Here is a 67,992-nt window from a genome sequence, read left to right as displayed (position 1 = left end):
TTTTTACGGTTTCGGACCGTTCGATGTTTCGATCCGTGAGGATTCGAGCGTCCGATCGACTTGTGGTTTTGGCATATCGATCGTAGATGTATTCTGGAGACATTGGGTGGTCTTGGATGTGGTTTCGCCTCAATTGGCGTCACTTTGGGGATTTTAGTTCAAAACAGGGGTTTCGGACTTAAATCGTTTGTGAATTTTTACTAAGTGGAAACCGATTGTGATTAGGTACTTGACGAAGTATTCTTGGACGATCGTTTTGTGGATTGGCTGCTTTGTTCTGTATTGAAGACGCAGCAGGAGTTTCGAGGTGAGTAATCTCACGATGTTCATTCACGAACGGGTTTACCATATTGTCTTGGAGTTATGAGATTAACTATGACTATAGTCGGTATTAGTGGCTTTTCTGTGTGGATGGATGACTATGTGTGTATATATATATATTATGGGATGTATATATATACATATATATATTCATGTATTAGTGGCTTCGTGGTGAATCTTTGTGATGATTGTCATGTAAAGTTTGTGTAGAAATATCTACGTGGCTTGTGTAGGAAGATCTGTGTGATGAATCGATGACATTAGTATGATGAATCTTTGTGATGATTGTCATGTAAAGCTTGTGTAGGGATGTTTGTGTGATGATTGCTATCTGTGTGATGACTAGCAATAAATCTATGTGATGATCGCTATCTATGTGATGACCGGCGATATCTGTGTGATGAATATGTGCGATGATTGCTATCTATGTGATGACTAGCAATGAATCTATGTGGGAGGATCGCTATCTGTGTGATGACTGGCGATATCTGTGTGATGATTAGTTAAATGATCGCTATCTATGTGATGACCAGCGATATCTGTGTGATGAATATGTGGGATGATCGCTATCTGTTTGATGACCGGCGATATCTGTGTGATGATTAGTTAGATGATCGCTATCTGTGTGATGACTGGCGATGTCTGCGTGATGATTAGTTGGATGATCAGCGATATCTGTGTGATGATCAGTAGGATGATGGCTATCTGTGTGATGATCGATGGAATCTATGTGATGATCAGTGTGATGACAGCTCGGTAGCGGAGTTGAATTGTTATTAAGTTAACAAAGATCGAGAGGACTGCTGTGATGGTTGGGGCTACCTACAGACGTCAGAGTGTGGGATTACTATGGTTTGAATTGCTTGACTTAGTGTGACCTCCTGAACTAAATTATATGCAGGGGTTACCATGACTTGTTTTGCTTGTTTTGAATTGTGATTGCCTTGTTTTCTTCTTGATTTGATTGATTGATGGTTTGATTTATCTTGAAAACCATAGTGGTGACGATTGTGCTCTGTGTGAGGATAGGAAGGTGATTCATTGTTTTCACCTTGATGTCATGTTGATGACAAGGTTTCCTGTGGGAAGGAAATGAGTGTGATCCTTGTGACTCACCATTGTGCGTCAAGGGATTTTCAAACATTATCTAAGGACGTTTTGTTTGACGGGGAATTTGTGTAATGAGATGCTAAGTTGAGAATCTGAGCATGTAGTTAGTCGAGTTGACCTATGTAAGCATGAGATGGAAGAGTGAAGCAGATGGTTGTAGGTGTGAGATGTATGCTTATCGTTGTTTAGGTTGGGTGACTTAAGAAATGTGTTTTGCTTTGTGGTTTTGAGTTACTCATACGGGCTTGCAAAAGCTTACCGGGTTTGTTGTGTGGCAACCCGGTACACCATTCCCACGGTGTAGGGGTTATTTCTGCAGGTCAGGTTGATCGTGGCTGATGCTGAGGTAGCGTGCTTGCAGCTTAACGGTAATAAGTCAATTTTTTGACCTTACCGTTATAAAGACTTCCGCTTGTGGTGAGCTCTGATGAGCATTTACGTTTTATTTTGTTGTTGACAATTTAATTCGTAAACTCGTGTGTTATGTGTCTCTGTGGAGCGAGTCAATATTGAAATTGTGGGTTCAGGGCATCAATATGTACTTGGGTTAAAAAGGGATTAAGTTTCTAAGTATTTTGTATTGATGGCTGAACGTTTCACGCATATATAATTATGGGGTTATATATCGATTTTATTGTGTATAAAATCAGGGGCGTGACAGCAAGATCAAATTGTTCGCTCGCCTCCATTTTTTTCCCACATTGGATGCGATTTCAGGTACTAAATCTTTCTTTCTATTGATTCTCTCCGATTCTGTAAATGAGTTTTGATTATTATGTCCTGTTTTCTATTGGGTTCTCTCAAGTTTTGATCTTTTTTTTGTAATTATCAGCTGCATGCGCTTAGTGTTTTATTATGAGGACCCAAATTTATGGATGGGTTTCTGGGTTTGTTTATTCATGTTCTTTGTTTGGTTGTTGAGGATGAGGAAAGGGTATTCTTCATTCTGTTGTTTGTGTGTTGTGGTGGGGTTTGATAATTGATGGAGAAGGTAAAGCTAACCCAAGACAATGTTGTTCATCTTTAGGTGTAGTTTTGATCTCCTATTTGAAATTCTAACTAAGATACTTTATTGTTGTTCAATTTGTAGATTTTCTCAGATGCAGCAAGAGTTGGAGGCTTAGATGGAGTATTGATCGATACCTTGGGCCTGGGATTAAATACGGTAACTTTACTAGGTGATGTACCTTCTATTTTCATTTGGTTGGTTAAGGCTTGAACAATAAGAATTTGATGAGGATACATCCACCCTATGTATTATATATGCACTTACTGATTGCATGAATGTGGACAGTTGGGTCAAAATACTGTTTGCTGCTGTCACTGAGTTATCTGACAAAGTGGTTTTGAAAGGAGCAGCAACTGGTTTTGAGAAGTGGTAGGTTTCCTCTTAATTACTGGCTCAAGTGAATAATATGATGTTTTAGTTGACTTTAAAAATAAGGAATAACTTATGGAACCCTATGTATTCGCTCACACCTTTTATCCATATATTGTGCTAGACCATATAGAATATGTAGTTGTCTATGTCATTAAGGAAAATTAATAATTAAGGCCCTCATTATTTAGGGACTTGTTTATTTATGAGTTAGAATACATATAAGCAAGGTTTTCTGCAAATCTGATTTAATGGGGCAGATGTCTATGTCATATCATCTAAAAGCATGATTTATCTTTCTATATCTGTTTGAACCCAAAATGGAGCCAAACAACATCAGTACATCATTCTCCAACAGATTTAAGCAAATTGGACCATAACAGATGTTGGTTTATTCTCTTATGTAATACATATAGTTTCATATTTGGCTTGTAGTTGATAGTAGATTCTTGATACTCATGGCTTATGGGCAGACTGTTCTGATACAATTGGTTATATGTTTTTTTGTTCATCATGGTCTTGTTCATATGTTTTTAAAAACATAAACTGCTTGGTTTTTCTAATACACTAGATTTTCCTATATATTAATCATTTGAGTTATTTTTTTTTGTATATTGATGAATGTTATTACTTTTTTCTAGCCAAGTAGGTCTAGTTATTTAAATGTGTAGTAGTTAAGCGCATGTTTTGCTTAGGTTTTGTACTAATTTACCTACTTTGCTACATTTTGGCAGGAAACTGCTGGTGATTGCAAGCAGGGTGAGAAAGAAAGGGAGCTCAAAAATATGCTGGAAATTTTTAATTGCAAAATAAGGTTAGTCATTTCAACTCTACAATTGATTCTTTGAACTTGGTTAATTTAATGGGGTTGATAACAAAATTTGTTGAATGCTTAAACTTTGTGGCAGCATCTAAAATGGATTGTTGATAAGATATTTTTATATATATATATATGTTGTGCAAAGCATGATGTCTACAGTTACAACTTTTTGGTTTTTGCTTGGTTAATGATGGACTTGGATTCTGAATGTTGTGTATTTGCATTGTTGTGGAACAGCATAATGATATAGTTTGTGTGATGTTGTGTTGTTTGCTTAGATGGAAGATAGGTCTTGGATGCATGTAGATAAAAGATCTTTAGCTTATGAGTTAGGGGTGGGAAGTTTCTTGAAGTTTTCTTTAGAAAATGCGAAAAATCCTAAACACGTTCCTTGTCCGTGTGTAAAATGTGGGAATATGGATTTCTTTCCTATCTCTGTGATTAAGACTCATTTGTATTATAATGGAGTTGATAAAAGTTATAAGGTGTGGAAGTGGCATGGGGAGACAGTAGATACGACTTCGGGTAGTAGTGAAGATTCAACCTCAGGTTCGAGTGAATCTGAATCGGTGGATGGGAGTGTTATGGCAGATTGTACAATGGATAGGTCTGATGATGACAATTAGTTTTCATCAGAGTGCAATGATTTTAAGGAGTTTGTGGAGGATACAAATAAGCCATTGTACCCTGGTTGTGTACGATTTACAAAGTTAGGTGTGCTAATGAAGTTGTACAATTTAAAAGCTAAACATGGAATGAGTGATGCTGCTTATTCCGATTGGCTAATCGCTTTCGGGGAACATCTTCCCGAAGGTAATGAAATTCCAACTTCTGTTTACGAGGCTAAGAAGACTTTGGGGGCACTAGGGATGGATTATAGGAAGATACATGCATGTCCTAATGACTGCATTTTGTACAGAAAACAGTACGAAGATAATATCAATTGTCCTACCTGTGGTGTCTCTAGGTGGAAGGTAGGAAAAAATTCGAAAGAGAGAGAAGGTGTTTGAATATACTTGGATGAGCACTGATTTTTTTTAATTGGTACAGAAAATTGAATGTATATGGCAGTGACTGATTGTATTTAATCTTGAATGTACTTGGATGATGAAAGCTATGGTTTTTATTTGAATATACTTGGATGAGCACTGATTTGTTTTAATTGGTACAGATAATGGTGCATTCAAAGGCTGTCTCAACACCAACCAAAAAGAGTTCAAAGTCGCACAAAGTATGGAAGTCGAAGTCTTCAAAGACCAAGGATAAGGACTCTATTTCAAATTCTGCTGCAAGTGTGAGTAAAAGAAAAAAACATGGGAAGAGGAAGACAGAATCTGAGGTAGATGATGGATGTACTGGAGGGTTGAAGTTGCTCAAGCGTCACCGCGTTACAATGTCCAAGGTGACAACCGGCAAGGTTCTGAAAAAGAGACTTGTAGTCGAGTTTGATAAGAATGGGGATCCAATAGGGAAAAATGCAGACAAGTTGCAATCCTACATTGGTGTTTTGGCAAGAACCAATATCCCAATTTCTATAGCATCTTGGCCTGGTGTATCCAAGACGAAAAAAATCAATCTTTGGGAGACTGTTTTGGTAAGTGTTGATTAATTATTAGTGAGGTTTTCATGTTAGAAGTAGAATGTAATATTATTCATACCACTGATTCTTTTTTATTGTTGATCTTCTATTTATATACGTCCTTCGTATTGGGACCCGAATGCAAGAAGATGGTGTTAAAATCTACTGGAACCAAATGGAGGGAATTTAAGTCAAGACTCACAACATTGTATGTAATTCCATATTTAGATGATCCTGAATCTTTAAAGTTTCCCCCAGATGACTATAGGTTTATAAGTGTTGATGCCTGGACTGCATTTGTAAAGGAAAGGACAAGCCCAAAATTTTTGGTTAGTTTCCTGATCATATTTTAAACTACATTTCAGAATGACTAATTGTATTGATGTGTGCTTATTTATGTAAATGAAATGCAGAAATTGCATGAGGATCAAAAGGAAAAGCGTCGCATGAATGTATATGACCACCATATGTCGCGTAAGGGATATGCAGGATTGAGAGAAGAGCTGGTTAGTAAAAGTTTCTGCATATATTTAATTATAGGCTACATCATATAGTCTGTTTAATGTAAAACTAATAAGATCAAGCTTTGTTGTACATAGTCTAAAACAGTGCCGGAGGAGGAAATTGATAGAGCAATGCTTTGGGTCAAGGGACGCCAAACCAAACAGGGAACTTTTAAACGTGATGCGATTAAAGAGACTACTGAAAAAATTGTATGTACTTTATACTTGTTTCATTTTGCTATTCTAGTTCGGTATTGAATTTCTGAGTTTTAACTTGAAGCCTATATTGCATATGGCAGGACACACTGAAACGTAAGGAACGAGATGGAGAATTGACTATAAATGGAAGTAATGATGTGCTGACATTAGCTTTGGGGACTCCGGAGCACACTGGAAGAGTTAGAGGCGTGGGGGGTTATGTTTCTAACCCAAATGGATACTTCCACCTCCCAAAACGCAGAAAAGAGAGCGTTAATGAGTCGATGAGACAAAGCGTGAGGCAAATACTTGAAGAGGAGAAACAGAAGTTGGAGGATGAGTTGAGAGAAAAGATATATGCTGAAGACAGGGAAAAGATAGCTGCCGAAGAGAGGGAAAAGATAGCTGCCGAAGAGAGGAAAAAGATAGCGATTGAAGAGAGGGAAAAGATAGCGGCTGAAGAGAGGGAAAATATAGCAGCTGAAGAAAGGGAAAAGATAATGGCATCTGAAAGGGCATTGTTGCTTTCTAGGATTGAACAATTGGAAGCAAGAGTTCCTGTAACCTGCCCTGAGGTAGCTCCCACTGTTGAAGAAGGAAAAATTGTAGTACAAGAACACACATCTGGCCAAGCAAGTTGTTCACATGCGGCAGATCGGCGTCTCAAGATTGCTAACAAAAAAGACACTAAAAAGGGAGCGATAGTTTCTGAAGTGACAAAAGTTTTGGATGTGATGGAGAGTAAGTTGGCGCAAAAAGGGAGGAAGAAGACTTTAAAGGTCAAGCAGTCCAACATTGACTTTGAAGCAGCAATTGGAGAACTTGAAGATGAAGATAATGCCGGGAAGAATCAATTGCATGTTGATGCAATGAAGAATGTTACAGAGGAAATAGAATCAGTTGATTGTTCCCCAATAGACTACTCGTGTGGAAAGCTGATTGTTCTTTTATTGATGCACAAGTTTCTACATATCGTATTCATTTTAATGTGTGTATTGTTATTTACTAATTGTTGGTATAGGTAAATCCTATGGAGAAGAAATGCAAGTTAGCATTGGGTTCAGCTGACCATATTGTTGCTTTTGCAACGGTTATCACAAGTGATGGTCCCTTAGAAGTTTGTCATGGGACTCCATTGGGAGATGATAGATTGCGTGTTTCTGTTTATGCTGCTTTGGAAGAAAATGCTCTGATTCCATTTGTTGTAGAAGATGAGATCAAGACAGTGAAGCAAGCTATGGGAAGCTTGGTAATGTGGCCGAAAAACTTGATCATATTTGATGAAAAGGTATATATACTTGTATGTGATCAGTATATTTTTATTTAGATATTGTGAGGATTATCCTATTGTTAATTGTATTGTTAACTCTTCATTTAGACAAAAACAAGTGCTAAAGCAAGTAGGAAGAAGAAAAAAAACCAGTTTATGCAAGATTCAGAAGAAGAGTTTGGCTTGTTGTCACTCGAATCAAGCTTGCCAACTGCATTGCAGAGGTTATGTGTGTGGGGAAAAGAAGGGTTCAAAGATGGAAAGGCTGTTTGCTTTTATAAAGAAGATCATGTGTTTGGTATTAATGCCAAGAGCTATCTACTTGACTTAGATGTTACGAGGCTTGCAACCATGACAGAAGTAACAGGAACCCTTATAGTGCTGTATATGAGGTAAATTTATGCTTCTTAACATGAAATTCAATGATATTTATGCATGTTTATCCCAAATTCAGAACCTTTCTTGGTTATATATTAGTATGTCATACGTGCATGTTTCTGTTGCTTTTGCTGTTGATGTTGCTGTAGGTACTTGCATGATGTATTTAAAGAATCCAAAATGCTAGACATGGTTGGTTTCATTGACCCAGCATTGATTGGTGAGAAAGGGTGTGGAAGTGCAACAACGAGGTCCCGAAGTATAAAAGATCGCCTGATAAGTGCTTCTCCAAATCAGATTTTCTTGTTGCCTTATAATGCATCGTATGTGTTTGCTTAAACTAAGCCTTTGTTATTCATATGATAGATTGCCGCTATTACATGCACATGGATATTTCCCTAAAATAATTTTAATGAATTATAGTGTTCATTGGATGTTGACTGTGATCGATCCGGACAATGAGACTGTCTATTTTATGGATCCATTGAGAAGACGCCTTCCGAGCGGAGAATGGAAAGATATTGTTGACACGTAAGATATTGCTTAATGATTGTTTATATATTGTTAGTCCTTTCTAATGTTGGTCAGCAGAGAGCTTATATATTGTTGGTTCTTATGTTGGTATGCTTTTATATAGTGCTATATCAATGTTTAAAGGGGAACGCAACAAGAAAGGACGGAGCTCTATTCAATGGAAGAACATGGCAGTAAGTAGTGTTCGACATAGTTATTTCCTTTTGAATAATGATTCAGTCAATAATTATAGTAGTATATTTATGCTGTTGAATGATGGTGAGCGCTGTCTATTTTTTAGGGTATTCCATCACAGCCAAACGACAAACAGTGTGGCTATTTTGTGATGAGATATATGAGGGATATCATCCATGATACAAACTTGTCATTTGCAGATAAGGTAACTGCATGAAACTTCTTAATTTGGATGTTTGCTGTTAGTTTTTCAAAATAGTTTTGTTTTAGTTCATCATATGGCATTTATTTCATTGTTATTTTCAAACTATTACAGTGGGCTAGGAGAGCCAACCATGTTTTTGGTCAAGTGGAAATTGATGAAATGCGTAATGAGCTTGCAAGTTATGTGTTGAAGAACATCCTCAAGCTGTAATGTATGCAATTGCTCATGCCCTAGAAGCTGTGAAGTGAAATAGGCTAGAAATGTATTTTTGTGCTCCAAAGTGACAATTTAAAGTGCATTTCTTCACTTATTTTGCTAGTGGAGTAGTATAGATGTGCTCCATATTTTGGTGTTGGCATGGAGTTGTACAGTGCTCCTTTTTGGCAATATTGTGTAATACATTTCAGTATAATTATGTGGATTATAACAATATTAGTTATATATTGGTCATTACTAGTGTTCATATGGTAATTTTTGATTTCATTTTCTGCTGTGCGTACACAATGTTCACAACAGGCATACAATAAAAACTGTTGTGTGAGACTAATATTGATCACAGATGCAATCAATGTTTTAGTTGTGTGAATAACAGTCACACAACAGTTATAAAAAAAAAAAAGACTTCTGAATCACAATCACACAACAGTTATAACAAAAAAAATGACTTCTGAATCATAGTCACACAACGGGTTCTTAAGTTGCCCGTCGTCTGAGTGATGTTCACACGACAGTTAATGATGTCAACAAGCTATCGACAGCCTGTCGACATGCTATCGACATGGATGTCGAGTTCTTCAGAAGACAGTTCTCTAAATCATGTTTCATTAGACGGCAGCGAGATATACGACAGTCAGATCCGCATCAGACGACAGTTTTTAGCCGTCGTCTGATTCAATTTTTGTACTAGTGCTCCCTTCAATTGAGGTGCACCTTATGCATGTTGTGGACGTCCCCTAGGGGGATTGGTGCCACCACCACTGCCCATGGCGGCTCCACCATGGCCGGCCGCACCACGGCCACCTCTCCCACGTGTGGCATGTTTGCCACGTGTTCCTGCTCCATTTTGGCGGTTTCCTTCCTTTTTAGGGCTGTCGTCTGGACCTATACGTCCATCATGTCTCTTATTCTTAGGGTTCCGCTCCTTGCGCCCTTTAGGTGCATTATAATTCACCTCGGGAACGCTCTTAGTTCCAACGGGTCTTGAATTATAATTCTTCACGAGGATGTTGTCATGTTTCTCAGCTACAGAAATAACATTGATTAGCTGATGAAACCTCGTGAACGGTCAAGCAATGTACTCACCTCTATATTTCTTTGAGACCAAAAGTGCTGAGACAGGGAAGGTGGAGAGAGTTTTCTCAATTAGCTCTTGCTCGGTGATAGGTTGTCCACAGAACCTGATGCGGCTAAAATAGCCTCACAATTTAACCCTGCAAAATGTAGTTGTTAGTATAGGATAAGCAGGGATCGTTCAGTCCGGGGATTGTAGGGTACACCTAAACAAAAAGGTCAATTTAAATTAGTAATTAATAAAACAAGTATTTATCTACAAATTTACACAAGAAACAACCATAAAAAGGGGGGATTCAACTTTTGGGTTCCTACGAAATAAAACAAAAAGATAAATATATACATGTGATCGACTTCCTCACACTCAAATCAGAATTTCCAAACCATATCAACATGCAATGAATTATTTCAATCTAAACAACCTAAAATCATGCCAACACTAAATATCAGAAATGACTTCGAAGTACAAGTCTGAAGAGATCGAATACCACTTTAATTCTTCTTTAATCTCCTAAGTTAGGAAAAGTCCATAACTTAAAATATTTCATATAAAACATCACGTTAATACTGAAGAGCATCCGTCAACATTAAATATGAATCATTAAGTGCAGTTAGAATTCTGAATCCAAACATGTATGCATCCATAAGAAGTTACAAACGCACAAACATGTAGCATATAATCTAGATTATTGTACATAGCCTTTACCACTTCAATTTATGCCCCAAAATGATTAGTGAATCAAAATACAAATTTGGCTTTATTAACCTGCAGATTAACATAGTTATTCAACCAAAATTATATGCTTAAAGATATAAAAGATGGCACAAAATCAGATAAACAAATCAAGAAAATAAAGAAACAAATCTGAAAATTACTAACATAAACTTGTTCTTAACAAAAATCCAACTCCAATAATAAAGCTCATAAACGAAATCTGAAATTCAATACTAAAGAGTACGAAAACAGAACTAAGGGCCATGAATTACACTTTTTGATCTTCAAGGAAGCTTGGAGAACGTCAAGAGAACACAAGGCTTGGCCTTCAAGAACACGAACAGCCTTGGAGAAGTCCTAAAGCTCTTCACGACAAGAGGCTTTTTCTGAATATTTGGAAAGGGTTTTGGAGAGAATGATTTTGGACTGAATTTTGTATGAAGAAGTGATGATTTTGGAGTAGAGAATGGCTGTTATTTATAGTGGAATTCTCCTCTCTTGTGATGCAATCATGGCCAATCATCTAGAGGTGATTTCTCCTCTAAATTTGCTTGATTTTCTCATTACAAAGTCTTGATTTTTCTGATCTCTTTTCCCCTTAATGACTCATTGTATATTCCTTGAATAGTGACCAGATACATCCCTTATTCCTCTCCTTTGAATTGCACTAATTTATTCTTCCAATTGTGCACATAATGAACTCCTACAATCAAGAAAAATCAGAATTTAATTAGTGTTATAATCAATAGGAAATAAGATAATTAAGATAATTAGAATAAATATTGAATATAACACTCCATTTTATCTCCTTGAATTCTTCCTGATTTATGCAAGTTTTCTTTTCTTTCAAGTTTTGCTTGATTTCATCAGTCAAGAGTTCTTAATGTGATGGACTCCTAAATTCTCTCTTTAAAACAAGAAAATCAGAAATAGGAAAGTTCAAATGAAGAAAGTTTCCCTAAAACAAAATAGGAAATATTTCCTAAAATGAAAGAGGAAAGTTTCTAAAATGACTTGTCCTTAATTTACGCTCAATTCTGCTCTTTTTCGCCTGTTTTCTCCATTTCTGTCCTTGAAGTACCTAAAAACATAAACTGTGTTATAATTATTAATTTTAAGAGAATAACTTAGCCAAATGAGGGAAAATACATATTAAAAATGTCACACTTTCTGCTCTTATCAAAACCTCAACATGGATTGTAGATGAAGAGCTTCTGAATTATATTCAGCAACAGACTTGAAGTCGGCAAAACGCAAATTGCTCAATTGGACCTTCAAGTCGAGGAGGAGAGAATCTTGGACGTTTCCAAAACGCTCTTCTAGCACTACCCACAATTCTCTTGCATCTTTGATCGACATGCACTCTAAACGGAGTGATTTATCCATGTGTAGTCGCATCAAGTTGAGAGCTTGAGCTTGTCACATAATTGTGCGCTCAAATACGAGCTTCGGATTCGGTTTCAGGATTATAGGTATAATTTCCTTTGAAGTGAGATGGTTCTCAACATCGGTTACCCAGTTATGGTACTCGAATCATGTTGAGTCCAATATGGGGAAGTCGAGCTATGGCTAATTCGGCATCCTGAAAAATGAAAAGGAGAAAATAGATTAGTTTCGGAGTTAAACTTCCACGAAAACTAATATAAATACATTTCTGAGCTATGCTACTAAGAAATCAATTTCCAAGAATTTTTGGATTAGACTGAAACAACGATGTTTATATGGTCATAAATCGATGCTTACGAACGCTCTTAGTCCGAAGTCTTACGAACGCTAGTTCGTATATAGCATGAATCCCCATGATTCTGCTTTTTAAAGAATCGAACCCACGTTATAGAAATATGGGATGTAGAAGAAGGGAGGTTGCAAGTCTCCGATAAAAGAAAAGAAATTTAAAAACAGAATGTAGGAACTTTAATTAAAACTTACTTGTTGATTTGGAGCTTGAAACCTTGAGTCTTGAATTCTTGAAGTTTGGAGACGACGTAGGTCGAGTTGGCGTGGATGGGGGGCTTTGGAGAGCACATGGGTGTGTGGCAGGTGAGGGGGCCGAGGACAGCTGTAGGTGGAGTAGAGGAGGCGTGCGTCAGCGGTGAACTTAGACGGTTGTGAGGCTAGCGTGGGTTAGGTACACGATAGGAAATTTTCTGGCTTTTGGCTTTTGGTTTCAGGGTTAGGGCTCATGCTGATCACGTGTTTTAGGATAAGACATTTGAGAGAGATTGATGAGAGAATTGTGTGTTCCACTATTAATAATAGGAGACCTATATATAGGGATTACAAAGTACATATTCTAAAGATACAAGGAAAACTATTCGGAATAGGACTAGGAATTCTAAAACCTTCTCTCCTATTACAATCATAGAACTAATCCTAGTTTGACAAGACACACTAAATGTCAACATTTGACAAAGCCCGCCCCGGATTCTGCCCTAAAATCCAAAGTGGCCCTGCGGGACCCACTTTTAAAGAAGGTTTACTAGAAATTTCGGCATAACCTCCCTTAAAAATGGACAACCCAAAAACCTGTGGAAAACAAATTTCACTTCCAACAAATCCAACCACATACTCTTGGAGCCACCCTGCTCCCATAATTCAACCAACTCAAACTCAAAGATAATAATAGTATATCAAATACTTCAAGTCCAAGAAACTCCAAGATTTAAGATACCACAATTCACAAAGTTAGGTCGTAGACCTCAAATATAATTCATTACAAGTCTGGGTCACGAATCTCATAGTAATCAGAGCAATTCTAGGAAAGTAAATTAACATAGAGTACAGTAGGTTAAACAGGTAACCTACGAAATGTGATGACGGAAGCGGATGCGGTCACTATGGCTCACTCTTGAACGCCGAGCAGCAATTCTGTAAACTGGGCATTTGAAACCGAAGGGCCCAGGGGAAAAGTAATTTAAAACACGTTAGCGTGAGTGGACAAAAATAAACAATTTTAAACAAAAGGAATTTAATACTTTCCCCATTTATTTCTCTATAAACTCCCAATGCATGCAATGTTTAAGGAAAACAAAACAATAGAAGTTTTGTACTAGAAAAACCGACTAGCCCCACTAGTCACAAACTAAATGAAAAGATTGAAACTCCGGTACTCAAGAAAATAGGACCAGCCCCGCTGGTTAAACGGAAATCGAACTAGTCCCGCTAGTCAAAAATAGTAAAGTGAGTAGGGGAAGACGATAGCCATACAAGTGAGCCTCCCAGGCTCGGGTGATAGCCTCCCAGGCTAAAGTACTCCCATTACTCCCGTAATATACCCTTACGCCACTAGGTGTAGCGATAGGATACTGGGCTTCAGAATTACTGTCACAGAGACAGTAACCAACACCACAAAGGTGGAGGGCTTCGGTGATCCCATCATCTCGCCACAAAGACAGAAGATCAAAGCTAGCAATGATAAGTCACCCAAAGTATGGCAAAAGAAAATCCGAAAACCACAGTAAAATCATAAATACATAAGGCTTCCCCAACTCTCGCAAAAGAATTCCCATGACGTGTCCCACACGCCAAGATAAACTCAAATTCAAAAATAAATAAGAGAAAATAAGCATATTCCAATGACGTGACCCCGCACGCCATGAAAATCTTCAAATAATCAAATATCCAAAACCATTTCCGAAAATAACCATATGCTCGAGAAAGTAATACGATAAACAATTTATCATTTCGGAAACAAATAAATAAATGCATGCATCATTCTTTGAAAAATAAAAGTCCACTCATAGTATGATCAATCTTGATGTCGCTCGGTATTTTCCTCGTACAAAGACTCCTCTCGTCCTGTACGAATAGCACTCGTAAAAATATATTTACAGGACGGAAATTAACTTTACGATAATTAGAAATTGAGATTCATAACGTCCCCGTTCAAAATCCAACTCCTTAATTCACATCGAATCTATCCATAATTCTCCAATAATATTCATTCATCGATATATAAATTCTAAAGTGAATTCGAAAGAAATTCGGTGATTTAATTCACGTAAATCAACAATTAACAATTCATGCTCAATTCGTAATTCCTCCAATTTCCACCAAACTTCATGTATAAAATTCTACAATCATTAAAGGATTTATGGAACCAAAACGATAATTAAAACGCAGCTCTACGCGCCACCCACAGTGGCGGCACGTGGGGCCCACGCGCCACCGGCAACCACCACAAATGGCCACCAAATTTTGGCAGCACCACCTACTCAACAGACCCAATACTTTTCACAACTACAACAAGTTCCAATTTTACCTTGAAGAGCTCCAAACTGGCCGGTGAAGTTTTTCCAGAAAATCCAAGAACCCTAGATATTGCAATTGTCAATCCGGCCTCTACACAGCAAATTGGAATGCAAGAACTTAGGGGAAATAATCCTTGGCAAAAACCCGACCTTCGATGTCCGTTTGGTGACCGGAGACGGCCGGAATCGCCGGAAACCGACAAAAGCCCCAAACTGCAGCTATGAAGAACTTTGCTTCGATCCAAGGTTCCTCGGCCAAATCGTCACAATCTAAGGCCACTAGGGTGCAGAGAGGAGGGAGGCGCTCCTGTGGTGGCCGGCTGCACGCCGGTTAGTGGCCGGAAGACGTGGAATCGAAGGGAAGAAGAAGAACCCGAAAGGGGAAGGAAGAAAAGTCGGGGGAGAGGAGAGAGAGAGTTACCGTGGGTTTCCGAAAATGGAAACCTACAGTGGTAACTTTCCATATATATATATTTTTATTACCATGAACAATAACTTCCACATTTTAAGCTATAACTTTCACATACGAACTCCGATTTAAGTGTACCACATGTCCACGGACTTGATTTAACGTCCCCTACAACTTACGTGAAGGAAATTTTCTCAAATTGTTAACCCATAAAAAGTCAACTTCTAGCAACCCCTTAATTGATAAAAACTGAATTCAAAGACGGTAAAACGTATAATAATTCCTTTAGATTCAGAAAAAAGCAATTGGATACGGGGTGTAACAACATTCTTCAACACCGGTCTATTAATGGAAAATTAATATTTTTTTTAAACTATTGTTGATCCTAGAGGTCATCATTTGGCCCTTCGGCCCTTCGGTCCTAAGCCCCCTCCATGCCTGCCCCACCTGGCCCTTCCATTAGAGCGGGCAGGCCCGACCCTTTCTCAAATAGGGTAGGATATGGACCATGCAAATGAAGCCTGGCCTGGCCCTTTAAGCCCCCCAATTAAGCCATAATAATTATATATATATATATATATATATATTTTTAAAATATGTTTCTCTTTTTTCTAGAACATACAACTTATCTCTTTTTATAATTGATTTCTTAAACTTTATTTTCTTTAATTTTTATTTCATTTGTTAAACAATAATTATTTTGGGAGATTTAGAGATATAGTTAATTGAATATAACCACCTGAACTAATGTTTATAGATGTCATTACGTTAATTCCTATATATATGTGTGTGTGTGTGTGTGTGTGTGTATGTTCAAAAAAAAAAAAACAAAAAGAGTTTTGGATTACCTATATAACCATTGAGCCATATTTTGAGGAAAAAAAAAAAAAGAATTTTTTTTTGTTAAACAAAATAAGGCCTTTTTCGGACATATTTAGAAGGCCAGCCCGACCTAGCCCTAGCAGCTTGGGCCTTTGGGGCGGGTAAGGGTTAGCATATTTAAGCCTCGGGCTGGCCCTAAATTTTGTTGACTTTGACCACGGTTGGTCCTAGCCTGACCCATGATGACCCAACAATTAAATTCTTTTCACTTCCCATGAATGAGACCATAGGAGAAATGAGTTCATAAAAAAAAACTGTAACCTTTCTCCCCCGAGAGAGAGAAAACAAACCCGCAGCAGTGATACATCTTACACTCGTCCGGTGGCGCTCTGACTGGCAGCAGAGTTGATCGTGATCGGCTTGCTATCCTGGAGGCACTGCCAAACGGGAGATGAGGTTCTATGGCTGGGCTCTTGGGTTGGCATTGCTCGAAGGTTAGACGGAGGATTCTGATTTGTCTTTTGTTTTTGCTACTCTATAGTGGATGATGGTGGTGCACTGGTTCTGGTTTGGGCATCAGGCGCATGGTCGAGTTGTGTCCAAACGACGGCTTGGAGCGTGGATCTCTTTGGGCAGCGTCAAGATGGAACTTCAGCGTGCAACAATGGTTGACGAAATTGATAGTCCAGATTGTTCAGCTCAAATAGGTGGAGCAGTTATGGGTTGGGCCCTTTGGTCGAGGCGAGGTGAACCACAATAAATACATCTTGTGTCGTCTCTCTCTATCTCTATCCTACTTCTTAGTCTTTAGATTCACACTGAAACAATTATCTTACATTCTAACATATTTTAGTAGTTTCTAATAAAATAATGATGATTATTTCTATTCATTACCTATAATTTTTATTATAAAAATGCAATAATGCAAAGTGCAAAAAGCTTATGCCTTGCGCTTTGAGGCTCCAGACTTAAACAAAATGCCTGGCAAAGGCCTTTTAAAACATTGCTTTACATTTATCTTATAACATATATAATGTTTACAACAAATTTTTATTTTTTAACTTACAAAATCAATTGTTGCGGATCACCCAATCATAAATTATATTTTGTTTTGTAACTTTTTTTTATGTTTGATTATTCCCCTAAAAAACAGTGAATGTCTGGATCATTTTTAACCAACCGTGATGGTCTTTTTTCCAAGGTTTTGTCAGAAAATAAAAATAAAGTAAGCACCCGAAAAGAAGATCTCTGAACTTTTGCTTTTCCATTTCTGTTTTCTCCACAATCTTAATTTATAAAAGCTACCACCAAGGAGAATCTGAATACCACTCCGTGAATAAGAAAATACAAACCATGAAGCGCAATCCCAAGTTCTATAAATTGCTACACAGCGACACTCATTCTTATATATACAGTACTCTTGAGATATAAAATAAATGAATAAATAAATTATTTTTACCCATTAAATTAGAAAAACGATAATATGTTGCCAATGGGAAATAGGACATGAGTGCCCACCTATGGACACAGCATATCACACAAGCAGATGAGACCAAGTGAAGTAGTTTTGTCTATACAATATGGTCAGACAGTTCATGATACTTTCAATATCTCCGACTCCATCTTCATCACATTCATTTGATTTATCTGCATATTGAAGTAAAGTATCAATGGTGAGACAAATATATTAAATAGCACAAAGACGAGTTAATGTTCGTGTTCAAAAAACTAAATGTAATTAAGATGCAATTAACTTGTTTTGTAGAATGGTATTGATCAAGAATACGATGCTTCAAAAAGGATGTCTAGGGTTAAACATAATGGGATAGTGTGGCAGCAAAATCCTTTTGCAAGCCCTGAAAAATTGAATGTAATACATAAAGAAAGATGATATGCCTGTCCCCAAATCATAAGCATAGATTCTGAATCAGACAGGCCAGCTTGCGTTTTTACAGAGACATCAACTGATGTCCACAATTTTCTGCAAAGTTAAAGAGATACCTATTTACATATTGAGCTCTGAGCTTAAAATGTGATTCATATCCCACCTGGGCAGCACCACGGCAAATTTTCACAATTTAAGAATGTCCTGTGGCTTCTAATGTAATTTTTACTACGTGATTAACCAGGGATATAGTGTGAAGAACATCAGACTACTTTGCCAAGGTTCAGGAGATAGTTTGAAAATAAATATATAAACAAGAATAGGGGAAGAAATTAAAAAATATTAGGACTTCATCGTATCCCTTTGCGATGTTATATTTGATGGTCATCATTATTAACAGCAGTAAATGAACATATGGTAATCTAAATATTCTCACAGTAGAAGGGGAATATGGTGATTAGTTCAACTATCCAATATTTCCTCCCATCTCATTTGAAGAAAAGGAAAAAGTGTGGCAAAGGCAGGTCACCATAAGACAATACTACATGAGTATCAGTGTTATCAATTTGTCAGCAATATTACAGAAACATATCTTTTACGGAGCCAACTGGGATGTGCAATATCAAGGTATAAGCAAGTCACTGGCTGAAAAGAAAATTAACTAAATGGGAAAACACATATCGTAAAAAAAAGATACATATACAGAACAAACAATAAGCAAATCCCCTGGCTGGAAAGACTCAAACAACATCAAAGCAAAAATGGATTTATTCTTACTTTTGAGAAAACAGCCATTTACACATCCCAACCTGTCAAACAACTACTCCTCAAGATATGTCAAGAGAGAAAAGAAAAACCAGAGAAAATAAACAAAAAAAATTCTATGCTACCTGCAATAAAAATATTTAAAAGTTCATCAAAGTCACTGCAAAGTTTATCATCATCATTATTATTATTATTTAATTGTTTGATGAGGAAGCTGCATTTACATGAGCTTCTCTTTCGCAACAGCAACTAGATTTAATGAGAAGGGAAATGAACAAAGCTCAGACTTACCCTTTGTTAATCTCTTCAAAACTGCCTTCTTTATTATCTACAGTTCCATTAGCATGTGGTGAGCCTGAGCTAGAGCCATTTTCTTGGGGACCTGGATGAAGAATATGAGAGAAACCCTGCCCAAGTGATTTCCATAGTCGTGTAGGCAGAGAAGACTGCAAAGTGCCAAGACTCCTATCAGATGATGGCTCAGCGGGCCGAGCCACAGTAGGGTCTAGGTCAGAGAATCTTACAGCACCTAAGAGCTGTTCTGGAAGCTCTGACTCAGTTTGAGCCTCAATCAGAAAGGCAAGGTCTACAGTCAATGTTGTGATATAACCAAATGCAAGATGAACTATTGCACTTGCAACCATGGAAGATCCAATATCTACATCTACTTCTAGGAAAGTGTCTGATACACTATAGCTACAAGAAAGGGCACGACCAATTATGCATATGGCCTGCTCCCCAACTGCTTTTCTTACAATCCAAGGGCCCTTGACAATGTTGGCAATCAACTTAAGCCTCGAATTCCTAAAGCCATCATCACATTTCAGAAACTGATCCATCAAAGACCCCTCAGGGATAGGCTCTGTGGTTGTAAAATATGCCACCGCACTATAGTTATCCTTGCTAGGAACTTGAAGATTGAAAGCCCAAACAAAAGGCTTATTACCTGACCGAAACTCATCCTCAATAGCCTTCCTGACACGACTGTTAGGATGTTTTAAGATCTCTGTAATCTTTGTAGAGCTTTTAATCCAATCGAAACCAAGAGGCTTTAGAAGACATGCACCAGCAGGAATTTTAACCTTGGTCGACAAGTAATCCGGGCCTCTGACCATGAACTTGTGTCCAGGTGGAGAAGCCCAGCCATTTTGACCTGTGTCTGCATCAACAAGCGGAACAGCTCCCTCTGATCTCACTCTTTGTATCCATTCAGGCTCCCTTTCGGCTCCGGTGTTGGCCATAAGCTATTTCCTTCAGCGGCAACCTAGCACATGACAAGATAAGCTAATAAGAATCAAAGATATCCACATTCTTGAATAATGTTTCCCTATTTGTTGTAAACAACCACTGGATTGTTCTTCTCCAATCTCCATTTTCTTACATCCATATTCATCTTTTTACAAAACAAAGTTTAAAATCTAATCGACGAGCCCGAATATGAGCTGAAATCATATGATTCTCACCAAATCAAACCAATTCAAAAACTATTTTACAAATTCGGCATTCACACAAATTAGGATCGATAATTGTAACAAAAAAAAAAAAAGGGAGGCAAGGAACAAACACATAAATACACTAGTAATCCAACTCTGTTTTCAGACAAAAAACCCTAACCTTGTGGAGCGGAGGAGAAATTCTGGAAACTGAAAACCCTAATTTCAGATATTATCAATGGAATCGGATAATAGGGTTTTGCACTCAGATTTTGGGAAAGCAAAAAGGCTTCGGAGAGGAGAGAGCCTTCTTCTCCTTTTCCATTTGTCTCTCTCATTTTTCTTCTTTTCTCGGTCGGAAAATTGCCATGTTTGACTTGCAACCGATCCAGCCGTTAAACTTTGAAATCTACTTTCTTTACTAGCTGTAAATAAAAATTGCATTGCTAAAAAGCCGGTTCCAGGCATTTGTTCCGTTTCAACTTTCAACACTTCTCCGTTTTTCGTTATTTTACTTAAAATTAACAGAAAATTACTCATTCTTTTGGAAATATGATCATTACGATTTTTGTTTATAAAACCTTTTTTTTTAATAAAAGAACCTTTGTGTTTTAGGAAAACTGAATTTGGAGGAGAATTGAGTTGTGCTTTCATTGATAATAGGGGCATCTTTATATAGAGGATCACAACCAGAGAATATGAGTCTTATATGGGAACTAAATTATACAATGAATAAGATATCTCTGAGAATATCTGTAAGACAAACCCTATTACAACTCAGATAAGTAATCAGGATTTAGGTCAGACACACAAACTAGGTGTCCTTAAACACTCACCCTTGTGTCGCCCAAACGTGGTGCTCCCCTCATTGTCTCGTTATAAACCTTACCGAATAACAAAAACCTAGTGGGATAAAAATAATCTCGGTCGAAGGAGAAAAAGAATACAACACACACTTCACGTTTTGAGACCATACATGTAGACATCTCATCCTGATGTCTGCATCTCCCTCTGATGACTACGGTCATGGGAGTTTAGATAACTTCCGCAAACGATGCTACCAACATGTTTCTCGAAAGTAGAATTGGGCAATGACCTAGTGAACAAGTCTACCACATTGTCTTCAGATCGAACCTAGTTCATTTTGATTTTGAGGAGAGTCTGTTGTTGCTGATGCTTGGTGTTGTCGCCATTGATGTAGCCTTGCTTCATTTGTTCAATGCAAGCAGCATTATCCTCATAAATGCTCATAGCTAGGCTCATCTGTGGTAGACTTTAAATCACAATACTTCAAACATGCATAATTATGAATCCAATCCATATACGTTCATGACCGATTTGTGAAGATCAATGATCACTGCATGGTTTGAAGAAATTGAGACTAGGGTCTGTTCTGTAGACCTCCAAGATATCGCGATCTTGCCCATGGTGAACACATAACTAGTTTGGAAACGACCTTTATGTGGGTCAGAGAGATACCAAGCATCAACAAAACCTTCCAAAATGCTAATATCATTTTGGGATAGGGAGAGAGAACGCAAGCCAATGTTAGCGGCGTTCCTGGAGTGTGATGGGTCTGAATCCATCATCTCTCTGTAAGGATAGAACAATCCCATATCCTCAGTCCAATGGCGTTGCACTGGTGTAGAGCTATATCTAGTTAATAAGTTTACTGCAAATGAGATGTCTGGTCTTGTGCATTGAGCTAAATACAATAATGCGCCTATTGTACTTAAGTAGGGAACTTCTGCCTCTGGCACATCTTCGTCATCATCCTTCAAACGAAGAGGATCTTTTTAAGGATCAAGACTACGAACGATCATGGGTGTGCTTAAAGGCTTGGCCTTGTTAAAATGCCTAAGTATCAACATAGTGCTCGAGTTTCAAACTGAGACAAAACCGTGTTCTCCCAAGATGAACGGCAATAGAATTCGAAACTTGTCATGAAAACGCATGGGCATATCCCTTCCCAATCAAATAGTTACTTTAGTGAGCGTTTCATTCTTATTGCAAATCCGCTACGTGGTCTAGAGCCACTTGACTTTGGTAAATGAAATTCACCAGGAGCGTTCATGTATAATTCATGTCTAGATCCCCAAAAGATACGTAGTGACCACATTCATAAGCTACATGTTCAATTATACGGAAACTACCAAGTTAATAAGGTAGTAGAGTGCAATGACATCTGCTACGGGAGAATATATCTCCTTGTAGTCAATTCTAGGGCATTTGTGAGAAGCCTTGCATCATAAGGTGATATTACCATATCCTTTTCTCATCACGCTTTCTAACGAAGACCCATTAGACAATAGGTTTTATGTTAAGAGCTGGTTCGATTTCATCATACTCAACAAACTCATGTGCAATGAAATGTGCGAATACATCATCAATCATAATGAATTTTCTATCCCACGTCTCATGTACAATAGTGTAATTTTCAGAGAGCTCTATATTCTCAGGAATAGGTTATGACCTTAAGGCATTTCCTAACGATAACCTTAATCTGAAACATTCTCATGAGACGGATTTTGAGTGTCGACAATCAAAGAATTGAGTCGTGTCAAAGTATCTTTTCGAACCCACGGGCCTCCAGCCCATCCTAGATGGGGCCATGGGGCTATATGTAATACCCCGAAAATTCGTCATTAATTTCTTGGAATTTCCTGGAATTAATAAAGTGTTCATTAGTAGGATTTCGTGGTGTGACCGTGGAACGAAAGTGTTTCAGGCGAATAATTACTTGAAACGTTTTATTTTCAAGGAGTCAAAGGGTTGACTTAGGGTTGACTTTTTATTCGTTGAGTTTCTAAAAAAACTTTCTTCCAAAAGTCATAGAGTGCGTTGATACGAGTTCATGCATATGTGGAATGCGAAAATTGGAGTTTGTATGAAGAAGTTATGGCCATCGGAAAAAGTTTCCAATTTGGGATAAATAGAAAAATTTGGGGAAAAAAATCAGAAAACCTTATTTTTCCAAAAAAGGAAATCCGGATCCGATTTCTGTTACGCCCCGTCTTCGATTTATCCTTTATCTGTGCCGAAGTGAATTTCTTTATGTTTTACTGTCTTTGGTTTCAGTTTTTATCATTTAGGGGGGTGCTAGAAGTTGACTTTTTATGGGTTAACAATTTGAGAAAATTTCCTTCATGAAAGTTGTAGAGGACGTTAAACCGAGCGCGTGCATATGTGGTACTTAAAAATTGGAGTTCGTATGTAAAAGTTATAGCTTAAAATGTGGAAGTTACTGTTCATGGTAATTAATATATATATGGAAAGTTACCACTGTAGGTTTCCATTTTCGGAAACCCACGGTAACTCTCTCTCTCCTCTCCCCCGACTCCTTCCTCTTCGGCCCGATTTCGTTCTCCTTCGATTTCTTCCCCCTCCGGCCGACCCACGATGAAATCCGGCTATCCCCAAGCTCGTCTCCTTTCCCTTGTTGTATATGTGGTGGTGTTTTGCAGAAATTTGGCCGGAGGAGCTCGATTTTGAGCTAGGAAGGTTACTGTAGCAACTTGTGGTTTTTGCCGGTTTCCAACGATTCCGGCCATCTCCGGTCACCAAACCGACGTCGAAGGTCGGGTTTTTGCTGGAGATCATTTCCCCTAAGGTCTTGCATTCCAATTTGCAGTGTGGAGGTCGAATCGATCAAACCCGATCCTAGGGTTCTTGAAATTTTTCTGTAAATTTTTCACCGGCTAAATTGGAGCTCTTCTAGGTAAAATTGGAGCTTGTTGTAGTTGAGAAAGAGGTTGGGTCTGTTGAGTAGGTGTGCTGCCAAAATTTGGTGGCCATTGGTGGTGGTTGTAGGTGGCGCGTGGGCCCCACGCGCGGCCACTGTGGGTGGCGCATAGAGCTGAGTTTTAATTACTGTTTTGGCTCCAAAAATCCTATAATGATTGTAGAATTTTATACATGAAGTTTGGTGGAAATTGGAGGAATTACGAATTGAGTATAAATGGTTAATTATCGATTTACGTGAATTCGATCGCCGAATTTCTTTCGAATTCACTTTAGAATTTATATAGCGATGAATAAATATTATTGGAGAATTACGGATGGATTCGATGTGAATTGAGAAGTTGGATTTTGAAGGGGGACGTTTTGAATTTCAATTTCTAATTATCGTAAAGTTAATTTCCGTCCTGTAAATACATTTTTACGAGTGCTATTCGTACAGGACGAGAGGAGTTTTCGTACAGGACGAGAGGAGTTTTCGTACGAGGAAAATACCGAGCGACGTCAGGATTGACCATATACTGTGAGTGGACTTTTATTTTCAAAGAATGATGCATGCATTTATTTTTTTATTTTTGAGATGATGATTTGTTTATCGTATCACTTTCTCGAGCATATGGTTATTATCAGAAATGGTTTTGGATATTTGATTATTTGAAGATTTTATGGCGTGCGGGGTCACGTCATTGGATTATGCTTATTTTCTCTTATTTATTTTGAATTTGAGTTTATCTTGGCGTGTGGGACACGTCATGGGAATTCTTTTGCGAGAGTTGGGGAAGCCTTATGTATTTATGATTTTACTGTGGTTTTCGGATTTTCTTTTGCCATACTTTGGGTGACTTATCATTGCTAGCTTTGATCTTCCGCCTTTGTGGCGAGGTGATGGGATCACCGAAGCCCTCCGCCTTTGTGGCGCTGGTTACTGTCTCTGTGATAGTAATTCTGAAGCCCAGTATCCTATCGCTACGCTTAGTGGCGTAAGGGTATATTACGGGAGTAATGGGAGTACTTTAGCCTGGGAGGCTCACTCGTATGGCTATCGTCTTCCCCTACTCACTTTACTATTTTGATTAGCGGGGCTAGTTCGATTTCCGTTTAACCAGCAGGGCTGGTCTTATTTTCTTGAGTATCGGAGTTCCAATCTTTTCATTTAGTTTGTGACTAGTGGGGCTAGTCGGTTTTTCTTGTACAGAACTTCTCTTGTTTTGTTTTCCTTAAAACATTGCATGCATCGGGAGTTTATAGAGAAATAAATGGGGAAAGTATAAAATTCCTTTTGTTTAAAATTATTTATTTTTGTCCACTCACGCTAACGTGTTTTCCAATACTTTTCCCATGGGCCCTTCGGTTTCAAATGCCCAGTTTACAGTATTGCTGCTCGGCGTTCAGGAGTGAGCCATAGTGACCGCATCCGCTTCCATCATCATTTTTCGTAGGTTACCTGTTTAGCCTACTGTACTCTATGTTAATTTATGTTCCTAGAATTGTTCTGATTACTATGGGATTTGTGACCCTGATTTGTAAGGAATTATATTTGAGGTCCACGACCTAACTTTGGTGAATTGTAGTATCTTTAATCTTGGAGTTTCTTAGACTTGAAATACTTGATACAATACTATTATTTTTGAGTTTGAGTTGTCTGAATTATGGGAGCAGTGTGGCTCTAGGAGTATGTGGTTAGATTATTAGAAGTGAAATTTGTTTTCCACAGGTTTTTGGGTTGTCCATTTTTAAGGGAGGTTATGCCGAAATTTTTGGTAAACCTTCTTTAAAAGTGGGTCCCGCAAGTCCACTTCGGATTCCAGGGTGGAATTCGGGGCGGGCCTTGTCAATTTCTCTCCCGAGCCGCCCTCCGACCCATTTTCTTCTTCCGGCTGTATCTTCGCGGTCCGGGCTCCATCTGCGGCCGGTTCCATTCAAACCGCCTTTTCATTCTCCTTCAATCTGTGGTGGTGGTCCATGACGATTCGCAGCCAGGACAACGTAGCACGGTGGATGCGGGTTTTCGGTCCGCTGTGATATCTCCGTCCTCCGGCCACCTCCGGCTGCCCCACAGGTCATTTCTTAAAGCCCAAGAGACGCTGATTATTTCCTCTCCAAGTGGCTTGAACCAATTCATAGTGAGGAGGAAGAATCGATCAAAAAAATACAAACTCTAATTCTTAAACCCCCCTTTTTATTTCATTATTTGTATATATTCTTTTTGTAAAGTTTTACGTTATACTTTAATTCTTTACTTATTTTTGCAATTACAGGTGTACCCTCAATCTCCTGCTAGAACGATCCCTACTTATTCTATACTAACAACTACATTTTGCAGGGTTAAATTGCGCGCTTGCTTTTAAGCGTATCAGTGTGAAGACAGTTCAACAAGTGTTAATAAAGACCGCCCTCAACCTTAAGGGACCTGAACTAGGTACCAATAAGGGGTTTAGGCCAATATTAACAAAAGAGACTTCAACTATTCCATTCAATTTACAACTTACAATTAAAACTCGTGTTCAACAATATAAATAAGGTCCTAGTTAATTTAAACTAAGTTTCAAACAGTTTACATACAATAATTATAAACAAAAACAAGTGATTTTTCAATCCCCGGCAACGACGCAAAAAATTGACAAGCTAAAAGTAGCATGCAATTTAACCCTGCAAAATGTAGTAGTTGTCAGTATAGAATAAGTAGGGATCGTTCTAGCCGGGGATTGAGGGTACACCTGTAATTGCATAAACAAATAAAGAATTAATACAATATAAAGTGTTATTTACAAAAATAAAACAAAGAATAAAAATATATATAAGTAAACACAAATAAGGGGGTTTTAGGATTATAAAATCAAAAATCAAAATAAAAAAAATGTAAAAACATATATACAAGGGTGGAAGGCAAGGAACAAAGATCAAAACCACATCCATATGAATGAAATCCAATCACAAATCCTATAGCATTCTATGTTTTTGGTTTTATTGGATGTTTGGATTTCTTGTGAGATTAAAGTATATGTTTTGATGTTTAGTTTCCAATAGCCTTGAAGCATGAATTCGTTTTAGGATTTTCAGATTTATAGTTTTCGAAATCTTTATATGTTCTTGAATATTTGTTGATTTTGTTCTTCAATCCCACCTATCATGTTTTCGATTTCTTTGATGGCCAACTTAGGTTTCAAATTGCATGATTGAATCCATAATAAGATGCTAGCGTCTAGGTCTTGTTAATTAAAGTGAAAAACCTATAATTACTTAGGTAAATCAACAAAGAGAATTGCATGTTTGATTAGCGTTATAACTTGTGTGTTTTTCTTAAATCAATCAAACTTTCTAAGTGTCTAATGCGTTGAACATGTTTGTTAATGGATTGATCATTCACTAACATTGCATGTTTAATAGGGTTAACTATGGTGCGTTCATTTAGTTAATTTAACTAAGGAAAGTAAAAAGAACTTATGCATGCGTTCATGGTTGTTTGTTCTTTATTGATTTCGTTCAAGTATGTATTTGATTATTGAACTATGATTTGTGATCTTAAATTTGTGTTAAAAGTTGTTAACTTCGTCATACATCTTATCCGTCCATTTTATCCTTGATTCTTGGTTGATTGGTCAAATTTTTTTTTTTGAATAGGATTTGATATTATTAGAAATCAAAGCCATGAATACAGGCTAGAGTACTCTAACAGAACTTACATAAGAAAGTCCAGGAATAGCCTGGATAACCTATATAAGTCACACCTAAACTCATTAAATCTAAAATGGTCGCTCGCTAAATAGCAAACCAACAAATTAAGTAAGAATAATCTCGCTTTCTAAGGCAAAATCAACCATATATCTAGTCTAATTTGCCAAACACTCAATTGTGGTATACATATCAACTAGAAACATCTTAGAGAAACATATAGAAATCACTCCCACTTGCGAAGGCTTGACGTTCAGAATGTCTTGAATTTTTGAAACCTTAAGCAAGCACCTTCTCTTTCCCCTTGGGGTTAGAGCTAGTGCTTGCCTCAGCCTCATCAGCAGCTAACAACCTCGGCATCAGGTTGGTCTTCTTGCTTTTTGTCTTGTCAGATTCTCCATCTTTCTTTGCATTCTTCCCTTTTCCTGCTATCCCATATGGTAGTTTGTTTACGCTGCCAATTGGACATCCCCTCTTTCTCTTACGTTGTTCAGTGTTTTTGGAAGGACCCTCTAGCAAACCCATGCTCACTGCATCCAAATTTTTCTTTCCAATGGCAAGATTCAAATGAAGTTTTTTAGGAGAGATTGTTACCTCATCATCTTCTCTAGTTCTACACAGCCCGGTAATTGGATTTCCATTTTGTCTCCGTTCAGGCAGTTCCCGGATTTGTATTTGCCTCTTTTGGCGTCGCATGTTCATCACCGACTGAGGGAAGAGAGCTTCTGGTATACTCCTTGGCACTTGAACTTTGAAAATTAGGGTTTGGTACCGGTTGTTCCCGCAAGACTGCCAAGGCTATGGGTGGTGCTTCTGCCCCTACTGGTGTATCATTGTCTTCAACTAATTCTGGCCCAGAGCAGGGGAGGCCAACATGCGTAACCAATCCACATGTGCCTCATCGACCGAAGATCTTGTCGTACCTGAACTGCACTATGAACTGGACTTCGTCTTCAACCCAGAACCTACGATGAAATAACAGAGGCTTCACATAATCAATCTCAACCCGGATGCGCATGACCCGATTCCGGAACCCTGGACGATCAATTTCTTTAAAGTCACCGAGCATGCTGCCAATGAGGCGCATGATGCACTTGGATATGAATGCAGGTGGTATTCCTTGCAGAGTCATCCAATATGATGACTTCGTGAGGAGTACATCCACCGCCGGGCTGACACAGTTGTACGGTGCAAGGGCTATCGGAGCTCTGTTATAGCCCCATGGTCCGCCTTTCCAAACGCGATCAGCGTCGTTTGGGTCTGTGAAGGAGAACAAAACCCTGTCATCTTCTCCGACCTCCTCCACCTGGAGTATTAATCCATTAATCCTCCATGCAGCTCGGAACATTCCCAGGAACAATCTGCGAGAGTATTCCCTCGCCATAAGTAACTTGCTAATCATGAAAGCTTCAGGTTGTCTCAACCCTTTGGATGGGCGCAGATCCACCGGTTTCTTCCCATCAGCTAGGGCTAGGGAGGAGGCCAGGCGGGCTGCCATTGCGTCGATCGTTGCCATTAATTTGACAAAGAGAGAATGCTACGCAGTCGGCAAAAGAAAACCCTAACCCTAGGTATTGCGGCTGAGAGAGGAACTATTAGAAACATCCCGTTGTGTCTAAGACAGATAATTTTATGAAGATTATGATTGGTCAATGTAATTAGTTTAATACACAAATTAATTTCGAAATCCCCTTAATTTTCGTGTAATTTTCATAAATATTGTATATTTCTAATTAATATTCTTTTTTTTTTACTTTTAAATAAAAGGAGCACCTTCAATGTCAGATAGAATGATCCATTCTTGCTATATACTAACAATTATCAACAAAGAACAAATTAATATTGTCAACAAAGTTAATTTTGAAAACTCACTTTCGAGCCGCCGGACGGAACATCGAAACTCAGACGGTTTGACTGTAAGTTATTTTGTGTTCTTTCCTCATGAAATTTTGCAATTAATCAGTCTCTCTCCTTCCACGGAGATTTCCTCTCTCAAATTAAAAATCTGCAATCCCATTCCTCCAAAGAAACCGGCGACACCCAGACCTCAAAGTCCTCAGCCTCTATCTCAATTCACCCAGACCTTCAAGACCTCCTTCTTCCTCTTCAAGAAGTTCAAGAGGACAGTCAAAGAAAGATTTCCCAGAGCTTCTGACGCCGAGATCTATGCTTTACTCCCACACAAGGTCACTTTTTGTTCTTCTCTAATAAATAAATTCATAACGATGATGATCATGGACTTGCTTTGCATTTCCCCAGCCGCTAATGGTTTCACTATGATTCTGGGTTCATTCCGGATTTCCGGGAATCATCTCTTACAAAATTTCATGATTTTTGACTTGGAATTAGTTTAGTTTTCCATCACTGTAGCATTTGAAATAGCTCCCCTTTCTAGTGCTCTCCACAGCTTCAGTTTGGTGCTATTCCTCTAATGGCTGCTTATCAATCTCTTTTGAGGACTTAATCAATTTGGGTTGAGGTGGGTGTCGCGATGGAAGCGATGAGGTTGGGAGTGGGTGGCGATGAACGATAACCAAAGAAGAGGACAGGGAGACTGAGAGAGTCTCTACACTATAGAAGAGACCCTGTCCCATATTGTTTAGACTCCCAACATACTTAATAAAAAGAAAAATTAGAAGAGTGAAAATAGAGGGGAAAAGCACATGAGCCGTTGGATGTGACTTTGTACACGTGGCACGTCAGGATTCAAAGCTTAGGATCCTCTCCCATCAGATAAAAGGAAAACCCAGATGCTACTCTTTTGAAGAGCAACTGATTTAGCGAATGACAAGTATTGCTCTGAGTGTGCCACAGGGAGGTCATCATGTCGATCATGCTGAGGCATATTCTGAAACGAAACTCGAATTCGTACATTGGGCGGCTGGCTTCTGCTTCCGCGTCTGGACGGCTATTCTCGTGGAGGAGCAGGACTTTCTGCAGTGAACCGCAGAGAGAGTCTATTCAATACGACGTCGTGATAGTTGGGGCGGGGCCGGCTGGTTTATCGGCGGCGATTAGGTTCAAACAATTGTGCCGTGAAAATGATACTGATTTATCAGTCTGCGTTGTGGAGAAAGGAGCTGAAGTCGGTATGTTTCTTTTGCAATGCTTCAAATGCTTTTAGAAACAATTAGTCTTGTAATTGTTGTGATTTGTGATAGGTGCTCACATTATTTCTGGTAATGTCTTTGAACCCCGGGCTCTGGATGAACTTATCCCACAATGGAGACAGGAAGAGGTATCACTATTACCCTTTTCTTTTCTTACTCTTCTATATCTGCTAATTTCGAATGCATTATTAGTTGGCAAGTTTGTTTGTAACTTTCTCTTAATTACGTTTTACTTCCTTTATCTTAATACTTCTGCCAATCTGATTTGCAGTCACCCATCACCGTCCCTGTTTCTTCTGACAAGTTTTTGTTACTTACAAAGAATCATGCATTTTCGCTGCCTTGTCCTTTTAATAACAGAGGAAACTATGTCATAAGGTACTTGGAAATTGTGCTGTTGGCCTGTTCTGTGATTTTAGTCTTCTCTTCTTAAGTTTGGCTGGCTGCAAGTCTCAACAATTGGCCAATTGGCATTAAGTTTAAAATTTTAATCAATGTTTTTTTTTTTCTTCCATGCACAATCTTGGTGACCAATTGAGTCCCCTCAATAACATAATCATCTAAAAGAGGTGATCCTTATTGGTACAAGTGGGATCTTATAATGTCAAATCAACTTCTTCCATTTTTTTTTCTGGTTAGTTGAATCCAACAAAGATATGCTATGCAATTATTTCATTTTTACAGTATTATTTCGAACAACTAGTAGTAGCCTATCATATCATTCATTCTTCTGCACCAAAATTATTTAAAACGGATATCAGGCTTAAGAAGTTTAGAGTGTTAAGCATGAGACCTCAAATAAAAGGGAGGAAAACATATACTAGTCCAGAATTGCATGATTTAGTTACCATTTTAAGTTTTTAACTCATATCAAATTCTGAGCTTTATTGTCCTTGTTTTCCTGCTTTCGTTCTGCAGTTTTGAGATGAATTCTCTTTGAAGAAGAGAAATATTCGCTCATATTCATACTTTGCAACCTTTTATTGAAGTTCCCTTTTACTTTTGTCAATTTTTTTCTTTTACTGTTTACTATTATCTTTCCTGTATAATCTTTGTAATACCTTTGACTTAAGGTGTTGCTTATTAAACAAGCTGTTTGCTCTTGACCTTGTGATATAGTTTAAGTCAGTTAGTACGATGGATGGGAGTGAAGGCAGAAGAATTGGGAGTAGAAATATATCCAGGCTTTGCTGCTAGTGAGGTACTCCTGTTAATTTTCTCATGAGATTTCTCAGCTTACTGTTGAATATTTTTTGTTTGCAAGGATATTTGGTGGGATACTTTATTCACAAATTATGTAATTGTTCAGATATTATATGATTCAAATGACACTGTTGTTGGCATTCGAACTAATGATATGGGAATATCCAAAGATGGTTCAAAGAAGGAAAATTTTCAACCTGGCATAGAATTGAAAGGCAAATCTCTCGCTCTCTCCCGCTCTCTTCTCCACGCACACACAGTCTCACACAGAATTATGCTCATGCACATGCTTATATGTACAGCAAATATTTATGTTGTAAAAGTCCCTGCTTTGAGCATGCGTGGCTCTTGTGCTGCTACTAGAATGTAGTATTTGATTTGATTTTTTGATTTTTTAAGCATGTAAAGTAATTTGACATGTTTTATACCAATGGTATACGTTTAATGAGGATCAGTTGCTATATAAGTGACTGAGTAATGTTTATGGATCTTTTATATTTACTGAATTAACAGATTTGCCATTATGTGGTCCTCTGTCTTGTTGGACCTTTCACTCATAATTCCCCAAGAATGGAAAAAAGAATTTTTTTCACTCCCTCTAGAAATAGCTATAAACTTGGCTTATAAAACCATGGGACTGATATGTAGGGCGGGTCACACTTCTAGCTGAAGGGTGTCGAGGATCATTGTCAGAGGTAGAAACATTTCTCTTACATCAAGATGCTTTGTTGTTGTGGAACATTATCTGTTGATATTTGTCAGTCAGACCTAATTCTGATATTAGTATCTCTGTTTATAACAGAAAATAATGGATAAATACAACTTGAGAGAGAAGGGGCATGCTCAGCATCAGACTTATGCTTTGGGAATCAAAGAGGTAGCATGTCATTAAAAAAATATAATAATAATGGAGAGAAATCCACATGCCGCTCCTTTTTTAGTACTCGAAAGATCTTCTATCTTTAATGACTTCAACACAGTAAAGGAAAGATTGTGGATTGTAATATAGGAGTGTGGTTTTCAATACCCATATATAAAGAGGTATCTTACTTTAGACATCAGTTACTTTTTTATGGCTGTGTTGGTAAGCCGTTTCAGCTATATTTTATCTATTCTTTTGATGATTAAGCAAATAATGTACTCGTTAACTCCAGCAATCATACCAAAGCTATGATCTATACTATAAATATGTTTAAACACACACACACACATATTCTTTTCATATATCCATTATAAACCCGTTTTTCAGACTCTGGACTGAAACTTGGGCCTCCTACCAGACACTACAATCTTTAGGAAGCATAAAACTCTGCCATATAACTGGGTTGTACCTTGATGTGGTCCTAACTACAGATCACATGTGAGCAAACCACCACCATTGCAGTGAACCCTTGTTGGTAATAACAATAATTTTGATTGATAGTTTTCAAGCTCTGATGGCAGCCACCCCTTTTCTGAAAAGGTTATTATTTGTATTGTATTCAGAATATCATATTATAGCATTGCTATGGGTTACTTATTTAAAGACGATTTTGTTATTTGCCAAGGTTGTTGGGCATTGTTAAAGATATGGTGTTTTCTTTCATTCTTTCTTACAAAGAAAAGAAATTGTTCCTCAAAGACGTACCAGTCTTATACGTAGCTGGTTTTTTAGAATTGTCATACCAGGTAGGTTTCTCTAGATTCTTTCTGGGTCTTTGAAGAGAAGAATCTCATGCGACAAGTACTTAACCTATTAATTTCGTGGTAAAAGATTTGTGTAGCTTTTCCCTAAGTTCTAACATCATTATGATATCAGGTTTGGGAAATTGATGAGAGAAAACACAAACCAGGTGCTGTGATTCACACGCTTGGTTGGCCCTTGGATCAGAAGACATATGGAGGTTCATTTCTGTACCACATGAAAGATAGACAGGTAGCCATGTTACATTTTTGATTCCTTAAATCTTGTTTCCTCTGCTACTCAGTAGAAAAAGGGTTCTCATATGGTAGAGCAATAACTAGTTCCTTGTTTGATTTTTCAGATTTCTATTGGCTTTGTGGTTGCTTTGAATTATCAAAACCCTTTCTTAAGTCCATATGAAGAATTCCAGGTGACTAAATCGTTGGTACCTCTGAATGATCTAAACTGTGATTTACACTTGGAGTATGCATCTCTCACAAAACTTTTAAGTCTTGCATAATGTGTCTGTACAAATTATTATTAATATTATTGTTGTTGTTGTCGTGTAATATTATTTGTTAAATGAGCAACTATTTGTACTCTCTAGGCAGACTGGTTCTTAATTTCTGTAATTCTTTTCCTTTCTTAAACTTGGTGAGGACACAAAAGCTTACCGCTGTTATTAAGTAGATGGATTATATGATAATTAGTGGACTCTATATTTTAATTGTTATTTTTCTCTCTTTTAAGTCTTTAGTATGGTTACTTGGTTTTGATTGGCTGTTTAGTGAAAATGATTTCTCCCTGTAGATTCAGTCTTTTATCTAACGTCCACTGAGTAGAGTCTTACTAAGCTCACATTAATTTCTTTTCCTGCTGGTAGAAATTTAAGCATCATCCTGCAATCAAGCCACTGCTAGAGGGTGGGACTGTTCTTCAATATGGCGCTCGCACCTTGAATGAAGGTGGCTTTCAGGTAAATTAGTAATTCCTATTTCCTTGTTATACCTACTGGTAGGCAAACATCAATGATGTAGACCAATGAAATGCATCGGTCTCAACTGAATTTTCTTGACATGGCTGCATTTTTGTACCCTTCTAAGCATCCTTTGTAACCAATCTGAAAATTTTACTGAAGATTAAAGGCAGAAGGAGTTAAGAACAAAATTTCCTAGATAATATACGTTAATCATAGTGATTTTATTGTAGATGCTGTTAAACGCATTCCAAGCAGAGGGAAATATGTTTCATCTTTTGAAATAATATGTAGATGCAGTTAGACGTTCCATTTTTCATATTGTGGGCCTCCGTCCTCACCATATATTCAATGATTAGAAATGTTTAGTCTGTAGGCCCCTTTCAAGATTTATTCCTGCAAAAGATCTGCCAATTGGTGCTCAGCCTAGTGCTTTTTTGTATTTCTGATTTAGAGACCCGTAATGATGCCAGAAAATGAACGATAAGTGCTCCACTTTCTTTACATAATTGAAGCCTTCTCCCTCCACAAAAACCAACAGATGTCACCACTGCTATAATTTTAATTGCGAGAATTGATAAAGAAACTAAATGCAGAATTCCCCATCCAACATTGTTCTCAAAATTTCTCTTTCTCCATTACTCACACCAAATGGAGTACACTGAAAGAATCTGCCGCTTTAGATTTATCTATCCATGGACACCGTCTTTAGTCTCTTGTCATGAATTCGGAGTCCCACCATTTTTGTGCAACCCATTGAATAAGTGAATCCTTGACAAAAAGACCTTAATGCTTGGACTCCCCCAAGTGCCAGCCCGAAATAATTTGACTAGATGCCTGATGAGTAGTTCTGATGTATTATTCCAGCTTCAGGGTCTAGCAACATAACATATCAAGATAACTTTACTTCAGGATCTACCTGTAAAAGTCGGCCAAATTGGAAATCTTTGAGATATCTAACTGATTAAACAAGTAGATGAGCACAATATTTTCAATATCCGTATGGTATTATTATGGTAGTTGGCTAGATTATTTTTGAATTGGGCTGATTTTATGCCAAAGTGATCTCCGAGTGTTAGCCTGAAAATAAAATTGAAACGGGAATTCATGTTGTGTTCCATTTGCAATCCCTCAAATAGACAGAAAAGGATCACTATATAGCCTATTTTGTAATCCCTTTTCCCTGAAAGTATCTATCTGATTAAACAAGTAGACGAGCACAGTATTTTCATGGTATCATTATGATTAGCGGCTAGATTATTTCTTAATTTGGTTGATTTTATGTCAAAGTAATCTTTGAGTGGTGTCCTGAAAATAAATTGGAACGTGAATTCATTCTGTGTTCCATTTGCCGTCCTCAAATAGACAGAAAAGGATCATCATATAGCCCATTTTCCTTGAAAAATGAAGTTTTATGGGCAATTGAAATAAAAGAAGTGTAAGTGTAAGATTGACTATTGGAGCGTATTAATAACAATATTGTATATATGTGTATTATGTACCAACTTTTTGCCTTGCTGTTCGCTGGTACATGTGTACAAATATCATACAAATATGATGCTAGTTAAATTTCAGTCTATCCCATATCCAGCTTTCCCTGGAGGAGCAGTTATTGGATGCTCTGCTGGCTTTTTAAATGTACCAAAAATTAAGGGAACACATACTGCAATGAAATCAGGTACATTCCACCAAGTCTTGTTGAATTGAAAATTTTGATCTTATTCACATTGTCTACCTATGTGGAAACGATTATGCGTGCTGAATAGTTGAGTTGTTTTTCTTTTGGAATATATAATTGATGGAAGACTTGTCAAATTACGTAATAATATTTGTTAATTGCTTCATCTTGTTCTGAGTGCCTCCACCACGTTGAAATAGAGAACACATAAGATCTTAATCTACTTTTTTTTATATATTTTTTTTCCTCTTCGATGTATCTAAAGTGATGTGATGATAAAGTAGCTTAAATTGAAAGACGTTTTGAAGAAGAGAAAATTAGAAGAGCAGTGTTGGATTGTCAGTCTTTTTGTCTGAGCATGGGATTTCTATGGTAGTTTTTCACAAATATTGGGAAGGGTTTCATTCTGAAGGTGATGGTGGAATTCTTTTTTAATGGCATTGTAAAAGCAGTCACAAACAAAAGTGTACTTATTTTGGTTCCAAAGAAGTACAAGTGTATAAAAGTATGGGATATCTGACCTATCAGCTTGGCGACAAGTTTATATAAGATTGTGGCAAGATGAAGCATCTTGCTTCAAGGGATTTAGACGAGATCTTCTTGGAATTGGAGAAAGTAAGTAAAGCTGGAAGGTGCTTGTTTGTTTCACATGAAGGGATAGGTGCTGGATGCTTACTATCTTTGCAGTAATCCTGAATTCTCAATTGACGAGTTTAATGCATTCGAACAGAATTAAAATATGGCCGATGTGGAACTGCTTATAGGACACTTTGAATGCTTCTGTGTTAATTGTAATATTAGTGCCTTACTTTGGGAATTGCTTTTAAAATTTGAGCATAACTAACCTACTACTTATAGGCATGCTAGCTGCGGAAGCATCGTTTGGTGTTCTTCATAAAGGCTCAAGTATGGAAAAATACTGGGATGCTTTAAGGAATTCGTGGATATGGGAAGAATTATATAGAGCACGGAACTTCCGACCGGTGAGTAGAACTGTCCATTTGATTGCTTTTTTGTTTGTTTTCTTTTTGTCACTAGACTACTTATTTGTTAGTTCTCCACCACAGGTGTACTGCTTTTATTGTTGTTATTTTGGGGATGTATATTATCTTACTGAGCCTGATAATAATTGATTACCCGATAACTGTTACTCACTAGCCACCTCTTGTTTGGATTGATTATATGATGAAATGACTTGGATGGACCCTATCAAAAACTTCCACACCAATTTAGGATTATAATCCATTCTAAAAGGAGATCCTAAATCCAACAGTAATTAGAAACAACGTTGCACCCCTCAAAAAAAAAAAAGAAACAACATTGCAAAGATGCACAGCGATGTCTTCCGGTACCAGTTATAATTAGATTTAAAGGATCAAGACAAATAAATAAGCAATCAACAAAGAGGGTGCAAGATCTGTTGACGTGGGCACTATACCGGTTCATTTCAATCCACTAGAAAAGAAAGCAATACATAACAGATCAGTTCTTACCCATCTCACTAGACGTATTTCATGACTCTTGCTACTTTATCACATTGACTGATTTACAATCGTCTTCTAAGAAGTGTCACAAGATTTCTCTCGCTTGTTAATGCCCTCGAGGCATGACCTCAATTCATACAAATAAATTACTGTCACTAACCTTCCGTATGATCTTGTTATTTCAGGCATTTGAGTATGGACTTATTCCTGGCTTGGCCATAAGTGCGTTAGAACAGTGAGATCTCATTGCTGTCTATCATGTTGACTGATTACTCTGTTTTCTCGTTGTCCAATTTGCATGTTGATATCTCACTCATCAATATTTTCTGCTTACCAGCTACATAATGAAAGGGAGAGCTGCCTTAACGCTGAAGCATGGAAAACCTGATAATGAAACAACAAATGTGAGCAATATTCCGCAAAACATGAACTAAACTGACATGCATTGGAAGTGAATGAAATTTTAAATATGGGGTTCGATTTGGTTGACACTGTAAAAGGTAATCACGTCTAAGGGGGAATATGAAGGTAGGACCAGGTCCTCCTTGGTAAATATTATGACTTAATTGAATTGAAGTCCCACCAGGGAGTCAAATTTTCTCGCAATTAGTTCATAGTAGTGAGGGTTAGTTAATCTCAAAATGATGTTGCTTTGTGGCCAAGTGATTTCACGAATTGGGATATGATGATAATATCTCAATGTGCATGTCATGATAAAGTAGTGATTTGGACTATGTTTCGTCATGCATGCTTTGTAACAAAACCATTGATTAAAAATTTAATATATAGTTGTTTCTTCTATTCCTTCTTGATGTTATTTTTATGGGACCAATTGAAATTTTTGTTCCACGAGTCTTTAAATTACACTAAATATCTCATTTTCTATCATGCTGCTCTAAAGCTTTTTCATGAGTCATGAACAACAGTCTTTATAATCTTCTGCTTGAAGTTTAACACATTGATAAATATTTTGACATGGGCTTCAATTTTTGCTGAAGTTACCAATTCTGGAAGGCATCCATTAGAACCTTTGGTTATTGTTTTCGTCCAATCACAACCCTGGAATAAGTTTTGTTTGGACTATAATATATTACTTGTGATGACCTTATTTAGCTGCTAAGAATGAACTGATTTGTGCACCCTTATATGTGCAGGTTGCAGAGTTCCACTGTCCAATTAAATATCCAAAGCCAGATGGGGTTTTATCTTTTGATATTCCAACCTCCCTACACAGGTTTTTAAAAATTGGGTCTTTTGTTCTGTATTCTTGTTTGTCTTAATTAAAGATTGCAATTGAACAGGTTGTTGTGAATCGGTCAATATGTGACGTCGAAAACCAAAATAAGCATAGCACACCAAGAGAAACAACCACAGAGATACGAATACAAGAACATATTTAAGGTGGTTCAGCAAAACTTTTGTCTACGTTCACCGGGCACAAAAAAAGTCTTCCACTATATTTATAATGGGTACACAATCATACCAAGTCTCTAACAGACTTAATGAACAACCAGAAAGAATAAGAAAACAAGGACTCTTTTCTCTTCCCATCTCTCTCTTCTTTATCCTCTCTCGGTTTCTAACTCCGAGAATGGAATACACTTAGCTCTCCGTCTCTGTGATGCAAAACCAATAGCAGAACCCCTCCTTATATAGCAATTAGGATATTAGCTTTCTTCACTAATTATAAAACCCATTCTCATTGGTGGTAGGCAACCTTCCCCTTCACTGTAACCGACAAGGATTATAGGTAATCCTACATCAGTAAGGATATTTTTTCCTTAATGGAACTCCATTCACCAGTAGGAATCCAAAACTTACTGGCTAAACAATTCTCATACCCTAAGACAATTGTCTTAGGATAGACTCATGGGTTGAAAACCCAACAATCTCCCTCTCATACTTTAAGACAGTTGTCTTAGGAAAGACTCATGGGCTGAAAACCCAACAATCTCCCCCTCCAGACCATGAGGGAGGAATACCAATGTGATTCCATTACTGGTAGTCCGCCCGAGCTGACTTGATGCAGAAATTCATGTTTGGAGCTTGTAGCTCCCAGATCGAACAACTCATCACCATGTCCCTCCTGGTGAAACAACTCTTGACCATCTTCTCCCCGGTCAGAAAACCGATCATTGGAATTGGAAATTACAATTCCAAAACATCTTTCTTCCTTATGAGGCCCTGGTTATGGCACCATATGTGCGAAGAAGTATCACCCATCGCACTCAAGTCATCTCTGCGTACCATGCTATGTATCTTGTACACGGAACGACAAAGCTTTCCTTTAGCAACATCCAACGAGCCGTTTGCAAGCTTCCACTTTTCATCACCAATATATGGTGGAAACCTTGTCTATCAAGAGAACTTGCAGACATTATGTTGACACTCAAATCAGAAACGTGCCTCACATCCTTCAATGTCATATGGTAACCAAGATTAGTCTCGATGCAAATATCTCCCATTCCCGAAATCTTGGAGTAGCTTGTATTGCCCATATTTAACATCCTAAAGTCGCCTGCTTTGTATGTAGAAAAAAGCTCCAAGTTGGAAGTAACCTGACAACTTGCATCAGTATCCACGAACCAATCGTGACCTTGTCACTAACATACACACATTGTTGAACAGTAAGAAGCCCCCCTGAGATGGCTGTAATTCCTGTATCTCCGTTATTTGGGTAATTGCCCTACTTTTTGTCCTGTTTCCACTTTCAACATTCATGTGGCCCGTATTGCCACAATAGTGACACTTTCCACTAAACCCTCAACTTGAATTCTTGTCCTTACCCTCTGTGACATAGAGCCTTCCATGTCCATTGTCTATGCCCACAGCTTTTCTTGTGGTTTCTTCATTAAGCATGTTATCCTTAACGGTATCCATAGACAGTTAACCATCAGACAAAGAATTACTTACAATCACCATGAAAGTCTCCCTATTTCACCCGGTTTGTGTGGGTGAGTTTAATCATTGTGCTATTTGTTCCTTCCATTCTGACAACACCGAACCTGCTGAACCAAACCTTGAATTCCCAGACGAGCCTGGGCTTTAATACCACTTGTTGTGAATAAGTCAATATGTGATGTCGAAAACTTAAATAAGCACAGCACACTAAAAGAAACGACCACAGAGATACGAACTCAATAACACAATTTAAGGTGGTTCAGCAAAACTTTTGCCTACGTGTATCGGGCAGAAAAACAGTCCTCCACTGTATTATTTATAATGGGTACACTATCATACCAAGCCTCTAACAAACTTGATGAACAACCAAAAAGAAATAAGAAAACAAGGACTCTCGCTTCTCTTCCTATCTCTCTCTTCATTGGCCTCTCTCACTATTTAACTCTTGAGAATGGAATACACTTTTCTCTCCATTTCTGTGATGCAAAACCAAGAGCAGAATCCCTCCTTATGCTATAAGGATATCAGCTCTCTTCACCAATTAGGAAACTCATTCCTATTGGTGGTAGGCAATTATGCCTTCCCCTTCTCTGTAACCGACAAGGAATCCTACATCAGTAAGGATATTTTTTCCTTATTGGAACTCCATTCATCAGTAAGAATCTAAAATTTACTGGGTAAACAGTTCTCATTGTTGTGTTTTTGGCTCATTGATACAATCTGAAAATTAGGATGCAGAATTCAAATCCAAGTCTAGAAAGGAAAGAGGTTTGCGCGCAGCTTTTCTATAAGTTCTAGGAAAATTAGTCTTTCAAGTTCTATTAGGATTTGTATTAAAGGCTTAGTCTATTAGGATTAGGAATCCTAATTGTATATTGTATCAGCAGCCTCTATGCCCTATAAATAGGGGCTGCAGTCAGTTTTCTGGAATAAGGAAGACAGAAAGTGCAGAAAACTGAGAGTCAAGGTGATAGAGAGATAAGAACTAGTCTGAGGGGTTTGAGGGATCTGCAATAAGTACTTGTAAACACCTAAATTCTTCATAGTGCTAGTGAATCTCTCAAGAGAGATCACGAAGTGGACGTAGGCTAAAGTTTGGCTGAACCACTATAAAATCTGCTGTGTTGTTTCTGTTTTCAGTTCATCTATTATTCTGATTTTGCTTAAGTAGTAAAACACAAAGATCCTAAAGGGGGCATACACAATAAGTGGTATCAAAGCTTAGGCTCAAGGTGTTTTGCGATGGTGAACGGCAAAATCATTGTCGAAGCAGGAGATGTGAAACCGTCCATTAAGCCCTTTAATGGCAAGGACAACTTCACGCTTTGGCAAAGGAAGATGAAGAACGTTCTGGTTCAGCAAGAGGTTGATGAGGCAATCGGAAATAAGCCTGCAACAATGACTGAAGCAGATTATACGAAGAAGAATAAGAAAGCAAAGAGCTCCATCGAGCTGCATCTTGCTGATAATGTCTTGCTTCATATTGGTGAGAATATGACTGCAAAGGAAGCATGGGAGAAGCTTGAAAGCGTCTACAGGGGTAAAACTATCAGCAGCAAGCTACTCTTGAAGGAGCAGCTCTTTAGCCTCAAGATGGAGGAAGGGGATGATCTTAATGATCACATATGCAATTTTCAGAATTGCATATCAAACTTGGAGAAGGTTGGAGCAAAGATGGATGACGAAGACACGGCTGTCATGTTACTTCATTCGCTTCCACCTTCATTCAAGCACTTCAAAACCACCATGATATTCAAAGATAGTATCACACTTTCTAAAGTGTGTGAGAACCTGGAATCATATGTCAAAATGGACAAAGAAGAAGAAAGTTCTCAAGCACGGGGACTTCATGTCAGAGGCAAGGAGAGAGGAAGGTCCAGGAATAGAGGTGGTGGATTTGAAGAAAGAGGCAGGTCAAAATCCAAGGGGAAAGGCAAAGAAAAGAAGAATGGTTGCTTCGAATGTGGTTCACTTGACCACTGGAAAAGGAATTGCAAACAATGGAAGGAGAAAAAGGCGCAGATGTTAGGAGAAAGCTCCAAGTCAGCCAATGTCGTTGCTGGAAATTATAGTGACGATGGAGAACTTCTCGCAGTAACAACCAGCTCCAGCACACTTAAATATTGGACCTTGGATACAGCCTGCACATTTCATATGTGTGCACACAGAGATTGGTACGATACATATGAAGAGAGGAACACCGGGGAAGTGTTGATGGGAGATGATTCACCTTGTAGAATTATGGGAATCGGAACAGTAAAGATCAAGATGCATGATGGAATTGTCCGAACGCTGGGAAACGTCCGACATGTCCCAAAATTGAGCAGAAATCTGATTTCATTGAGCACTTTGGATAGGGCTGGATTTTGGTATAAATCTGAAAAAGGACAGCTCAAGGTAGGAAATGGACAAATGGTCTACATGAGGAGTGTGATGCAACCAGATAACATGTATAAACTTACGGGTTCTACGGTGGTTGGTGGAGCTGCAGTTTGTACAGAGGAAGACAAGACTGAGCTTTGGCATAAACGGCTAGGGCACATGAGTCAGAGAGGGTTGCAGGAATTACACAAAAGGGATCAGCTGGAAGGTGTAATGAGCTGCAAACTTGAATTTTGCAAATATTGCACACTCGGAAAGCAGACCAAGGTGACGTTCAATGTGGGCAGCAGTGAGAACAAATCCAAAGGAGTATTGGACTATATTCACACAGATGTTTGGGGGCCTACACCAACAAAATCAAAGGGTGGAGCCAGATACTTTGTCTCTTTCATAGATGATTTTTCAAGGAAGGTTTGGGTATACTTTATGAAAACTAAAGACCAGGTTTTCACTAAGTTCAAGGAGTGGAAAGCTGAAGTTGAAAACCAAACAGGCAGAAAAATCAAGTGTTTGAGAAGCGACAATGGAGGTGAATATAGAGATAATCAGTTCTTACAGCTGTGCAAGGATGCAGGCATCACAAGACACTTTACTGTTAAGAAAACTCCTCAACAAAATGGTGTTGCAGAAAGGATGAACAGAACTCTCATGGAGAGAGAAAGAAGCATGAGACTTCATGCAGGGTTGCCTGAAACTTTTTGGGCAGAAGCGGTTAATCATGCATGTTATTTGATTAATCGATCACCTTCTAGGGCTATTAACTTCAAGTGTGCAGAGGAGGTATGGTCTGGAAAGCCCGTTGATTATTCCAACTTGAGAGTGTTTGGTTGCAGTGCTTATGCACATATTCCCAGTGATGAAAGAACCAAACTGAAACCAAAGTCCCACGAGTGCTTGTTCATCGGCTTTGAAAAAGGGGTGAAAGGTTATAAGTTGTGGGATATAGTCAACGACAAAAAGGTGATCAGCAGGGATGTAATCTTTGATGAGAAGACTATGCCATTGAATGAGGAGGTTAATAGCAAGAAGGAGAAGATGGCTGTTGTTGAAGAAGAAGCAATCAAGATTTCATTAGCTAGACCATCGGATGAAGATTCCCAAGTTCAGGTGGAGCAAATTGAGCGAGTAGGGAATGATCAAGGAGCTATTGAAGAAACAGAGCAGCAACAACAGTCACCAGTTAGGGCTCAGGTGGAGCAATCCCCACAGAGGGGTCGAAATTCCCCTATCCCACAAGCACCTGAGTCATTTAAAAGAAGCATAGCACTTGACAAACCTAAGAGGAATCCAAGAAAGATACAAAGGTTTGGGTTCGAACCGGAAGAAGATGTGAGTCATGCTCTGAGTATAAGTCAAGGAGATCCAACTACTTATCAAGATGCCATAGAAAGCGAAGAACGGGCAGGTTGGATTGGTGCTATGATAGAAGAGATGGAATCTTTGCATAAGAATTCCGTGTGGGAGTTGGTTCCTAAACCCAAAGAAAGAAAACTTGTTGGCTGCAAGTGGGTGTTTAGGAAGAAAGAAGGAGTACATGATGCTGATGCCATAAAGTATAAAGCACGTTTGGTGGCAAAAGGGTATTCGCAGAAAGAGGGAGTGGATTATGACGAGATTTTCTCTCCGGTCGTCAAACACACTTCAATTCGGTTATTGTTGTCTATAACAGCTCAGTATGATATGGAGATTGAGCAGATGGATGTGAAAACTGCGTTTCTTCATGGGGACCTCGAAGAAGACATTTATATGTCGCAGCCGGAGGGTTTTGTTGAAACAGGAAAAGAGGATCTGGTTTGTCGGTTAAGGAAGTCCCTATATGGACTTAAGCAATCACCAAGGCAGTGGTACAAGCGTTTCGACACATACATGCTGAAAATAGGCTACACAAGATGCCTATATGACTGCTGCGTTTACTACCATGTATTCGAAGATGGGGAGATTATTCTACTACTTTTGTATGTAGATGACATGCTAATTGCATGCAAGGATATGTCGAAAATTCAAGAGCTTAAGAAGAAATTGGGAGCTGAATTCGACATGAAGGATCTAGGAGCTGCACAAAAGATCCTTGGAATTGAAATAAGGCGGGATAGAAAAGCTGGGAAAATTTGGCTGTCACAAGAAAAGTACATTCTGAGGGTACTTGAACGCTTCAACATGGATGGAGCTAAGGTTGTTTCTATCCCATTAGCTGCACATTATCAGTTAAGTGCAAAGCAAAGGCCATCAAGTCAAAAAGAGATTGATGTGATGAAGGATGTTCCATATGCAAGTGCAGTAGGGTGTCTCATGTATGCAATGATCTGCACAAGACCAGATTTAGCTCAAGCATTGAGCGTTGTCTCTAAATACATGTCAAATCCGGGTAAGCCCCACTGGGAAGCAGTAAAGTGGATTTTAAGGTATTTAAAAGGGACTAGGCAGCTTGGAATCATGTTTGAGAGGAAACAAGAAGTAGCATGCGTAGCTGGTTTTGTGGATGCTGATTATGCAGGAGACTTAGATAAAAGGAGGTCCACAACAGGTTATGTTTTTACTTGTGGAGGAGGACCTGTGAGCTGGAAATCAACTCTTCAAGCAGTCACAGCTCTGTCTACTACTGAGGCAGAATATATGGCATTAACAGAAGCTTCAAAGGAAGCTATTTGGTTGAATGGGCTGGCAAGTGAATTTGGAATTCACCAAGAAAGCGTGGTAGTGAAGTGTGACAGTCAAAGTGCCATTCACTTGGCAAAGAATCAAGTGTTTCATGCAAGGACGAAACACATTGATGTTCGTTATCACAGGATCAGAGATTGGGTAGAATCTGGAAATATTATTGTGGAGAAGGTTCACACAAATGACAATGCTGCAGATTGTCTTACCAAGCCCGTTGCTGTAGAGAAGTTCAAGCATTGCTTGAACTTGCTCAGTGTCACAACATGTTGAGTTGTGGTGGAGCACCTCCTCACTTGAGGTGCGTTGAGGCAAGAAGAGTCTTCCCAAGGTTAAGGTTCTTGAAGGTTTGTTCGGGATTACTTCAAGAAGTTCAAGACATCCTGAAGGTTGCAGCAATCGTTTTGGTATCAACTCACCAAGGTGGAGATTGTTGTGTTTTTGGCTCATTGATACAATCTGAAAATTAGGATGCAGAATTCAAATCCAAGTCTAGAAAGGAAAGAGGTTTGCGCGCAGCTTTTCTATAAGTTCTAGGAAAATTAGTCTTTCAAGTTCTATTAGGATTTGTATTAAAGGCTTAGTCTATTAGGATTAGGAATCCTAATTGTATATTGTATCAGCAGCCTCTATGCCCTATAAATAGGGGCTGCAGTCAGTTTTCTGGAATAAGGAAGACAGAAAGTGCAGAAAACTGAGAGTCAAGGTGATAGAGAGATAAGAACTAGTCTGAGGGGTTTGAGGGATCTGCAATAAGTACTTGTAAACACCTAAATTCTTCATAGTGCTAGTGAATCTCTCAAGAGAGATCACGAAGTGGATGTAGGCTAAAGTTTGGCTGAACCACTATAAAATCTGCTGTGTTGTTTCTGTTTTCAGTTCATCTATTATTCTGATTTTGCTTAAGTAGTAAAACACAAAGATCCTAAAGGGGGCATACACAATACTCATACTATAAGACAATTGTCTTAGGAAAGACTCATGGGCTGGATTCCCAACACAGGTTAGAGAGGTAGCACTTGCCAACACATGTTGTAGAGTAGGGTTTTTATCAACCTATTTCACCTTCTTCAGTACTTAGTTTGTGAAAATAAAAGCAGAATGCGGCCTTTTAAGAACCGTAAAGTCAGCAATCATCAAATGATTTGAATCCTTTATTGATGAAGTAATGAACAATGAGGAAGAGCCCAGTGTATTCTTTTACTGAAAGAAAGCTGTCTGCTTATTATAGAGCTCACTCCCCTCTCCATGTCCCCTTCCATGTCTTTGTAGTGAGGTGTTATTGAGCAGATAAGTTTGGCGAGAGATCATCCATAGGCAAGACAGTACGGAGGAGTCACTGAGCACCCACCCACTTTTCTGTGGGAGTCTGTAGACTTGTTCTCTTATTCATGAGATTTTTCACTTGCTTAGGTTTTCCTCTTGGCTTTCTCAAAGTGATCATTATGAAGAAATGTTGGTTGTAGCCCCATTAGATTGGGAATAGCATATAGATGTAATATAGCCGTTGCTACTGTTTTGCTTCATCCTCTGCAATTCAAGCCCTTGGATCTTTAGTTGACCCAGAAAGGTGTATCTCTTAGAAGCTCTCATACAGTTACGTTTTGTCCTGCCTCAACATGGGGTTACAACAGGTCAAGGGATTTACCATATTTCAACAGAAATAGTTTGGTTTGACATACCTCCATAAATTTGACACATTCAATTAAGGGATAAAAATACAAGTACCTCAGTGTGGTTTAAGTCAGATAAAGAATCGAGAAATAAAGATTTACTGGGCTGAGAGCGTAGCTTTGTTTGAAGCCAAATTCTGTCCTCAAGTTTCAAGAAAAGAATAGAGAATCCAAACATGATTTGGATTACCTATAATGGAGTAGCTTAAATAAGTTGGGTTTTTGTGGGCACTTTTAAATTGGGCATTAGTGGTGTTTTTTTGTTTTTTGTTTTTAGTCAATGGGTATTAGTGGTTTAAGTTGGGTATATTTGTGGCTTTTAATTTGCGTATCACCTATTGATCTTAGAGGACTAGCGATAAAAGGCTTAAATTTGACTGCGTAGATTATGCGGTGTATGTGGGACACTTATTAGCATATATATATGTATCAGGGACACTTATTGGCACTGATCATTCCACATTAGCAGACCTGAAGTATAGGATGAACTCAAAACTATATTTTTCCTTGTCATAATCAAATAATGGTTTAATTATATTTGGTTGCCCTAGTCTTTAGTGGACTTTCCCTAGTGGATGTTTCAGTGTGCAGAGACTCCTACTTTGTTTGATTCTTCTATAGACTTTGCTCTAGTAAATTGTTGATCTTAATACATTGCAATTTTATAGGAGCAATACAAATCATGAGCATGACCAACCAGCTCACCTTCGGTTGAAGGACCCGAAGAAGCCTGAACTTGTCAACTTGCCAGTGTATGCTGGTCCTGAGTCACGATATTGTCCTGCACGTGTTTACGAGTAATGCCCAGTCTATTATTGATTTCATTTGACTGTCTGTAAATTAATTATTTCTGATTCTTATAAACTTTTAAATTTTAGGTATAACCCTGATGAAACGGGTCAGCTGAAGTTGCAGATCAACGCTCAGAATTGCTTACATTGCAAGGTAATTTTAAAAGATAGTGGGAGCTAGTTTTTAAGAATGTCAGAAGTCGAAAACATGCACATTCGAGGGTGGAAAACTCTTTTACTAGACTCAAGGATGGAGCTGAATAGTTCGTGTCCTTAGTACTACTAAGGACGGAGCTGAATAGTTCGTGTCCTTAGTACTACCAAGATTTTCTTTTGTCTTTCTAATTTTTTTCTTTCTTTAATTTTGTTATTTATGCATATGGCATGCACCTCTCCAAGTGCAACAAACCATACCAGTAGGGTTACTGCATCCAATATATGGCACCCATGTTGCATGATTTAGAAGAAGGAAAAGAAAACATGGTATTTAAAAACAACTTTTGGTTTCTTCCATTGTCTCCGGTTGTCCATCAAATGCCATCTTTTATGCGTCTCTTTATCTTGTGCTCCTGTCTCTGTAGAAATAGTAACCATCTGTAACCGATCAAATTCGGCTTGTGACGACCCTCTCACATGACTATAGCACATAGGAGGTTGGTTGTGAGAGGACCTTGCTTGCAATGGTTGAAGCCAAAATTTTAACTGCTCTAATATGCAAATTCTTTCTTTGATCTTCTGAAATTTTGAGGATATTGAAAGCCATATGGTGGTAAACTACGAACTCTTTATACCCAAATATGCAAATTTTTTCTTTGATATTCTGAAAATTTGAGGATGTTGAAAGCCATGGTGGTAAACTGTGAACTCTTTTTATACCCAAAAAAAGAAAAAAAGAAAAAAAAGAAAAAGGGCCACAAAGCTAAACTAAACTGTGAACTCTTGAGTCATCTGTTTGTAACAAGTTCATCTGTTTGTAACAATTTGAGGATGTTTCAGGCTTGCGATATCAAAGACCCTAAGCAAAACATAGAGTGGACTGCACCAGAAGGAGGTGGTGGTCCAGGCTATTCAATAATGTAGAAGAAGCACTGTTTTTGTAAATTTTTTCACTTTCTACAAAACAATTAAGGGGTTATAATTCATACAGTTTGTTGTGGAATTTACAATATTCTTACTTCTGGTCCCATATAAATAAAAGATGAATCAAATGCATCACGTTTTTGGTTTATAGATTTTATATTATTTCCATGTGAAATAATCAGTGGATACATTAGGTGTGGTCAAACTATAGAAACAAAGTGAAACATGATCTGCTGCAAAGCATCTTTTAGTGCAAACCAGTCGATGTAAGTTCATACACCTTTGACTTCATCCGACTTACTAGCCAATTCCAGTCGCCATATGTAGAAACTATTATCAGTTACAGGGTTTGGGAACAAACCATATCCTGTCAATATTCGTTGTTTGAGCGATAGCCTCTGTTTATTTTTTTGTTGCAATAGTAACAGTAACTTCATTGATTATGCATACAAAAAAAAAAAATTAAATAAATAAAATTCATTGATTAGTTAATAGTATTGCAAAGGAACCTACCCATTAGCTTCTAAAATTAAGCTCCCTACACGTAGTATTAAAGTAGCATGCTTCTAAATCCTAAAATTAAGCCATACGAGCTAGGTTCTTTATTTATTTATTTATTATTTTTTTTTGACAAAAATAAATACAAGAAACCAAAAAACAAAACCTTTGCTGACTCCCTTTCCCAGCTGATTCAAATGGAACGCTGGGGACACAAAAAATCATGCAGAATTATTTTGAGATTTATGAGCCAATGGAGCTAGATGATTCGCCACAAAATTTGCCTCTCGATAAATATGTCGAAACACAATGAAATTAAACTGATGAGCTAATCGCCTTATATCTGCATGAGAATCTAAATGGAACCTCACATCTTCCTTGAATGCAGTCAATTAGTAACTTAGAATCACTTTCAACCAAAATATTAGCATATTGGTGAAGCAATGTTGTTACACCCCACATCCGATTTACCCGTTTTACTGAGTTAAACTAATCACTGTATGTTTCACCATTCGCGATTATAGTTTTATCTTTTAGGGGGGTGGCTAGAAGTTGACTTTTTATGGATTAACAATTTGAGAAAATTTCCTTCATAAAAGTTGTAGAGGACGTTAAACCAAGCGCGTGCATATGTGGTACGTAAAAATTGGAGTTCGTATGTGAAAGTTATAGCTTAAAATGTGGAAGTTACTGTTCATGGTAATAAAAATATATATATGGAAAGTTACCACTGTAGGTTTCCATTTTGGGAAACCCACGGTAACTCTCCCTCTCTTCTCCCCCGACTCCTTCCTCTTCGGCCCGAGTTTGTTCTCCTTCGATTTCTTCCTCCTCTGGCCGACCCACGACGAAAACCGGCCATCTCCAAGCTCGTCTCCTCCCCCTTGACACATCTGTGGTGGTATTTTGTGAAGTTTTGGCCGGAGGAGCTCGATTTTGAGCCGGGAAGGTAACTGTAGCAGTTCGTGATTTTTGCCGATTTCTGACGATTCCGGCTATCTCCGGTCACCAAACCGGCATCGAAGGTCAGATTTTTGCTGGAGATCATTTCCCGTAAGGTCTTGCATTCCAATTTGTAGTGTGGAGGTCGAATCGATCAAACCCGATTCTAGGGTTCTTGAATTTTTCTGGAAATTTTTCACAGGCTAAATTGGAGCTCTTCCAGGTAAAATAGGAATTTGTTGTAGTTGAGAAAGAAGTTGGATTTGTTGAGTAGATTGTACTGTCAAAATTTGGTGGCCATTGGTGGTGGTTGCCGGTGGCGCGTGGGCCCCACGCGCGGCCACTGTGGGTGGCGCGTGGTGGCGCATAGAGCTGAGTTTTAATTACTGTTTTGGCTCCAAAAATCCTATATTGATTGTAGAATTTGATACATGAAGTTTGGTGGAAATTGGAGGAATTACGAATTGAGTATAAATGGTTAATTATCGATTTACGTGAATTCGATCGCCGAATTTCTTTCGAATTCACTTTAGATCTTATACATCAATGAATGAATAATGTTGGAGTATTATGGATGGATTCGATGTGAATTAAGGAGTTGGATTTTGAAGGGGGACGTATGAATTTCAATTTTTAATTATGGTAAAGTTAATTTCCGTCCTGTAAATATATTTATGAGTGCTATTCGTACAGGACGAGAGGAGCCTCCATACGAGGAAAGTCACGAGCGACGTCAGGATTGACCGCATACCGTGAGTGGACTTTTTATTCTCAAAGAATGATGCATGCATTTATTTAATTGCTTCCGAATGATAAATTGCTTATCGTATTACGTTTTCGAATTTATGATTAATTTCGAATATTATTTTTGCTATGCGCGGATTCAGAATTTATACTCTAATTTATTTTCAAAATATCCGCCAAAGTGAAATATTGGTTTATTATGGATTTTTCTCACTTACTTATTCTGAGATTGAGAGAAATCTTGGCGTGCGGGGTCACGTCTTTGCACACTTGGATTCTTATCTCGTGAGAATGTGGGGAAGCTATACAGATTTATTGGTTTTCAACGATTTTCTTCATCACCATACGTGGGTCATGTGATTAGGTCTCCTCCTCACTTACTTTGTGTTTGTGAGTGGCAGTTGAGGTAGCTTTTCTCCTCCTCACGTGGGTGGCAGTCGAGGTAATGTTCTCCTCCTCGCACAATCTATGTGTGAGTGGAAGTTGAGGTCATTAGTTCTCCTCCTCACACAATCTATGTGTGAGTGGCAGTCGAGGGTAGGTAGAGCCTGGGATGCTCCATTCCCGTATGGTGAACTCTCTTCCCCATATCCTTTTATTGTTGTTCTTGACTAGCGGGGCTAGTCCGATTTCCGTTTAACCAGCGGGGCTGGTCCTATTTCTCGAGCATCGGAATTTCAATCCTTCCTTGTGGATATTTGTGACTAGCGGGGCTAGTCGGTTTTTCTTGAGCGGAGATTCTCGTGGTTGTTTTCTTAATTATTGCATGCATCGGGAGTTTTTAATGAAATAAATGTGGGAAAGTATAAAATCCCTTTTGTTTGAAATTGTTTATTTTTTTGTCCACTCACGCTAACGTTTTTATATATTTTCCCCCTGGGCCCTTCGGTTTCAAATGCCCAGATTGCAGTATTGCTGCTCAGCGTACGAGAGTGAGCCATAGTGACCGCACCTGCTTCCGCCATCATATTTTGTAGGTTACCTGTTTAGCCTACTGTACTCTATGTTAATTTACGTTCCTAAACTGCTCTGATTACTATGGGATTTGTGACCCAAACTTGTATGAATTATAGTTGAGGTCTATGACCTAACCATGGTGATTGTGGTATCTTACATCTTGGAGTCTTTTTTACCTTTAGGAGATTATGTTGTGATATTATTATCTTTAAGATTGGATTGGTAGAATTATGGGAGCAGGGTGGCTCCAGGAGTTTGTGGTTAGATCAATAGAAGTGAATTTTGGTTTTCCGCAGGTTTTTGGGTTGTCCATTTTTAGGGGAGGTTATGCCGAAATTTTTGGTAAACCTTCTTTAAAGGTGGGTCCCGCAGGGCCACTTCGGATTCCAGGGTAGAATCCGGGGTGGGTCCTGTTAAATGTAGTAAGTAAACCATCCCTTAATGCAGTTGCTTATGCAACAAGAGCATTAGTGGCAGGGGCAGAGCCACATAAGAGATTATATATATATATATATATATATATATATATATGCTTTCATAATTAACACTGAGTGTTGTCTTGTTGTAGTAGTAGAGTCACATATGTTCTATTAGGCTAGTACCTGGTTTGAATGCTGATAGGTGCATTTTAATGCGACGTTTGAAGTGTTATTTCTTCATATTTACTTAGTTATTTCCTTAAATAAATCATTCTTCTTTAGCAAAGTTTCTATTTTTAGTAACTTTAACAAAAGTTTCTATTTTTAGGTCTCATAGAGCAAACGAAGCTGAAATGAGCTCAAAAGAGAAAGAAAAGCTAGGAAACATTGGAGAGGGCTAAGACAAGGCACAAGGGCTGCAAAAATGAGCTGAAACGAAGAAATGAAGTTTTCCTGGTCCAGCCAGGAAATCCTGTTCAGAAGAGAAAACTTTGCCAAAGCAAAAATCTTGAGCCAACCAGGAAGCATGATCGAAAATAATGAAGAAAAATGGCATTAATAGAAGAGTCTTGGAGGCACTAGGAGACCTCATGGCTTGAAGATGACACGTGGAGGTGATACGTGCAAAAGCAATTGCCAATTTAGACCTTGAAAAATGTAGTTGTTAGTATAGAATAAGTAGGGATCGTTCTAAACCAATTATTGAGGGTGCTAACATGTGAGACAAGTTAAATAACAAGGATATACAATTCACACGAAAATTATAAGTATAAAAAAACATACTTGTCGAAATTTACAAGAGAATACAAGTTAGAATTAGATTAGAAATCCTACTCCTACAAGAATACATTTTAAGGATTTGCTTTCGCTTTTAGTGAAATGGCTTCTAAATCTTTAAATGCGTTGTTCAAGTGAGATTCAAAGCCCTAGTTGCTTTTTCGAATAATTTGATCACTTTGTTTCAATTTGAGTTTATGAACAATGATTTTCCAAACTTCTCGCTTCTAGGGTTTAGGATTTGCTTTCGCTTTTAGTGAAATGGCTTCTAAATCTTTAAATGCGTTGTTCTAGTGAGATTCAAAGCCTTAGTTGCTTTTTCGAACAATTTGATCACTTTGTTTCAATTTGAGTTTATGAACAGTGATTATCCAAACTTCTGGCTTCTAGGGTTTAGGATTTTCTTTCGCTTTTAGTGAAATGGCTTCTAAATCTTTAAATGCGTTGTTCTGGTGAGATTCAAAGCCCTAGTTGCTTTTTCGAACAATTTGATCACTTTGTTTCAATTTGAGTTTATGAACAGTGATTTTCCAAACTTCTCGCTTCTAGGGTTTAGGATTTGCTTTCACTTTTAGTGAAATGGCTTCTAAATCTTTAAATGCGTTGTTCTAGTGAGATTCAAAGCCCTAGTTGCTTTTTCAAACAATTTGATCACTTTGTTTCAATTTGAGTTTATGAACAGTGATTTTCCAAACTTCTCGCTTTTAGGGTTTAGGATTTGCTTTCGCTTTTAGTGAAATGGCTTCTAAATCTTTAAATGCGTTGTTCAAGTGAGATTCAAAGCCCGAGTTGTTTTTTAGAATAATTTGATCACTTTGTTTCAATTTGAGTTTATGAATAGTGATTTTCCAAACTTCTCGCTTCTAGGGTTTAGGATTTGCTTTCGCTTTTAGTGAAATGGATTCTAAATCTTTAAATGCGTTGTTCTAGTGAGATTCAAAGCCCTAGTTGCTTTTTCGAACAATTTGATCACTTTGTTTCAATTTGAGTTTATGAACAGTGATTTTCCAAACTTTTCCCTTCAAGGGTTTAGGATTTGCTTTCGCTTTTAGTGAAACGGCTTCTAAATCTTTAAATGCGTTGTTCTAGTCAGGTTCAAAGACCTAGTTGTCTTTTGGAACAATGTGATCACTTTGTTTCAATTTGATTTTATGAACTGTTATTTTCCAAACTTCTCCCTTCTAGAGTTTAGGATTTGCTTTCGCTTTTAGTGAAATGGCTTCTAAATCTGTAAATGCGTTGTTCAAGTGAGATTCAAAGCCCTAGTTGCTTTTTCGAAGAATTTGATCACTTTGTTTCAATTTGCGTTTATGAACAGTGATTTTCCAAACTTCTCGCTTCTAGGGTTTAGGATTTGCTTTCGCTTTTAGTGAAATGGCTTCTAAATCTTTAAATGCGTTGTTCTAGTGAGATTCAAAGCCTTAGTTGCTTTTTCGAACAATTTGATCACTTTGTTTCAATTTGAGTTTATGAACAGTGATTATCCAAACTTCTGGCTTCTAGGGTTTAGGATTTTCTTTCGCTTTTAGTGAAATGGCTTCTAAATCTTTAAATGCGTTGTTCTGGTGAGATTCAAAGCCCTAGTTGCTTTTTCGAACAATTTGATCACTTTGTTTCAATTTGAGTTTATGAACAGTGATTTTCCAAACTTCTCGCTTCTAGGGTTTAGGATTTCCTTTCACTTTTAGTGAAATGACTTCTAAATCTTTAAATGCGTTGTTCTAGTGAGATTCAAAGCCCTAGTTGTTTTTTCGAACAATTCGATCACTTTGTTTCAATTTGAGTTTATGAACAGTGATTTTCCAAACTTCTCGCTTCTAGGGTTTAGGATTTGCTTTCGCTTTTAGTGAAATGGCTTCTAAATCTTTAAGTGCGTTGTTCTAGTGAGATTCAAAGCCTTAGTTGCTTTTTCGAACAATTTGATCACTTTGTTTCAATTTGAGTTTATGAACAGTGATTATCCAAACTTTTTGCTTCTAGGGTTTAGGATTTTCTTTCGCTTTTAGTGAAATGGCTTCTAAATCTTTAAATGCGTTGTTCTGGTGAGATTCAAAGCCCTAGTTGCTTTTTCGAACAATTTGATCACTTTGTTTCAATTTGAGTTTATGAACAGTGATTTTCCAAACTTCTCGCTTCTAGGGTTTAGAATTTGCTTTCACTTTTAGTGAAATGGCTTCTAAATCTTTAAATGCGTTGTTCTAGTGAGATTCAAAGCCCAAGTTGTTTTTTCGAACAATTCGATCACTTTGTTTCAATTTGAGTTTATGAACAGTGATTTTCCATACTTCTCGCTTCTAGGGTTTAGGATTTCCTTTTGCTTTTTGTGAAATGGCTTCTAAATCTTTAAATGCATTGTTCTAGTGAGATTCAAAGCCCTAGTTGCTTTTTCGAACAATTTGATCACTTTGTTTCAATTTTAGTTGATGAACAGTGATTTTCCAAAGTTCTCGCTTCTAGGGTTTAGGATTTGGTTTTGTTTTTAGTGAAATGGCTTCTAAATCTTTAAATGAGTTGTTCTAGTGAGATTCAAAGCCCTAGTTGCTTTTTCGAACAATTTGATCACTTTGTTTCAATTTGAGTTTATGAACAGTGATTTTCCAAACTTCTCGCTTCTAGGGTTTAGGATTTGCTTTCGCTTTTAGTGAAATGGTTTCTAAATCTTTAAATGCGTTGTTCTTGTGAGATTAAACGCCCTAGTTGCTTTTTCGAACAATTTGATCATTTTATTTTAATTTGAGTTTATGAATAGTGATTTTCCAATCTTCTCGCTTGTAGGGTTTCGCTTTTAGTGAAATGGCTTCTAAATCTTTAAATGCGTTGTTCTAGTGATACTTTTAGAAAGTATCTATTTTTTAGTAATTGTTTCTATTTTCAGGTCCTCGGAGCTCAAAAGTGGAAATGTACTCACGAAAGGAAAGAGGAGCTAGGCAACATTAAGAGGTGTGAAGAAGAGACAAAAAGGGCTACACAAATGAGCAGAAATGAAGAAATAAGCTTTCCTGCTCCAACCAGGAAACCCTGTGCAAAAGAGGAAAGTGTACCAAGCAAGATTCCGAAGCTAACCAAGAAACTTGACCGAAATAAATCATCAAGGCTTGAAGGTGACGCAACAAGGCCCAAGAACTCTATGGATTAACTTGGATTTTCGGCAAAATGGATAAAAGCCCATAAAAGCCCATTGGATTTTAGGGTTTGTGACGCAAAGAGGTATCCTTGGAGTGTTTGCCGTGAAATACCAAGAGAAAGAGAAGGAGTTGGCTTGAAAATCAAGAAGAAAATAAAAGATTACGCCAAGAGATTTTCTAGGGAGAGTTTTAAGGAAAGAAGAAGTGTGGACATGAAGAAAAAGCTCAAAATGCGTCTAGATTCATTCCTATATTCCCTAAAGGTATTTTGGCCGAAATAAAAGAGAAAAATCAGAATATATTCATGGAATTTCGGCAATTATATATTAGGGAATCATTTTGGAGTTTATGATTGGTTGGATGACACACTAGGGCTTACTTGGCAAATTATCATTGGTGGAAGCTATGTGGAATTTATTAAATTAATTTCGTGGAAAATAAAGGAGGAATGTTTGCTTGGAGATCAAGTTTGCCGTTCCCTATATATACTCCCCTACTCTAGACGTTTTACACACCCTTGAATTCAGAAATTACTGTCTAAAACGTCAAGCTCTCTCTCCACCCTCTAGTGCATTCAATGTTTCAAGCAAGGAAGAAGAAGAAGAAGAAGGAGCCCTGAGCATCATCATCAATCCTCCACCTTGAAGACTTGCTTTCAAGCTTTAAGGATTCAAAACGTCAAGCATCCATCTCCAACTTCCATCCACGGTGTAATTCAACCTCTTTCTTTGAAACCTTGTTTGATTTCGTTGGAATTGTTCTAGTTGACAATGATATTTGAACAAAGTTTAATTCTGAGATTTTATAATTGAATGAAGATTTCGATTCCTATGATTATGATTCTAAGTTGCTTTTGTGAGTTTGTTCAATTAAATTTGCTTGATTGATATCTTTTATGTGTTTATCTTATGTGGTTCAAAATATCTAGGGTTTGCATGTAATTGGTGCTAGATTTAAGTTTATGATTCACCTAATAGTTTTTTGAACTTAAATCAAAAGTAGTAAAGGTTTTGGACAAGAATCGAATTTAGTTGAAAAGGATTGCTATTAGATGAACTTATTCATACTAAGTTGTGCACTTAAGTTGATAACCTTTCTCTTGCTTATTGTGTTGAACATGTTTTGATTAGCTAGCTTTCTATACTTTGATTGCATGTTTGATAGGATTGATTTTTGTGCTTTCACTTAGATTAATTAGTGAAGGAAAGTAAAATATGGGAAATCGTTTGCTTCAAATGTTTCACATGATCAACTTCTTTCTCATGACTTGGAAGAACAATTATAGGGTTGATTCGAATTTGATTATGACTTTGGTTTTGATCTTTGTTTCTTATGTTTCATTCTTGTATTTTTGTTTTTGTTTTTACTTAGTTTTACTTGTTTCTTTTGTTTTCGAAAACCTAAAACCCTAAATCCCCCCTTTAATTCGTATATAATATATATATGTGTAAATATTATACTTTGTTTTTATTTTAATTATTTAATTGTTTTACAATGACAGGTGTACCCTCAATCCCCGAAATAGAACGATCCCTATTTACTATATACTAACGATGACATTTTATAGGGTTAAATTATATGCTTGCTTTGAGCGTATTAATTTTTGGCGCCGTTGCCGGGGATTGAAAAATCACTTGTTGAAGTGTGAATAATTGTTGAATTATATGCTGTTTTCGTAAATATTATGTATTTGTTCATAAACTTTTCGGAAAATTAGTTAATTAATTACTTAGGTTGTTATTTTTATTGTTGAACACAAATTTTAATTGTGAGTTGTAATTTGAGAGGAATAGGTGAAGTCGTGTTTATTAATATGGGCCTAAACCCCTTATTGGTACCTAGTTCAGGTCCCTTAAGGTTGAGGGTGGCCTTTATTAACATTCATTGAACTGTCTTCGCACTTAGAACCTTTTCCATCTAAGTAAGTATAGCCTATGTGGGATGTTGTCTAGGAAGAGGACAACGTTCATAACGGGTTTTGAATCCATAAGTGCTTACAAATAGGCCTAAACCACTATGTTGGAGTAGCTCATGCCAAAATGGATTCTGCCTCTTGTGTTCGCCCTCCCCTACCTGGCCATTTCAGTAAGGTTGCCCAAAAGATGTAAGAGGGACTTTGTGTCTAGACGACTATACTTGGGCCGCACGTCCACTTGATTTACTGCTTGGAATTTAATTTGATATCAATGATATTTATAACAAAAGAAAATGTTGTGATATACTAAGGTATATTGGATTAAACATAGTCTTGGAAAGGGTAGCTGTTTCAGTCCCATTGCACATCGAGACTCCCTGTTCCCGTACCTAAGTGTTGAAAATAATTGTAAATAAAAGAAAAGAAAAGAGATACTTATACATAATTTTCGTAAAATGTGTTATTAATGGTTTATGAGAGTAAGAATTTTATTATGCGTTTTTGACCATAACAGAATAGGTGAAGGACTTCATCTTTAACATTAGTCATCCACCCTTCTCTTTCGTGTGGCGCACCTTAGTAGCACAGGGTGTCTAGGTTGATTGGATACGAGAAGTGCTTTACAAGTGAGCCTAAACGACAATGTGGGAGTAGCTCAACCAAAATCGTTCCTCTACTACCTGGCTCTGTGTGAAAAGAGTTACCAAAAGATTGAGAAAGGCAACTAGTATTAAGGATCGAGCCCTTGGGCCGCACGTCTAAGCTTTGGTTAAGAGCTTATAATGGGATTCAAGCTTTTATTAATTATTTATTTCATACCCTAACTAAAAATGTACATAATTGTGACGTTTTATACTCTTGGTTTGTGTGCAAATCTTGTACAATTTACTTCTCCTCACTTGTAAAGATTGTGACGTTTTTGTATCTGTGTATGGTGAATAGCGAATAGTGACGTTTTGTTGTATAAATTATTAAGATGTATTTAATTTATTATACAATTTACTAACTTCTTTACCTCTTAATGTTGTCCAGGATTTCCATGAATGACCGAGCCCTCTAAGATCCCTAGTGTACGAGAGATGAAGAAAGACTTGCTCGTTTACAGAATCCTCCACAACTTGAGTATCGAAGACCTTCTCCTTTGCTATTCAAAGAATACACATTTAACGAGCAAGAGAAGAGGATCTTTCCTTCTGAGAAGTCCACATCACCTACACCAACTTGTTAGGTCCATAATTACCTAGTAATTATTCCCCTAATCTTGCACTTTTGCTTAGCCTTTGTGTTTATTTATATCTATTTATTATGTTTTCCTTATCATGCTAGGAAATGATGGAGAAGCTTGGAAATGCACTAAAAAGTCAGCCTTAGGACATTTTCCTACTCCGGCTAGGAGAAACTGAGCTAGGCAAGGAAGGAGGAGAGGCAGACTAACCACATGAACTCCGAATGAGTTGAAACTTTCCAGATCCATTATAGACATCCTAAGGATCATTTTTTATGAATAGTGTAAGAGCTAGTTCAGAGTGGAAGGCCTTCAAAAGATAGGTGCAAGTTTCTGACTAAAAGATGAAAACTACAAAACCGGAGCTGTAATGATTCCGGCAGCATTTACGGCCACACCACGGTGAATTAAGCTCTGAAATTTTACCAAGATGATCTGCACTCATGGAGGAACATTTTTTATGAAGAAACCGAATTCCAATTCCGAAGTCTCTGTGAAGATTCAATTGAAGGAAGAAAGGAGAAGAAAGTGAGCAAAAGGACAAAAAAATGGGTCAATGGAGGTCAATGCCGAACTTCCAACCAAAGAGTGTGGGTTGTACAAAAGAGTGTGGGTTGTACAAAAGGGGAATAATAGTTTTTTGTAGTCCTTTAGTGTGATACCCCGGAAATTCGTATTTATTTTCCGAGGATTTTCTGGAATCTAAATTATGGTTATTGAACGGTTTTGTGGCTCGTAGATCGAGCGGAAGTGTTTCGAGCGAATAATTAATTGAAGAATATGGTTTTAGGGGGTTTGCCAAAGGTTGACTTTTTATACGTTGGGATTCTCCGAAAACTTCCACGAAAGTTGTAGAGCGCGTCGATACGAGTTCGTGGACATGTGGAACGCGGAAATCGGAGTTCGTATGAGAAAGTTATGAGCATTTGAAGTTTTGGGAAAGTTCTATAAATAGGAGTTTCCATTTTCGGAAACTTACTATTTCCATTTTTGTATTTTCCTTTTCCGGAAACCAGAAACGCTCCGTTCTCTCTCATCACCCGCGCTTGACCCGACCCGGCTTTTCCGGCGAGCTCCAGCCATCTCCGGCGACGAGACTTTCCAGATCAGCTCTACTCCTCCGTGCGCTCCTCCCTGTGGTGTCCTCTAGTATCGATTCTCGGTGGTAGCGGCGGTAGAAGGCGGTGCAGGTTGGTGTTTTCGGACCCGGCCGGAAAACACAACTCCGGCGACTTCGTGGCTTCGTGTTTCCTTGGTTGAGTTCAGAATAGGCTTGCTGATCGATCTATGTGGTTTGTTTTGATCGGTTTACATGGAAATCGGTTCAACTCAGTTGGGATTACTGTTCACGGCTTGTGAGGTAGTTTTCGATCCCTTAAGCTTGTTTTCTGACTTCGAGCTAGTTATGAGAATTCACAAGCATGCTTAGATGAAGAACTTTGATGTTGGGAGTTTTGGGAAATATTGAGTTTTGGCCGGCGGCGGTGCACCACCGTCTGTGGTGGCGTTCCGGAGGTGTTCCGGCCACTTAAGGAACTGTTTTTGGTATTATATATGTTCTACTCGTTGATACGAGCGTTTCGATATATAATATGCAAATTTTGGAGTTCATATGGAATTGTTATGATTTTTGCAATTTCATACCGATCGATTATTCTATCCGTGAGGATTTGAGCGTCCGATCGACTTGTGGTTTGGTCACATCGATCGTGGACGTATTCCGGAGACTTTGGGAGGTCTCGGATGTGGTTTTGCCTCGATTGGCGCCACTTTGGGGGATTTTAGTTCAAAACAGGGGTTTCGGACTTAAATTGGTTATGAATCGTTACTGATTTGAGATCATTGGTGAATAGGTGCTTCTAAAAGGTGAATTGGACGAGTTGTTGGTGATAGTGTACTAGTTCGGTTCTGTATAGAAGACGCAGCGGGATTCTGAGGTGAGTAATCTCACGAAGTTCATTCACGAACGGGAATACCTTATTGTTTTGAGAGTTATTAGTTAACTGCAAACTATAGTTGGTATTAGTGGCATTTTTGAGTAGATGACTATGTGTGTATATATATATTATGGGATGTATATATATACATACGTATTCATGTATTAGTAGATATGTATTTGCATGAAATATATATGTTTTGGGTGGTTTGTGGATTTATGAAAACAATATGCATGAAATGATGCTTTTTATTGTTTTGGGGTGTGGCTTTTGGAAAACAAATGATTTGTGGAAATGATTGATTTCGATTTGTTTTGAAAAGCGTTGAGATTTGTGTATGAAAACAATAGGCATGAATTGATGCTTTTTATTGTTTTGTGTTATGGCTTTTTCTTAATACAATGATTATGGAAATGATGATTTCGATTGTGTTCAAAAGCGTTGCGATTTGTGTAACATTTTGGGTCCAATGCGACTCCTTTAATGTTTTGCTCCAAGGGACATTGCGGCCCGAGGATCGAAGGTCTGAGACCTTGGGCAGAATATCAGGTGACCACGTCTTTGGCCGGACGAGTGGTTACGTTTTTCAGTTAGAGCTCTAATCTGTCTGCCATATAGGTAATTCATGGGGTAATGGGAATTGGTTATTTACAACTCATGACATTACGTATTTTTAGGGAACAAGGTGTGAGTTGCTTCCTTATTAATGGTTTTTAAGGGGACAAGGTGTGAGTTGTTTTCCTTATTAACGTTTTGATAGAAATCAAGGTGTGAGTTGCTTTCTATGGTACGATTATGGTACATTTGATAGGAAACAAGGTGTGAGTTGTTTTCTATGTTTTACTGATAGAAATCAAGGAGTGAGTTGCTTTCTATGTTTTACTGATAGAAATCAAGGAGTGAGTTGCTTTCTATGTTTTATTGATAGAATTCAAGTGTGAGTTGTTTTCTATGTTTTGTTTTAAAAGAAAACAAGGTGTGAGTTGCTTTCTTTTATTTCTATTTGGAAGGAAACTAAAGTGTGAGTTATTCTCCTTTATTTCGTGTTTTAGGAATTCAAAGCGTGAGTTGTTTTCCTTATTTTGGCGTGAGTTGTGCATGTGTGTTTTGAGTTACTCATACGGGCTTGCAAAAGCTTACCGGGTTTGTTGTGTGGCAACCCGGTACACTATTCAAACGGTGTAGGGGTTAATCCTACAGGTTAGGGTAATCGGGGCTGAAGCTGAGGTAGCGCCTTTGCAGCTTTACGGTAGGAAACCATTTTTGTAACTTTACCGTCAATAAGGACTTCCGTTGTATAGTTAACTCTGAGTAGCATTTACGTTTTATTTTGTTGTTGACAATTTAATTCGTATGCTTGTGTAATATATAACTCTATGGACGAGTGTATATTAACTTTGAGGGTTCAGGGCATCAATATATGTGTAAGTTAAAGGGAAAAAGATTTCAGGTATTTTGTATTGATGACTGGACGTTCACGCATATATAATTATGGGGTTATATATATATCGATTTTCATGTGTGTAAAATTAGGGGCGTGACATTTAGTTTAGGTTTGTGGAAAAGAAAAAGAAGGTTTTACAAAGCACCTAGAGTTCTAGAGAAAGAGGAATTCTACCCTAAGAGAAAGAGAAAGAGGAACTCAACAAGAGAATTGCTTACTAGGAGGCTTAGAATTTGTACTTATCTTACCCTTCATTTCTTTAACCCCTCACCTAAGCCCCATTACAACCTAAATAAAAGACCTTGTGATCCAAGAGAACTCATGCAATGATCATGTGGAGAAAAGATGGAAGAGCAAGCCTATGGAAAGCATGTTAATTGGATTGCTTTTGAGTGCAAACACTAACCATTAAACACTTGAGTAAAAATGAGTGATATCCATGTGAGTTTGATGTCAGACAAATGAGGTTCAAGTTAATCCCATGTAAATCATTTATGGTGTCACACATGGCACATGCATATACTTTGTTGAGCATGACTTTCCAAATCCACTTATTAGCTTTGCATTTTGAAAATTTAGTTTCTAAGCTTGCTCAATTGAAAGTCATTCCACTAAGTCATGGTTCTCTAAGGGAAATGGTTAAATTCTTCAAGAATACAAGTGTGCCTTTTATTTTGTCTGTGCTAGTTTAGTTTATTTTTTTGCTTGAGGACAAGCAAAGTGTAAGTGTGAGGTATTTTGTTAGGTCCATAATTACCTAGTAATTATTCCCCTAATCTTGCACTTTTGCTTAGCCTTTGTGTTTATTTATATCTATTTATTATGTTTTCCTTATCATGCTTGGAAATGATGGAGAAGCTTGGAAATACACTAAAAAGTCAGCCTTAGGACATTTTCCTACTCCGGCTACAAGAAACTGAGCTAGGCAAGGAAGGAGGAGCGGCAGACTAACCAAATGAACTTCGAATGAGTTGAAACTTTCCAGATCCATTATAGACATCCTAAGGATCATTTTTTATGAATAGTGTAAGAGCTAGTTCGGAGTGGAAGGCCTTCAAAGGATAGGTGCAAGTTTCTGACTAAAAGATGAAAACTACAAAACCGGAGCTGTGATGATTCCGGCAACATTTACGGCCACACCACGGTGAATTAAGCTCTGAAATTTTACCAAGATGATCTACACTCATGGAGGAACATTTTTTTATGAAGAAACCGAATTCCAATTCCAAAGTCTCCGTGAAGATTCAATTGAAGGAAGAAAGGAGAAGAAAGTGAGCAAAAGGACAAAAAAATGGGTCAATGGAGGTCAATGCCGAATTTCCAACCATTTCTAGCCAAGGATATGTGTGGAGGGCATGGAACAGCTATTGACTAGGGTTAGAGAGTTTAGGTGAGAAGACTTTAGGTGTAGGTTATTTTGAAATCCAAAATTTGAAGGATGACAAGTGGTCCTCCTCTTACATACCTTTGTCTCCCAATGACCCTTCTATCCTTACTTTATCTCCTCCACCAAAATATCTGTGGGCTTCCTAGGTCATTTTCATGTAGAGTTAAGGATTAGATCCACATTTTGTGCTTACACATTTGTTCTTTACATCTAGCCTTTCATTTCCTTTGATCTGCACCCTCCATTCATCCCTCTTGGCCTATAAAAGCACCCTCCCCTCACTTTGGACGTTTGTCATGTCTTCCTTCATCCATTTCATCTTCTTCCTCTCTCCATTTCCTCTCCATTTTCCATAATTCTTTATCTTTTAGGTAGTTTAGTTTAGCTTTTGTGTAGAGAAAAGTGTAAAGTGTCTTGGGTTTTTACCAAAAACCAAAGATCCTTTACATCTTTGATCAATCACACCTTAGTTTCCATATATACAAGCCTTGTTCTTCATAGCTTCTAAGAGTTTTGTGGATTTGTATGGCAATTTGGGTTTGAGAAAACTGAAATTTCCATACTTTGAAACATTTCTCACTAGTTTTGCATCAATGGGAGTTAGTTTTCTAACCAACCACTTTCTCTACTCTTCCTCTCTTTTGCTTGATGTTATTATGTTTATGGGTTTAATTTATGTAACTATGGGTTGTGAGTAGAATAAATTTGGGGCTAGGCCTTAGCCCTAGCCAAACTCATGTATAAAATAGTGTGACGCCATGATTTTGATGAATATGCATGTTTTGAATCCTTTAGCTACTTTACTTTAATGCTTTCTTACATGTGTTTTTGGATTTGTCACCTAGAAGCATGTTGTAGGAATTAATGAAATCGAAAACTTAAGCTTGACAATATTTTGTAACCGAGAAGCATGTGTAGCTAATAGGGTGGTGGTCTAGCTTATTCTTACGGGAAGAACTAGATTGCTTGGGTCCTTACTGATAGGAGCATTTTAATGCGACGTTTTAACTGTTATTTCCCTACATTTCTTGCGTTATTTCCTTATTAAAACTCTGTTTAGGGAAGTTTCCATTCTTTGATTGGGAAAGTTCCTAATTGTAGAAAGTTTCCGTTTTCTAGTTTCTATTTTCCATTTTTAGAAAGTTTCCATTTTAGTTTAAGAAAGTTTCCATTTCTTATTTTAGAAATCTTCTATTTTCAGGTTTTTGGAATAAATAAGCTGAATTGAGTTCATAAATGGAACGACAAGTTTCATGAAGATGACATGGCAAGGAGGGATTCAAGGAAGAGTTTTTAAAAAAGGAAAATACATTTTCCTTGGGAATTAAATTTGCCGTGTAATACTTAAGGAAAAACAAGGTGACAACGTGGGAATTGAAGATGATTGATTGAGGATTTCAAGGAGAGATTTTCTTGGGAGATTTTTATGGAAAGAAATATTGTTGGAGGAGTAAATTGGTGTGATTGCCAACGTGAAAATCAGAAATAATCAAGGAGATGACGGAAAGAGAGATTCAAGGGAGATATTTATGGAAGGAAAATATGTGTGCACCAAGGAAAAGCTCAAAAGGCGTCCAGATTCATCCCTAAATTCCCTAAAGGAATGTTGGCCGAAATTCATGAAGAAAATCAGAATAATTTCAAGGAAATTCGGCAATTAAATATTAGGGAGGTATTTTAGAGAATTATGATTGGTTGGAACACATCACAAGGCTTACTTGGCATTCTATGATTGGTTGGACCACATCACAAGCTTACTTGGCATCATACCATTGGTTGAAGTGATGTGGAAATTTCTGATTGCTTGGAGAACCCTAGCCGTGCCCCTATATATTCTCCCCTTTTCTCAACGTCAAGGGGTCCTCTCCTCCATACAATTTACACTTTAGAAAAAAATCAGAAAATCTTCTTAGCATAGCCGTGAGTTTCTCCATCCTCTAGTCATCTCCACGAGTTCAAGCAAGGCCAAGGGAGAAGAAGCATAGCCGTGAGCATCCATCATCCATCTCCAACCTTGAAGCTTGCTTTCGAGATTCAAGAGACCACCACATCAATCAATCGTTCATCACCATCTCCATCTCACGGTGTAATCCGATTCTCCTTTGTAACCTTTGCTTTGAATTTCGTTGGTTATGAACTAGTTGACATATGTGTTTGAACAAATATTAATTTCTGGAATTTTTATGATTAATTGAGAATTTTCAGATTCATATTATTGTTCTTCGAGAGTTGCTTATGTGGGTTTGTTTAATTAAATTTGCGTTATAGATAACTTTTGTATTTTAATCTTATGTGGTTGCAAACACTTAGGGTTTCGATATAATTGGTGCTAGGTTTAAGAACATGAAATCGACTTTTCGTTTTGTGTAAACTTGAATCAAAGTAGTAAAGGTTTTGTACAAAGATCGAATTTAATTAACGAGGATTGCAATTAGGTGGACTTTTCCATACTAAGTTGTACACTTGAGTTGATAGCCTTTCTCTATGTGTAATGCGTTAAACATGACATGATTGACTAGCTTTCTAGGGTTTGATTGCATGTTTGATAGGATTAATCTAGGTGCTTTCGCTTAGGTTAATTAGCATTGAAAAGTAAAAATGGGAATTCATTTGCTTTCGAATGTTTCACATGATCAACTCCTTTCTCATGACTTAGATGAACAATATTAGGGTTTGAATCGATTTTAATCATATGTTTCGATTTTGATCTTTGTTCTCTCATTCCATTTGTGTTTTTATGTTTTTGCATTTTATTTGTTTTCTTTACTTAGGTTAATTTTCGAAAATCAAAAACAAAATTCCCCCTTTTTCGTAAATAATGTTTATACTTGTGAATATTATACTTTGTTTTAATTTTAATTGTTTGTTTGTCCTACATTGACAGGTGTACCCTCAATCCCCGGAATAGAACGATCCCTATTTATTACGTACTACTAATGACATTTTAGGGTTAAATTATGCGCTTGCTTTCGAGGCGCATCAATTTTTGGCGCCGTTGCCGGGGATTGAAAAATCACTTGTTAAATATGTGAATATTTGTTTTGTTTATATGTTGTGTTCGAAAAAAAAAAAAAAAAAAAAAAAATTTTACTTGTTAATTGTTCATAATTTGTTAGTTAATTAGTTAATTAGTTAATTAATTACTTAGGTTGTTATTTATATTATTGAATACGAATTTTAATTGTGAGTTGTAAATTAAAGAAGGAATAGGTGAAGTCGTGTTTATTAATATTGGCCTAAACCCCTTATTGGTACCTAGTCCAGGTCCCTTAAGGTTGAGGGCGGCCTTTATTAACATTCATTGAACTGTCTTCACACTTAGAATCTTTTTCATCCAAGTAAGTATAGCCTATGTGGGATGGTGTCTAGGAAGGGGACAACGCTCATGACTGGTTCTTGAATCCAGAAGTGCGTGCAAATGAGCCTAAACCACAATGTGGGAGTAGCTCATGCCAAAATGGATTCTACCTCTCGTGGTCGCCCTCCCCTACCTGGCCATTTCAGTAAGGTTGCCCAAAGGATGTAGGAGAGACTTGGTGTCTAGACGACTATACTTGGGCTGCACGTCCTCTTGATT

At 37.8% G+C, this 67,992-nt stretch overlaps 3 protein-coding genes across 6 annotated transcripts; 1 reads left to right on the top strand and 2 right to left on the bottom strand.

The window, feature by feature from the left end:
* Nucleotides 1-17,312: 17,312 nt before the first annotated feature.
* Nucleotides 17,313-20,438, bottom strand: LOC112200630 (protein ENHANCED DISEASE RESISTANCE 2-like). The gene is made up of 3 exons (XM_024341652.2): nt 20,221-20,438; nt 18,898-19,870; nt 17,313-17,603 (listed from the first exon to the last, which is right to left on the bottom strand). Exons 2-3 carry the CDS (start codon nt 19,845-19,847, stop codon nt 17,600-17,602), a joined length of 954 nt encoding a protein of 317 aa, XP_024197420.1. The 5' UTR covers nt 19,848-19,870; nt 20,221-20,438; the 3' UTR covers nt 17,313-17,599.
* Nucleotides 20,439-26,375: 5,937 nt separating this feature from the next.
* LOC121052652 lies at nt 26,376-29,454 on the bottom strand. 2 transcript variants are annotated; one of them, XR_005809712.1, is made up of 2 exons: nt 29,322-29,454; nt 26,376-26,494 (listed from the first exon to the last, which is right to left on the bottom strand). XR_005809712.1 is itself a non-coding variant. In XM_040518044.1 (2 exons), exon 2 carries the CDS (start codon nt 28,963-28,965, stop codon nt 28,348-28,350), a length of 618 nt encoding a protein of 205 aa, XP_040373978.1. In that variant the 5' UTR covers nt 28,966-29,029; nt 29,322-29,443; the 3' UTR covers nt 27,621-28,347. The 2 variants fall into 2 exon arrangements, 1 of the variants encoding a protein (XP_040373978.1); XM_040518044.1 differs by lacking the exon at nt 26,376-26,494 and adding an exon at nt 27,621-29,029 and having other exon boundaries at nt 29,322-29,443.
* On the top strand, nt 29,289-49,235 carry LOC112197465 (electron transfer flavoprotein-ubiquinone oxidoreductase, mitochondrial). 3 transcript variants are annotated; one of them, XM_024338151.2, is made up of 18 exons: nt 29,291-30,538; nt 30,611-30,687; nt 30,831-30,937; nt 31,679-31,760; nt 31,869-31,977; nt 32,411-32,457; nt 32,565-32,639; nt 33,561-33,677; nt 33,787-33,855; nt 34,309-34,401; nt 35,977-36,079; nt 36,938-37,062; nt 37,749-37,798; nt 37,901-37,967; nt 38,718-38,797; nt 47,843-47,971; nt 48,053-48,119; nt 48,962-49,195. In XM_024338151.2, the coding sequence occupies exons 1-18, from the start codon at nt 30,274-30,276 to the stop codon at nt 49,043-49,045; spliced, it is 1,746 nt and encodes a 581-aa protein (XP_024193919.1). In that variant the 5' UTR covers nt 29,291-30,273; the 3' UTR covers nt 49,046-49,195. The 3 variants fall into 3 exon arrangements, 2 of the variants coding, with proteins under 2 accessions (XP_024193919.1, XP_040373977.1); XM_040518043.1 differs by lacking the exon at nt 30,831-30,937 and having other exon boundaries at nt 30,343-30,538; nt 48,962-49,235; XR_005809711.1 differs by lacking the exons at nt 47,843-47,971; nt 48,053-48,119; nt 48,962-49,195 and having other exon boundaries at nt 29,289-30,538; nt 37,901-38,063; nt 38,718-38,788.
* Nucleotides 49,236-67,992: the final 18,757 nt, after the last annotated feature.

The sequence above is a fragment of the Rosa chinensis genome, chromosome 4, assembly GCF_002994745.2.
Source record: "Rosa chinensis cultivar Old Blush chromosome 4, RchiOBHm-V2, whole genome shotgun sequence".
NCBI classification, from domain to species: domain Eukaryota; kingdom Viridiplantae; phylum Streptophyta; class Magnoliopsida; order Rosales; family Rosaceae; genus Rosa; species Rosa chinensis.
The sequence above is the reverse complement of the archived record's forward strand: the minus strand, read 5'-3'. Positions and strand labels throughout refer to the sequence as shown.

Excerpts from the sequence above, each read along its gene's own strand:
- LOC112200630 (XM_024341652.2), bottom strand. The coding sequence starts at position 19,847 with ATGGCCAACACCGGAGCCGAAAGGGAGCCTGAATGGATACAAAGAGTG.
- LOC112197465 (XM_024338151.2), top strand. The coding sequence starts at position 30,274 with ATGTCGATCATGCTGAGGCATATTCTGAAACGAAACTCGAATTCGTAC. Across the intron at positions 32,640-33,560 it reads ATGCTTTGGGAATCAAAGAG|GTTTGGGAAATTGATGAGAG; the intron begins GTAGCATGTCAT and ends TTATGATATCAG. Across the intron at positions 38,798-47,842 it reads ATTCCAACCTCCCTACACAG|GAGCAATACAAATCATGAGC; the intron begins GTTTTTAAAAAT and ends GCAATTTTATAG.
- LOC121052652 (XM_040518044.1), bottom strand. The coding sequence starts at position 28,965 with ATGGCAACGATCGACGCAATGGCAGCCCGCCTGGCCTCCTCCCTAGCC.